We start from the raw sequence: 72,089 nt of genomic DNA on the forward strand, positions 1-72,089 counted from the left end.
GACTGTCATGGCTGCGTGCATGACTGCAACTACAGTAACCGAGGCACAGCACAGCTCATGGATGTCTACATGGCTCTAGGCATAATGCTCAGCGCGTCACTCTGACATCTGACCCCCTTACCCTCCAACATGACCCCTTCCATCAGGTACACAATGCTCTGCTCCTGGACTTCCCACCTAATGTATGATTGCAGCCACCTGTGTTTAACTAGGTAATAGATGAGACAGGTGTTTCACCACAGGTGGCTGCAATCATAAATTAAGAGGAAAGTCCAGGAGCAGAGCATTTTGTACCTAATGGAATGGGTCATGTTGGAGGGTCTGCACCCTTTACATAAAATCAACTTTATGTTCATCTACGAAAGTATTGCTCATCTTAGTCTCCTTTATGGCTTAAGTCAGTATTTCTCATGGGTCAGACACTATAGCAAACAATCTGCAATACAGACTCCTCTTGAGTATGTTTGAAAGTGAGCTGCTCTTACAATTGTTTTCACAAGCGTATGTATATACAATAGCGACAGTACTGTGATTTCAAGCTTAGCTGACCAATGATCCAGTTTGCTCAGTGCTCTGTCTTGGTGAACTAAAAAGTGCAGTCTTTTAAACTGTACATGTCAAGGGGAGATAAGGGATATACACTATGGGGCATATCTAATTGGCCGCGAGGTGTTGACTGCAAAAAAAATCATGTGGACATCGCAACAAATTTTGGATTACTACCGGTATGCGCGCTCCTGATACCGACTGTAGCCAATAAAAAAAATGCACCTTTGAAAACCCAGCGGTACGTGAAAAAATAAAAATAAATAACTCACCTGCTCCAGACATCTGCTACCATCAAAGCCCAGCTGCCGCATCCTCCGAAAGCTGGACCAGCTCATGTGCTCCTCTGCAGAAGAATGAAGCCGGGCAGGGAAGGTAAGCGTAGTTTAGTGTAGTGTGTGCAGGGAGGGTGGTGCAGGGTAGCAGGGGTAGTTTAGTGTGTTCGGAGAGGGAGGTGCAGAAAAGTGGGGGTAGTGTAGTGTGTATGGGGAAGGGGTGCAGACTAGTGGGGGTATTGTGTGTGGGAGGGGGTGCAGACTAGTGGGGATAGTGTAGTGTGTGCGGGGAGGAGGTGCAGAAAAGGGGGTAGTGTAGTTTGCACGGGGAAGGGTGCAGACTAGTGGGGGTAGTGCAGTGTGTGTGGGAGGGGGTGCAGGGTAGTGGGGATAGTGTAGTGTGTGCGGGGGGAGGTGCAGAAAAGTGGGGGTAGTGTAGTGTGCACGGGGAAGGGTGCAGACTAGTGGGGGTAGTGTAGTGTGTGTGGGAGGGGATGCAGGGTAGCGGGGATAGTGTAGTGTGTGCGGGGAGGGCAGGGTAGTGGGGATAGTGTAGTGAGTGCGGGGAGGGGGGTGCAGTGTAGTGGGGGTAGTGTGTGTGGGGAAGGGGTGCAGAGTAGTGGAGGTAGTGTAGTGTGTGCGGGAGGGGGTGCAGGGTAGCCGGGATAGTGTAGTGTATGCGGGGAAGGGGTGCAGAGTAGTGGGGGTAGTGTAGTGTATGCAGGGATGGAGGTGCAGTGTAGTGTATGCGGGGAAGGGGTGCAGAGTAGTGGGGGTAGTGTAGTGTGTGCAGGGACAGGGTGCAGGGTAGTGTAGTGTATGCGGGGAAGGGGTGCAGAGTAGTGGGGGTAGTGTAGTGTGTGTGGGGAGGGCAGGGTAGTGGGGATAGTGTACTGGGTGCGGGGAGGGGGGTGCAGTGTAGTGGGGGTAGTGTGTGGGGAAGGGGTGCAGAGTAGTGGGGGTAGTGTAGTGTGTGCGGGAGGGGGTGCAGGGTAGCCGGGATAGTGTAGTTATGCGGGGAAGGGGTGCAGAGTAGCGGGGGTAGTGTAGTGTATGCAGGGTAGTGTATGCGGGGAAGGGGTGCAGAGTAGTGGGGGTAGTGTAGGGGGTGCAGGGTAGTGTAGTGTATGCGGGGAAGGGGTGCAGAGTAGTGGGGGAAGTGTAGTGTGTGCGGGAGGGAGTACAGGGTAACGGGGATAGTGTAGAGGGTGCAGGGTAGAGGGGGTAGTGTAATGTGCGGGGAGGGTGGTGAAGGGGTAGTACATACCTGTTCTGTGCTTGGCCAGTCCATGGAAGCTGTCTGCGATGCTGGAGAGAAGAACAGGAGGAGGAGGTAGCACTGCAAAAGGTGAGTAATTAATGACTAATTAAGCTAATTGGAAATGTACAATTGCTTAATCAGTCATTAGGGGGGTTTCCACTGGGATCCCAGAGTAATACCCGACTATTTTTCCTAAAATTATGGATTTTAAGAAAAATTGGTTATGCTCTAGAAGTGTGCAAATAAAACCTCCTGGCCCTCAAAAAATTAAAAACCCTGCACCTAACTGAATAGCAAAAATCCTGCACCTGTAGGAAAAACCCTGCAGGTGCAGAATTTTTGCTATTCTCGCACTTATTTGAATATACCCCTATAGCTAGCAATCTGCACGGGCTCCTGTTTGTGTATGATTCTGAGCTGCACTTACTGTGTACACATTTGAAGGGTATATATCCTGTGCATTAGGGACAGAGAGCCAGATTCAGACCCGCTCGCTGCCGGAAGCAGCTCGCAGGTCTGATGGGCATGTTTTTTTTTCCTCCAGCCCTGTGTTCACCCACAGCTTTGCGAGTGGCCTGGAGATGGTCTCGATTATCGCGACCGTCGAGCTTGCAACGAGACCCTGTGGTAGGGTCTCAGCTCCCGCAAGCCCGAGTGGACTTCCTGCTCTAATACAGCAGGAAGTCCACTACTGACATCACTAGTGATGTCAGTAGGGCTGCCCACAAACGCCAGGCGTTCCTTTGGGAACGCCTGCATTTGCTCAACCACCCCCCCCTACCCGCCTACAAAACGGGGCGAGCTGTCACCATCGACAGCCGCCCCGTCTTGTAGCGAACCCCGGAGCGACCGAACTTCAGTCGCTCGCTGGGGCTTGCGCATGTGCATGCCGGAGACAGGTAAATGGTCAACAGTGCTTTGGGTCGACAGTGTTAAAAGGTCGACATGGTCAAAAGGTTGAAATGCAAAAGGGTTTTTATCTATTGACTGTCTATCTAGTTACTATCTATCTACCATCCAGATACTGAACAAGATGGCGGAAACCTCATGACTCACGAACAATCATCCTTCAGCACTCAGGAGAGGAAAAAACCCCTGTGGAGGAAACCTCTGGGGACCCATGGCTGTAGGACTGCCCGTCCCTCTAGGCATTAAGAGGCTATGCAGAGTTTGCCCAAATCACCCACCCACCACTAACCGTGCATAAACCGTCATCCCTTCCGTCACCTCAATCTGCTGTTTTGAACTATTACCCAGCCGGTGATAAACGCATCTGCACATCGATGGGTGACAGACAGGGGAAGTGGCCATGGAGGGGGAGAGACAAGAGAGGGGAAGAGGGGGATGGGAAGAAAAAACCCTAGCACCCCCTTAGTATTTAGAGTTCCATGTAAGAAATACAGTAGTTATGACCCTTTTAGTACTCATTTCTGGTGCTACAAGGGGTGATGACTGCAATGCTATATTTAGCAAACAGCTCTAACGCTGTTTCTAAAGTTCCCACTGGGTTTGAGCTCTATGCGCATACACAGACGGTCATCACGTATGTACATTAGTCAGAGACCCATCGCCGGCAGCATTAGGCTGACAGCAACACAGCAGAGGATGCAGCGGAGGAGGAGGACACCGCTGGACCTCCCTGCGGTGGTAACTACTAGCAGCATATTTGTATGTATCACAGTGACACAAAACAAAATACGCCACCGGCATTTAGTATCACTCTTACATGGAGCCCAAACTATGATCTAGATGTAACATTTACTAATGACAGTATTGGATAAAAACAAATAACTAAAGCACAATATGCTGTCATTTTCTCACACCTCTGCACATTAATACCAATGGAACAGGCCACAATACTGGCATACTGGCAGGGCCGGATTAACAATGGGGCGGGTGGAGCTACAGCTCCAGGCCTCCCATTGGAAATAGGCCCATAGGATACACAGACTGCAGTGCAGACAGGAAAAAAATGTTTTTTTTTCCTGTCACCACCAACAGTCCATCTCACTGCCCAGCTCACTCACCTCCCAGCCACCCGAAGTATAGCCCTTTCTAACCCCCAATTCCCCCCCTCGGTGGGTCTACTCACTGGCAGTCCCAAAGCCCCGCCCACCACTGGTCGCCGAAGCTCTGCCCACGAGTCGTCTGAAGCTCCGCCTCCTGTGCTGTCCTGTTCGTAAGCGTATCCTAGCTCAGGAAGGAAAGCAGCCCAGGTCCCAGCATTATCAGAATCTTTCAACAGGTCAGTGTAATTATAATATCTGGCCCCTGTGTATGTATGTATGTGTATATTGATAGACATATCTATATAGATATGCATATAGGTGTTAAATCAGGTGGGAACACAGGTACATATATGTATGTATATACAGTGTATATATAATATATATTGTGACACAGTCAGATTAGGAGGTCCCTCTCCTGGGTAGGGGACTCCTTCCTTACACACACACAGCAGCAGGGAAGCAGCACACCAGTCTGGAAGCGAGTACAAGCTGGTCGGCGCCAGTCTTTATTGTGCAAAACAGAAACAACAAAAGAAACCATAAACATAAAACTTAGCCCTGGCCGGGCTCTAACTTTACAGGTGGTTCCCTCACTACCAGAACCTGGCAGGGCCTAATGCCCTCACCAGCAAACAAGGCACAGCACAACACTCAGGTTTTCCAGTGTCTCTGAGCAAACTCCCTGTCTGCTCTCCCAGGTGAGACACTCAGCCCTAAACACACTAGGCTTATATTGGCCACTCTCAGGTGGAAAACTAACAACCCTGTTACCAGGCTGCGAGAACCAAAACCTGGAGTGGCCGTGGGTGGAGCCCTCCCTCTCCTCTCACCCACAACCCCCAGGTCCCAAACCGGCTTTTCAAAAAGCCGAAACTCAAGCCTGCTACACTGCAGACTTTCTCCTGGGGGTTTAAAACACAAAAGACAGGAATCTGGGACAAATGTACCTGCCACAGACCACTTTACCAGTGATCCTATCACATATCCCCCCCTTTGTTTCGACCTGTGGAGCGGAACAACTGAAGCCCCCAAACAATGAACGCGTGACAACGCGTCAGCATTGGCCAGCTGGCTTCCTGGCCTGTGTTCCACTGAAAATAAAGTTTGTAACGCCAAGAACCATCTTGTAATTCTCGCATTACTGTCCTTATTTTCAGACATCCACTTCAGAGGGGCATGGTCAGTGATCAATTTGAACTTTCTTCCGACCAAGTAGTACCTGAGAGCCTCTAACGCCCACTTTATGGCCAACGCGTCCTTTTCTTATCTGTTAAGATAGAAAATAGGGTGTTCCTCACCCTCCTTGTTCTGGGACAGGACCGCTCCTACACCTACTTCTGATGCATCGGTTTGTACTATGAATTCCCTTTCAAAATTAGGAGTCATCAGGACTGGTTGGGAACACAACACTACTTTCAACTCCTGAAAAGCTTTCCCTGCCTCAGGACTCCATTCTACCATGACTTTTTGTTTGCCTTTGGTCAGGTCAGTCAGTGGGACTGCCATGGTGGCAAAGTTGGGTATAAACCTCCTGTAGTACCCCGTAATTCCCAAGAAGGCTCTCACCTGCTTCTTATTCAGAGGCCGTGGCCAGTTTTGTATGGCATCAACTTTATTGAGCTGAGGCTTTATCAGGCCTCTGCCAATGGTGTATCCCAGATATTTTACTTCCTCCATGCCTAGACAACACTTTTTTGGGTTGGCTGTCAAACCTGCCTTATAGATGGAGTCCAACACTGCTTGTACCCTGGGTAAGTGAGACTGCCAACCAGGACTATGAACGACCACGTCATCCAGATAAGCAGCCGCATACCGTCTATGGGGCCTTAGAATCCTGTCCATCATTCTTTGGAAGGTAGCAGGTGCCCCATGTAGCCCGAAGGGCAACATCTTGTACTGAAACAAGCCCTCTGGCGCTGAAAAAGCTGTCTTTTGTTTGGCGCTCTCGGTTAACGGTACTTGCCAATACCCTTTGGTTAGGTCAAGAGTGGTTAAATACCTTGCCGTCCCTAGTCTCTCAATCAGTTCATCCACTCTTGGCATCGGGTAGGAATCGAATTTTGAAACACTGTTCAACTTTCGGAAGTCATTGCAGAAACGCACACTCCCGTCGGGCTTTGGAATCAACACAATGGGACTTGACCATTCACTATGTGATTCTTCAATAACCCCTAACTCTAGCATATTTTTAATTTCTTACGACACCGATTCTCTTTGTGCTTCTGGTAACCTATAGGGCTTTAGATTAACTTTAACCCCGGGATCAGTGATGATGTCATGTTTAATGACCGAGGTTTTCCCAGGTACGTCAGAGAACAGCACCCTATTTCTAATCAGAAACTCCTTGACCTCTTGTTGTTGAATTGCCGACAGGGTTTTTGCCACTGTCACTTCGGGAACTAAGGGCCCTGGACTTACTGGAGGGTCTCGGACGGCCGACAGTACCATTCTATCTTTCCAGGGCTTTAACAGATTTATATGGTATATCTGTTCCGGCTTTCTTTTCCCGGCTGGTAAACTTTGTAATTGACCTGCCCCACTCTTTCTAAGATTTCAAAGGGCCCTTGCCATTTAGCCAAAAGTTTATTTTCCACAGTGGGAACCAATACTAACACTCTGTCCCCAGGAGCAAAGCTGCGTAACCGAGCATTGCGGTTGTATACCCTCTGCTGTGCCTGTTGAGCCTGTTCCAGGTGCTCTCTCACTATCGGCACTACCGCAGCAATTCTCTCCTGCATTTGAGAAACATACTCAATCACGGTTTTGTAAGGACTAGACTGCCCCTCCCATGTCTCTTTGGCAATGTCTAGTAACCCTCTTGGGTGTCTCCCATACAACAAGTCGAAGGGTGAAAACCCGGTGGAGGACTGGGGAACTGCTCTTATGGCCAACAATAAATACGGCAATAAGTAGTCCCAATCCCTACCATACTTGTCGACCACTTTCCTAAGCATGTGTTTTAACGTCTTGTTAAACCTTTCGACCAGCCCATCGGTTTGGGGGTGATAAACCGAAGTTCTTAACTGTTCGATTTTGAACAGGCAGCATAACTCTTTCATGACTTTGGACATAAACGGTGTACCCTGGTCAGTTAGTATCTCCTTAGGTATACCCAGCCTGCTAAAGACATGAACTAGCTCTCTGGCAATGGTCTTGGTTGACGTATTGTGCAACGGGATCGCTTCCGGGTACCTGGTAGAGTAATCCATTATGACCAGAATATACTAGTGTCCCCTGGCAGACTTCATTAAGGGTCCAACCAAATCCATCGCTATTCTTTCAAATGGTACCTCTATAATAGGCAATGGAACTAGTGGACTCTTAAAATGTGGCCTGGGAGCATGATACTGACACTCAGGGCAGGATGCGCAAAAGTCAGATACCTCTTTATGAAGCCCGGGCCAGAAAAACCTCTGCATTATTCGCTCAGTGGTTTTCTCTACCCCTAGATGGCCTGCCGTTATATGACCATGGGCCAGATCCAACACTGTTCTTCTGTAGGCTTAGGGAACTATTAGTTGTTCCACAACATCTTCCCCCTTCTTAGTCACCTGATATAACAAATCCGGCCACATTGCCATGTGGGGATAGGACAAAGGACTATCAGGGTCTACGGGTTTACCATCAACTACTTTTACATTCTCCCTGGCTTTTACCAAAGTAGGGTCATTCAACTGCTCCACGGCAAAGACCTCTCTTCTGACCTCTAAATCAGGCAGACAATCACCTGGCCCAACAACACTTCCCACCTCAATGGGAGGCACATCAGTTGGCGGGCCACCGTCACGCTCCGCATTCTCTAGTTCGCCAATCATAGTAGAAAAAGGGAATAACTCTGACTCAGAAGAAACTCCCTCCTCCACTACATTGACAACCTTCTCAAATGGATCGGGGTTGTTCATCTCTGGAACAAAACGGCTTTCCCACAACTTCCAGAAGTGAGCAAAGTCTCTCCCCAATATTGCATCGTACATCAGACCATGCACCAAACCTACAGAAACTATAGCAGAACCACATGGTGTCTCGATGTTCACCTCGGCAGTAACATAATATCGAGTATCCCCATGTATACAGGTCACACCAACAGTTTTCCCCTCACGCCGCAAGGGGTTCACCAGCTCAGCTTTTATAAGTGTCACCAAGCTACCAGAGTCTAACAGTGCCTCTACTCGGTTGCCATCTACAGTGAGTACACACATGTGCTTATCAGTCTCAGCCTGCCGGTCAGCCGTACAGGCTATCTGTGCAAAGAACGACCCCCTGTGGTAGACATGAGCAGTATCACATTGCATAGGTTCAGTTGTAAGTGAACAATTAGCGGCAATATGGCCAAAGCCACCACATCGGAAACACTGAGTCATCTTAATGTCTAGTCGTTTACGGGGCAAGAACCTTCCCGGCCTGGCAGGCCTGTCTCCAGGTTCTACACCCTCAGTCTTAGGTACATTCCACCGCCCAGCACCCTTCTCCCCTGGAACAGTCTTACCAGTGTCTGTGGGAGTTCGCCGGTGCGCCATCGGGGCTCGGTGGGGCATACTCATCAGCTCCTCAGCCGCCACGTACCTCTCCACCAGCTCGACCAACTGGTCCGCGGACTTAGGGTCTGCATGGCTCACCCACTTGCGCAGAGTCACAGGTAATGATCGCAGGTACCAGTCCATCACGACCCTTTCCACGATCTGTGGTCCCGTCAGCGTCTCGGGCTGTAGCCATTTTGAGGACAGATGGACGAGGTCATGCATCTGTGAACGTGGAGGCTTGTCCTTATGGAACTCCCAGTGGTGGACCCGTTGGGCACGAACAAAGGTGGTGACTCCCAAGCGAGTTAGGATCTCCTGTTTTAGTTTTTTATAGTCCTTGGCATCAGCCAGGCATAAGTCGAAATAGGCCTTTTGTGGCTCCCCAGACAAAAAAGGTGCCACCAGACTTGCCCACTGCTCCTGGGCCAACTCTCCCTTTCGGCCGTTCTTTCAAATGCGGCGAGATAGGCCTCCACATCATCGCCCGAAGTCATCTTTTGGAGGAAGTGACTGGCTCATACGGAGTGAGTGGTGGTGGGAGGACCAGTAGTAACATCTCTGGGCCGGGCGACCAGGTGCTGTACCACCTCTCTTATGGCCTGGCTGTTTTCCGCTAAGGCCTGGCGGGGTTCCTCGATGGCGACCTGTTGTTGCCTCTGGGCTGTCTCCAAGGCCAACAGTTGCACCCTGGTGGATTCCTGCTGAGCCCTGGTAGATTCCTGCTGAGCCCAGGTAGATTCCTGCTGAAGTTTGTTCGTCTCCTGCTGAGCTCTGGTAAATTCCTGCTGAGCTGTTGTAGCTTGGAGCAAGGCCTTAATAATGTCCTCCATTTTGTCCTGGGGTGTAGGTTGGAAGCTGAACCTTGCCTCTCTGAGCTTTGGCTGACGCCTCCTCTATGGGACTCCAAGGACACAGTGTTATTTCCACACTCATAAATTGGGTGTCTGTCCCTTTAATTTTTAAATGTAAAGTTTTCCTCTCGCTGCAACTTCAGTGTGTGTGGATGCCCGCATTCTCCACCATATTGTGATACAGTCAGATTAGGAGGTCCCTCTCCTGGGTAGGGGACTCCTTCCTTACACACACACAGCAGCAGGGAAGCAGCACACCAGTCTGGAAGCGAGTACAAGCTGGTCGGCGCCAGTCTTTATTGTGCAAAACAGAAACAACAAAAGAAACCATAAACATAAAACTTAGCCCTGGCCGGGCTCTAACTTTACAGGTGGTTCCCTCACTACCAGAACCTGGCAGGGCCTAATGCCCTCACCAGCAAACAAGGCACAGCACAACACTCACAGTTAGGTTTTCCAGTGTCTCTGAGCAAACTCCCTGTCTGCTCTCCCAGGTGAGACACTCAGCCCTAAACACACTAGGCTTATATTGGCCACTCTCAGGTGGAAAACTAACAACCCTGTTACCAGGCTGCGAGAACCAAAACCTGGAGTGGCCGTGGGTGGAGCCCTCCCTCTCCTCTCACCCACAACCCCCAGGTCCCAAACCGGCTTTTCAAAAAGCCGAAACTCAAGCCTGCTACACTGCAGACTTTCTCCTGGGGGTTTAAAACACAAAAGACAGGAATCTGGGACAAATGTACCTGCCACAGACCACTTTACCAGTGATCCTATTACAATATATACAGTATATATATATGTGTGTGTGTGTTTGTATGTTTATAATATATATATATATATATACTATATGTGTGTGTGTATATATAAATATGTGTGTGTGCATATATATATATATATATATATATATATGCAGACATGCATATTTATATATATATATACACACACACATATGTATAAACAATGTCCGTGTGGTCCGGCTCTCCTGTAGAAAAAATGCTTAGCTGGGTGCCTGCAAAAAGTCAGTTGGGGGTGCAGCTCTCTATGCTCTTAAAAACAACACAGCTTCGGCATTATATTTGCACACATACAACACACACACACACGCATTTGCATACATACAGCACATACACACACACGCATTTTGCATACATACAGCACACACACACACGCATTTGCATACATACACCACACACACACGCATTATATTTGCATACATACAGCACACACACACACACATTATATTTGCATACATACAGCACACACACACGCATTATATTTGCATACATACAGCACACACACATTATATTTGCATACATACAGCACACACACATTATATTTGCATACATACATCACACACATATTTGCATACATACAGCACACACACACGCGCGCATTATATTTGCATACATACAGCACATGCGCATTATATTTGCATACATACAGCACACACACACATTATATTTGCATACATACAGCACACACACACACATTATATTTGCATACATACAGCACACACACACGCATTATATTTGCATACATACAGCACACACACACGCATTATATTTGCATACATATAGCACACACACACACGCATTATATTTGCATACATACAGCACACACAGATGCATTATATTTGCATACATACAGCACACACACACGCATTATAGTTGCATACATACAGCACACACTCACACATTATATTTGCATACATACAGCACACACACACACACACACATTATATTTGCACACATACAGCACACACACACGCATTATATTTGCATACATACAGCACACACACACACATTATATTTGCATACATACAGCACACACACACACACAGACACACACACACGTGCATTATATTTGCATACATACAGGACACACACATTATATTTGCATACATACAGCACACACACACACACACATTATATTTGCATACATACAGCACACATAAACGCATTATATTTGCATACATACAGCACACACACACACACACACACACATTATATTTGCATACATACAGCACACACACGTGCATTATATTTGCATACATACAGGACACACACACATTATATTTGCATACATACAGCACACACACACACACATTATATTTGCATACACACAGGACACACACACACGCATTATATTTGCATACATACAGCACACACACACGCATTATATTTGCATACATACAGCACACACACACGCATTATATTTGCATACATACAGCACACACATGCATTATATTTGCATACATACAGCACACACACACGCATTATATTTGCATACATACAGCACACACACACGCATTATATTTGCATACATACAGCACACACACGCATTATATTTGCATACATACAGCACACACACGCATTATATTTGCATACATTCAGCACACACACACACACGCATTATATTTGCATACATACAGCACACACGCATTATATTTGCATACATACAGCACACACACGCACACATTATATTTGCTTACATACAGCACACACACGCATTATATTTGCATACATACAGCACACACACACACGCGCGCATTATATTTGCATACATACAGCACACACACACGCATTATATTTGCATATATACAGCACTCACACACGCATTATATTTGCATACATACAGCACACACACGCACGCATTATATTTGCATACATACAGCACACGCGCATTATATTTGCATACATACAGCACACACACACGCATTATATTTGCATACATACAGCACACACACACACATTATATTTGCATACATACAGCACACACACACACACATTATATTTGCATACATACAGCACACACACACACACACACATTATATTTGCATACATACAGCACACACACACACTTTACCTAACCCAGGGGCGTATTAAGAGTTGAAGGGGCGACAGGTCCCCTCCTCTCTCCCCAGCAGCTGGCAGCGTACTGAGCGCAGCAGTAGACTCTGGGCACTAGTCTGTGCCCAGAGTCTACTGTGCATTTCACTGGGGAAATGGCACAGTTGCCATTTTCCTGGTGATTTCACTACTGCGCATACGCAAAACACTGGGAAAATGGCTGGTGGCCATTTTCCCATTTTCTAGGTGATTTATGCAGCCCTACTGCAGCGGACACGGGACTCTGGAGAGGTGCACCCCTGTCCTAACCTTCCCTGTAGTGCCTAACCTTCTCCACCCCGCAGTCTAACTGTAACCTCTCCCTAGCTCCTAAACCTCCCTGCAGTGCATCCTCCTCCCCTCACAGCCTAACCCTAACCTTCCCTTCAACATGCCACACTAAACCCGCTTCGGTTCCCTTAAGTGTGTACCCTCCCAATTTACTATCTATCTATCTATCTATCTATCTATCTGTCTGTCTGTCTGTCTGTCTGTCTGTCTGTCTATATAATGACATTTTTATAACACTTATAGAAAAAATATGCCAATAGTTTTGGATTTCTTTTTTTGTTTTATAAATCTACACTATTCTAGCACACAAGGTAAGGCAGACCATACAGCTTACATCCTTTCACAAGGTTGAAGGTAGGCGCCAGCTATGCCCTCCATGGAACTAAACACATCCACAGCACAGGCCACACCCCTATGTAAACCACACCTACACCGCACTGGTCACGACCCCACATCACCAGTCACACTACTGCGGCACTTGTCACACACCTTGCAGCGGCACACAATAGGCCCTTCATGAATTTCAGCTCCAGGCCCATGTGGACATTAATCTGGCACTGCATACCGGGCTTAGGAGGCAGAGTGTAAAGAGTTTAATTAGGAACAGTATAGTCCCACCCAACACCCACCTGGAGCACTGTGTAAAGGAATTAATTAGGAACAGTATAGTCCCATCCAGACAGTGCCCACTTAACACCCAGATGCAGCTACTTTGGGCTGTAATGACACTGTCCCACTAGGTGTGAGATTCTGTTTTTAACCAATACTGCCCTGTCCCCGAGGTCTTAAGTCATATTACAGTAGTCACACTGTCTGCCGACGCATGGAACTAAGCTGCCCTTATCTTTGTCCAGTCACTAACCTTATGCGAGTATCTCCTGCTGGTGTGTGGTGCAGTGTCAGTGAACTGGTAGTGTATGAGAGAGGCAGCAACAGCAAAGCCCTGATACAGGCAGTTACCCTTATGACATCACAGCATGACCTCACAGACTCCAATAGACAGGCCAAGACTAGTTATTTCTGGTTTGAGACCCCTGGTGTCTTTTGTATGACTGACCTAAGGGAAATGTGATGTCACTTCTTATTTACAACTATTACATTCACATCAGATTATTATTATTTATATGGCAGCGTTTCCCTTTTAATTTTTGGCTGTGTGCTGCTTTGCATGAACCCAATTTCACTGATTACGGTTTAAAAAATAAATAAAAAAGTGAATAATAAAAAAATTCATTCCAGTATAAAACATATTAGCAATACAGGTATGTAAAATATTGGTGTATCATTTACATTCCTTTGGGGAGCATTACATTTCTAAATCAAATCACATTCAGCACCATGCTTATATAAACCCAAGAATGATATAAACAAACTGAAATCTATAGCACCTCTACATGAAGAAGTAAAACTTTACGTTGTTTTTTAATGTTACAGTGTATCAGTGATCACCTCAATTAAGGATTAAGCACTGTTTATGGCACAGACCTCCCTCAGACGTATTGTGATACTTTCAATTAAACATCATATTGGCCATAAAACTCAGCACTACATTCTCTCCCTTCCCCATTAGGATCTGCAGAGCAGCTATGGAAAGTGTTGTCCAATTGTCAAGTTGAACTTTGTTTAGAAAAAAATATATATACTAAAATATTATAATAATAGTTGTCAAAGACCATAAGGGCAGCAAGTGAACAGACCTAGGTGACTGCAATAATAAATGAGGTAGGAAGTCTAGGAGCAGAGCACTTTGTACCTGGTGGAAGGAGTCATGTTGGAGGGTCTGTTTTGTATCTATAATGGGTGCACACGGACCCCTGGGTCCAGGGGGCCCACACCCCACATCCTACTCTCATTAACAACACTTACCCTGAGCGGAGCCTGAGGCCACCTGATAGGAATCTTCCAGGAAAATAGTGTCAACACCATTCTCCGTGAGATATGTACATGCGGAGTAGATTCTAGCACAGTGCTCATGCGCCAGGGCAAGGGAGGGGGGGGGGGACACTGACACTGCAGACCAGACCCACAACTCATATAAGATGTAAAAGCAGAAACATGTAACTGCATTTTGAAGTACACTTATACACCACCCTTCCTACCCTCCAACATGACCCGTTCCATTAGGTACAAAACTCTCTGTTCCTGGACTTCCCACCTAATGTATGATTGCAGTCACCTTTGTTGAACAAGGTAATTGATGAGACAGGTGTATCACCACAGGTGGCTGCAATCATACATTAAAAGGGAAGTCCAGGAGCAGAGCATTTTGTACCTAATGGAACAGGTCATGTTGGAGGGTCTGCTGACCACCCGAGGGATCAGGGGAAGCCGGCGCTGGGATGAGTAACGGCCGATCCTAGGCCGCAAAATGACACATTTATTGTGCAGTATTGAATTCAGTTCCACAAAATTATTTTTATTTTTTTATTAGTATTATGATTATTAGTCAAACAACAGTAGTCAGTGTCTAAAGTAATAACGGCAATACATTCAAGATAGTATACAAAAAACTATTGACATATAAAAACATATCTTTGTCCAAAATTTGTACGTAGATGTTTGAGGAGTTAATCAGAATTGAAGATATTTTGAGATAAAGGAGATGCTGTCCTACACACATTAGACTTCCTGTCCAGTAATCTTATTGAAGGACACAGCAGTCAGCCTGTACTCAGCCTGAAATGACTGATAACAAACAATAACTTGTGATAAATACAATGTGAAATACCTCACATTCTGTCACGGTAATGGAGCTTTTACACATGTATCTGTAAATGTTATTAGTAGCTTCTTATGTAATGCAATTTGTGTTTTAGTACTGGTGGTCTTTTAACATTGAAAAGAAAAAAATAACATGATCTTGGTTACAATAATTATAAAAAGAAATACAAAACATAATGGAAACCCTATTAAATCAGTAACTGGAAAACACCAGTGTAAGATTTCCCTTTCAATAACCAATATACGTATTTAGGTCTGGTATTCCACTGTCCAAATAGTAGTAAAATTGAGAAAAATAAAATGCTGTACTTGTAGTAGAGGCTTTGAAGACTTTTTATGTTGGCTGCAGTGCCTTAGATTTCAGTGGGTACTTCAAGGGGCTATGCTATAGAAATGTGACATAGGACCTGTTGAGAGAAGATAATGTGGAACTCTTGTACTGTGAACTATGATGTTCTCTTACTGATAACTGTGTATATATAAAAAAAACTGTTACTAGCTGTTTACGGGGCGTATTCCTAAACAAAAGGTTTGACAAGGATTATTTTTTTTATCAATGGTTATTGAAAGTTATAAAAAAATCTATTTATCAGAAAACAATCTCTTTGAAGCAGCTGCGCGATATTCATCTGCCCTGAAGCAGTAACGGTAAATTTACCGCTAGCCATAAAAATATACATGAGCTACTGTAGCTAGTTGTCCTGTGCATGCACAGTGGAACTGAAACATGGTTCCAAGCCGGGTCAGACTCGGGATTTACCCCTTTACACTGCGGTGCCGACCCAGGAATATCCCGGGTCGGCGCCGTTCACACTTCACATGGATGCAGTGCCGGTGCTTGGAGATGATGTCATCACTCCAGCTCTCCCCTGAATGCCAGACCAGAGCGGACCGGCAACCAGGGGAGGGGGTCCTTCCCGAGGGTATTTCCTCTTGGGAGGCTGTGATGTTACAGCTGTCACAGGGGAGACGGACAGGGATAGATTACAGCCTCCCTGTATGATGCGGGGATGGGGTAAAAACCGCAAAGGCCCGGAACATATGGGGAGGCTGTAACCTCTCCCTCCCCAGTGACAGCTGGAAAACAGACAGCTTCCGAATACCACCCAATCACCATGCTGAAAACGGGTCTGGGGTCGGAAGATCCAGCTTCCCCGTTTCCACTGCGCTTGACCAGAGTTTTACCCGCTAAAAACGCTGCTCGATACAAGGGAAGAATTCCGGGATTTTTTCCTAGGAGCCTTTTCCACTGAGCCACTACCCGGGTTGACACAGCAATAATCAGGGTATTTTGTCCAGTGGCAAAGGTGTATTATACCACTTTCAGACATATGACCCGGGAATTTCCCTGCTCAGACCCGGGTTTTCACCTCAGCAAAAACCTCGGTTTTTGCTCGAGATCCCCTCTCACACTGCACCTGAGATTCGGGAAATTCCCGTGTCGACCCCACTCAGACATAAGCCTGTACTCATATACATGTTCCAGCAATTTACACTGTGAGTTGGGGTACACCTATTACCTTTTCCTATTTACTGCACATCGGGTGAATATACTATACAAGATAAAGAACACCTATCTAAAGATACCTTTATGGGAAATATTTACTGCGTTTTACATGAGTATGAGATTGTAAAAGAAGGATCCGTTATCCTGTGGAACAGACAAAGGTCCCAGAACTACAGAATTGAATGACCCTTACGATTGGGGTTAGGATTGGGACCCTATTATTGCAGTGACTTTGATTTGGAATATCTCTATCCACTGATTGTATGTATGATATCCCTCTGCTCCTGTGATATTTTCATAGAATATTGTTTTGTATTGATCCAGTTAAGTTGTGTGCAGTATTGGGGTGTGCAGACTTCTCTTTTTTTTTTTTATTCTATCTCTTAGAGGCAGATTACCCTCTTATAGCATTTCCCAATTACAGCCACTTGTGTGCCGCCGTAGGATCCTATTATTTATATTTCCAGCCAATCAGAGGCCTCTAGGTGCAGCCAGGGAGTAAAATCCCGGGTTGCACCATTCAGACTTGAGCAAGGTTGTCTACCCTGGACTTAAGTCCTAGGAAATACCCTGGTCAATCACAGGGGCGGCGACCCGGGAACGTGTTACCGGGTTGGTGCATTTCAGACATACGCGAGACCCGGGTATTTTGGCCAAACCAGGCTAAAAACCCGGGAATCTCGCTATGTCTGAAATGGGTATTAGTAATTTGTCTCAGGGTGACGTCTCTACAGTGATAAGATGTGCAAAATATATTTCTCCGGGCTTAACCTCCTGATAAATTGTAAGAAGCGGGATAAGAGAAGTTTTTCCTAAACACTTTGCATATCTCCTCACTATAATAAACTCCCAATTCTCTTTGGAATTAATAACAGATGTATTAACCGGCGATGTGGGGGAGGAGTGGTATCAGCGCACATTATGTGCGGTATTAAAGTGGGGTTCGGTGGTAAATGACAGGGGCGCTATTGCATGCTCGGAAAGGTGGATCTTCGGCTGTACTCAGAGTTGGCTGCATCTATGCTGCCACACCGCTCCTATGCATCTGCTTGTTAAAGTAGCCATCATCACTATTTGCGTACAATTGCACCAGCCGGATTCTTGGTGCAAGAGACACTAGTAAAACCAGACTGATCTCTGCGTATGCTCAGCTCTAAATAGCCCGTAATTCCGGCTACACGTCCACAGCATGCCCTCAGGACACTTAAGCTGCCCACACACATAGCGATTTTTTACCCGATTTGCCCGATTTCGACAAATCGTGAAGACAAATCGTGTAAAATATGCCCAAATCGTGAGTTTCTACTCACGATCACAATGCCAATGCGCGTCCCCGCTCGTCGTACATCGCACCTGCAGATCTGCCATGCTGTAGGGCAGATTTGCCAATCTGGGACACAATGCACTGGATGCACGGTAGATCTTAAGTCAGATTGGACATTTTTGACTCCAAATCGTGACCACGACTGCCAGGGAACTGCCTGGGAAGAGTTCAGGGGAAATCGTACACATCGTGGGATTGTGATCACATCGCTATGTCTGTGGGCACCTTTAGTCTAAAGGTGCCTATCCACTAGACAATTAAAATGAGCGATTGAACGATAATGATATCGTTATCGTTTGATCATTCGATAATGGTTCGATAATCGTTTGAAAATCGTTTGCAGATTGTTTAAAAAACGTCTAAAACGACCAGTGATGCAAGCTCCCGCTGGTCGTTTAGACATCTATCATCGGACAAACATGCTGGTCAACCTGACAATAACGTCAGATTCAGAATGTTTGCAGATGATTGACTGTGCCTACACTGAACGACTGCTCATTCAGTGTAGGCACATCACAGACTGACAAACGACTGCACGATTACAATGTCATAATCGTGCAGTCTTTTGCCTGACTTCTGGTGGATAGGCACCTTAAGTGCAAGCCCGCCTAGTCATTGCCCAGTTACACCAACTCACCCGCTAATGGAGATGAGTTGGGAACGTCGCGTATGTGTAAAAATGCTAAATCAGTCCACGTACAATCCTGAATCAGGCCCAAAGTCTCTTCTAGATTACATTTCTGTAAAAGGTTAGCCATCTTCTGAGCTGCTACAAATATTCATATCCCAACTGAGCAATGTTTTCCTATATACACAAATATAGGTCATCCCATACTCACCTGAGCCTTTGTGACATAGGTTAAAGTATTCAATATTAATCTTTCCCAAACGGCCACCACTAAGATTTATTTTCAGAGCGGAACTTTTGTCATCACAAAATACCTCCAGAACTTAACCTAAAAACATACTTTAAAATAATGTAATACTATTTTGGTATTTTCTTTGTGAAAATATCAGACTAAACCTTTATAAGGGATATAAATTAAAAGTTTTGTTTTCATTTCCGATTTTCAAAAGTGTTCTCTAAAAAAAGAGAAGTTTTTCTCTGGCTTCTACGCAATAAAAGAAACACTGAGTATTCTTTACTTAACCTTGGGAGCACCACCGACCTAGTACTACACTTTCCCTAGGATGTACAGAGCCTTCACATTGGTTTAACACTAATATGCATTACCATGAAATTTGGATCTTGGTCGGTTTCAGCCCCCCCCTTTTTTACGTCATTTACACACATATGCATACTAGAAAAATAGTTTGGACAATACTTAATATCTATACTCTTGCTATGAAGCTGATCTAAACTCTCCATATCATTTACACAAATTATAAACACCTACAGAGATCTATGCAAATATGAATTATGAACAATATTTCTTTGATGTAATAAGTTCACTTATGTGATTAACACATAGTTGACTGGGAGTGATCACTGCTATTGTCCTTTGAAGCCCCTATCTAGAGCTTGTAGTAAAAACCTTATATGGACTAGGCAATTTTATCTTATGCTAGGGACATAAAGTCAGGCTGAATATTCTACCCCTTTAAATGGTGCAGGATACAGGTACCAGCATAGTGCAAGGATAGGGCATATGGACAGGTCACATCAAAGTTATATTAACCCATGCTTTGCTGGCACTTAGTAATACAAGAAATCACACATAACTAACTCTTTATATTTCAACTGTTGATTTGCATACACCCAGTCACAACTCATCATTAGGAATAGTCATTTCTATATATTTATATTTCTTGGTTATGCCTTAATCACAGTGTGGCAACAAAATTTATTGCTAACAATAAAAAGCAATAGACATGTACATACATATAAAAATGATCAGATAAAATACATAATTAGCCAGCACATAAATATAAAGTGCAAATTGGCAAATAAATAGATGCATATATGATTTCAGATTTCCCCAAAGTCATACCATGGAAGATGGATGGTGTGAGCAACCATACGGTTAGAATAAATCTAATGTTCATAAATCTATCTTTTGCATTTTACATATATATGTATCCATTTGTTTTATCCATATATAAATGTATGTATTTTACTGATTTGATTTTATTTATCTCTTTTTTTCATGTCACTATGGATAATACATCTAATATGAGGGATCTTCCATTTACCCTAAAGTAAGGATGGACCATATGGGAATACATAGTACCATATAGTTTCAGGGGATATTTGGCATTTCCCTCAACAAAACAATAATCCATGTTCATCGCCACATTGGAAAAGTAAAATAGAAGTTATGAATACCCAGTTAAACGTAGTTTAAGTGAAACATCAAGCCCCCTTTTTTTGATGAAATTTGGACGTCCGTTTCTTTATTTACTTCTGGGATTTGGAACGCAGACAGCTACAACTACCGGTTTCCGGTGCAACGAAAGCCGTGACCATTTCCAGCTTCCAGCCACCTTAGTGGAATACAAGGTATGACGACTTCCGGCTTCCGGCGTCTGAGATAGAGCGCAAACCGCGGGAAGCCAAACTGGAGGTCAAGCTTCACAACTTCCGGATAAGCCCTTTAAATAGTGAGCAACACAATCTCATGGCACCATGCACTTGAAAAAGGATCAAGGAAAGATCCAAAACGTGTTGTGCTGATGCTACTGTGCCATTTTCAAAGAACCCCCCGTGGAGGACCTTGCTGACAACTTCAAAGGCAAAGCTAGGTGGTGTAGAGCGGAACCAGCCTTATACCATCAGGGACTTGGCTATTGTCCGTATGGTTGCTCACACCATCCACCTTCCATGGTATGACTTTGGGGAAATCTGAAATCATATATGCATTTATTTATTTGCCAATTTGCACATTATATTTATGTGCAGGCTAGTTATGTATTTTATCTGATGTTTTTTATATGTATGTACATGTCTATAGGATTTTATTGTTAGCAATAAATTTTATTTTATATATCTAAGAAGGTATATGCCTCCATTTTTAAAGGGCAAATAATATTATACATCTATCAATTAGAAGCGCAATCTATTCCATCATCATTTGTTGTCATATGTCTGCAGGTTCAGGTGTGTAACTGATACCTAATGGTGTATAAGTAAGCTGCATGATATTGTTTTACTGCGCAATATTTTGGTCCCTTTTCTTTTTATTATAATCACAATGTGGGTAATGAGTTTTTCCACATATACATTTTTTCCACATACACATGGGTCACCAGCAGTCATTCCATATACATCTACATCATCCATGACATACGTCTGGCTTACGACGGTACACATGTCGCTGTGATATTTTACTGGAGGCTGAATAGTATTCTGAACACTGTAAGGAGGACAGATCATGGGCTTCTCTGAAAGCAACAAGCACTTATAAGCAGGGACACTGAAAAAAGAGTATGCACACTTGCATGCCCCAATGGTAATGGGACCTGGAGTTCTTAGTTCACTTGGTGAGACTAATCAGAGATGAAGCCCTGCTCCGTTTTCAAACATTATGGATATTTCCTTCTTGGAGTGTCTAACTGTTGGGGAACTCTATGCTTGCGACAAAAAAATAATAATTTTGAGAGTGGTAATGGAAAACAGAAAACAAAACATGAAAGTCATTTGTATGTGTTTTATAAAGATTTTACTGAAAAAGAAAGGTTTGATAGAGGTCTTTTTATATTCCCACAGTCAAGACCTAGAAATCATCCTGAAGCCAATGAGTAGAAAAGCATGATGCAAGTCCAAGATAGCCGGTTCCATTGACCCTCAGTTATAGCGAGAGCACATTCATTCCTCATTTTCTGGGTACAGGTGTGCTGTGAATTATATGCTAAGCTGGATGGTCTGACTGTTCCCTTATGTAAATGGGTGTGGTATATTATGTGAACATTCACAATACTGACATTCATAAGGTTGACATGAGAATTTCGACATGGTTGTAATGTCCATTATGTTGACATTAACCATGTCCACATTCAGCATGTCGACACTGATGTAACCCTGAAAAAAATAATGTGATTGACACATGGGCGACTAGTTTGCTAAAAGTGCTAGTGCATAAGATAACTTACAAGCTAGTAAAACATATTAAATATAATTGATAATACAGTGATTAAAAGAGTAAAGTGCAACAGTGAGATGTGTAAAAATATATATATATATAATTTATTCTATGGACAATAGATAAAAACAAATAAATGCAGAGAAGTTAATAATCACATAGTAAAACAGTACATGGTTCAATATAATGTGGACATAATGAGAATAAATAGGATAAAACTAAAATATAAATAAGAGGAGGGTGTTAGCTTATCTTGATGAAAGGAATCAAAGTTCATGGAGTAAGAGACTGCTACTCCCACGCGTTTCATCCAGGGACTTCTTCAAGGGGATACTGATATAACCGTAATGCTAACACCAATAGTAATTCATATAAAAGACATTATGAATTGTAACAAAAATATACTACATTCACATCCCAAATAAAAGTATCTCGTCCTAAATATAAAAGCCGGAGGTGCATCTAGTTAGATTGTTTCTCTCATTATGTCATCTTTCCCTTTTAAAGTTTTAGGCCCTATCCCATTTTCACCCTTTCACTATGGAATGTCACTGAAATCTAAAATAACTATGGTGCAATATAAAATTTGTAAATATATAATAAAAGTAGCACTATGTATGCAGATACCCATAAAAACCACAGATAAGCAAATTTTAAAGACATTCAACTCCTTCTACATTTGGCCTTTAGCAGTAGCATAAGTTCCGTCATTGCAAGAGGTCCAGCTGTTATATAGCCTAGTGATGACAGGAGGTCCACAACCACCGTACTTGGAGCAATGGTGGTAGTACCTGCTAACACTATTATGTCAGCAAAAGTGGAGTGAAGTTGAATGGGAGCTGTAGCAGAACAGACTACAGCACCAGAGCACACCTCCAAGTTTTGCTAGGTGGCCTGGTGGTGTTGTATTCCACACCTGGCCTTAAGAGTTCTCTCCATCTCACATCAATCACATAATCAGAATGAACTGACCAGATTTATTCACAGACTGTAAATTCTGCAGAATGTAAACTTACCAATAAAGCTCGGATTGACATATAAAAGAATAGTGAAGGAAAAGCTGAACTTGATGATTGTAACCCCGGAACTTCGGACCTCTGCAAAACAGCCTGCTGTAATATAAAACAAAATCGATTTGTGCAAAATTTACCACAATTTTGTTCATTCCTAATATATACAGAAAAAGAGACATCACCAGTTCTATTGTCAGTCACATTGCTCAGATCCCTTTACAATTTTTTCTCGATTTTTCTGTGTTTAATGCTTCTTCCACCTGATCATTTTTCCAGTGTAATGGTCTTGCCAGCACCCTGGGCTCCTGTCCATTGCTCACCCATAGTTACAGCTATGATAAAAGCAGTACAATGAACACAATATGAGGTTTTACATGTTGCTAATACTGTGAGGTAAGGAATAGGTCGGAGCTGTCATCGCTTGCTCTGTATCAAGGCTAATGTAAATAATTACACTTAGAAGCTGCCCTATCACAGGCTTTCCTGTACTTGCAAGTGTCTGGAAACCGTGCAAGATCCATCTCTTTCTTGGCTGATTCCCTCATGGCACATCTACCCTACAGAAGGCTGAGCACTAGGCTGTAACATTCAGGGGAGTGGTGTTTATGTTACACCTTACCACACCTTAGGGTGTGTATTTACAAAGAGCAGCCAAGTCCTGTAATTACCTCTGTATTTCTGGGTAAATCAATGATACCACACCCGTAAGCCTTCTAACTGCTAGACAATGAAAGACACTAAAAAAGCGGTGAATAGAGACTACTTTCTCCAACTCCTTTGTTATTTTGTCTTGTCCATGAACAAGTGAAGTAATGTTGTCATTTAAGATATATCTCTCTCTCTTTCGCTCTATATATATCTCTCAACAGATAAAATCATGAAATTGGCTCAAATATATGACAAGAAATAAAGTCCCTTCTGCTGTCCAAAAAAACCCACACTCTAATGCTGGGCACACACTGGATGATATATCATCCGTATGGGTTGGGTACGGTATGTCGGTACTCGGGATGGCTACGGTCAGAATCCCGACTTTGGCATCCCGACAGGGTTAGGATACCGGCACAAGTCGGTAAGCATGCTAACCCTACCTTACCCCTAAACCGAACCCTCCCTCCCACAGTCTAAACCTAACCCTCCCCCTCGCAGCCTAAAGCTTACCTCCCCCTCAAAGCCTAAACCAAATCCTCCCCCCCTAGTGCCTAACCCTAAGTGTCGCCTTAGTGCCTAACCCTAAGTGTTGCCTTAGTGCCTAACCCTAACCCTCCTCCCAACCCTAATACTTACTGTCGAGATGCCGGCGGTCGGGATGCTGGCACCGGGATTCTGACAGCCGGGATTCAAACTATGTCCCGTTCGTACATCCCAACTGTGTATACATGATATATCTGTGAACCTCATTGATCACAGATACGTTGTGTCAGCCGTGCAGCACGGTAGATGCAATATATCTGAAAGATATATCATGCACATCGGCCTGTGAGTATGGGTGACCGACCAACGCATATGCTGGCCGCAGGAACCAGTAACAATGGCATCACAACTAGTTGATGCAGCCAGCCATATTGGTCAGCCAATTGGATAGTGTGAAGGCACAGCCATATATCTACCAAATTGGGCAGTCGGACGCTCCATCAGCCAAGTGTGTACCCCACATAAGATTGCGCCTTCACATGTACCACCTCCGTCACCTTTAACATTCAATATTAAAGACCTTCAATCCCAAAGAAATTCAAGATATAATGGGGTTAGAGATGGTGATAACCGCATAGTGGCAAATGTGAGACAGAAAGAGTTCTGAGAGGGAGTCTCAGGGCCTGATTCAGAGGTGGACGCATTGCTGATGTTTGCACAGTCAAGCCATTATTTGCTACTGCACATAGTCCTGGAAACCCCTACAGTGCATGCATACCACTGAATATATGCAGAGGCCACTGTTGTGTATGGGATTGCTCCTATCTGAGCTGGTGGCGGAAAGCTATGAGAGTTCCTTGGTGGTTACTAAGAGGTGGCCTGAAGTGAAAGCAAGAAAAGCCGTCTCATGGGTGTATTAGGGAATGTCACGGGTGGGTCAGTGAACGCGGCTGTGTTCTCAAACACAGATCCATAACCACAGAGGCCATTTTTAGAGGATTTTCTGAAAGAGACACTGTGCAGTCCCAATTTGGGGGAATGCAGGAGTGATAGAAGTGGCCTGGGAGAGAGGTGGTATACCAGGGAAGAAACAGATGGCACACCAAATCAAACCAATCCAGGCTATGCTGGGCACAATTGCTTGCTGCTGGTATGTATTGGTGTGTATGTATGTATGCATGCGTGTGTGTGCATATCTTCCAACAACTGGAAGGTGGTAAGAGGGATGCATGCGCATGAAAAAAGGGCATGACTTCGCAACAGGCCCCCTGTTTCAGTCACTCTGGGGGCGTTCACAGCACTCTCCGAGCTGCTGGGTTGCTCCCAGGCTCTACCCCTGTTAAGCAACTAGGTAGTTTGCCTTTTGATAAATCTGTAGTTGATTTCAGTTATGGTAGTTAATGGTCTGTGACTTAAGCTGTGTACACACAGTATATCTGTCCAGAGGCCGCTGGGAGGGGGGCAGGACACACTCCCCGAGCCAGCGGGACCCGCGGCCAGAAGCAGATGATGGTCGTTCAGTGTGTATGAATGATCATCATCTGCAGATATATCTTAAGCTCTGCAAATGGCCAGAAGTTCTCAATGTTTGCATGCACTTTTTATTTAGACTAATTTACATTGATTTTGCAACTAGCCCTGCATCAAGATGTCCAATTTGACCACATATGTAACTGCTTAGGCTGATTGTCCCGATTTCTTCGGACTCCATTATGGCTTCAGTAATAAGATGATCGACACTGAGAATATATTTTTCCGTCTCGCTTGATAATGTGATCTGCTTGAGGGGCTCATGGCTATTTTCAGCAGACAAGCACGGTAATAACAGCCCAATTGCCCTGTGACAGATACGATATTGCAACGTTTATTCCATGTGTAAGCCATGTAGAGTGCCTGCTCCAACATTACTGCAATGTCATCATTTTATAGTTACGTCAAACGCGAAGGACCCTGGCTATATTTTCGGGCGTCTTCAAAGCAAACATTAAACATAAGTTGACTGATCAGTCTAGGTGAGTTTACACTATAAAAGAAGCTTTAACGAATAAAGATACATAAAAAAACACAGCACAACATAACCCTTCGGCTTCTGTGGAATATTTACAAGTTGTGTCCTGGTTCCATCGCATTGACCTTGAATATGAAGCTTGGAGTCTAAAACATAGTATCAGCTTACATTCCTATCTCTGCTCCAGGCTGCAATCAATCACTGGGACAAGCTACATGCAAGACAGTCATATAGATTGCCCCATCATACTACCAATAGTAGAATCTTTATAGTAATTGTAAGAATCTTTACTGTCAATGGAATGAACAGTCCTCAGGGCCACTTTAATAATCTACAAAGCCGTATAGAAAACAATATGTAGTTTTTATGAAAAAAATATCTAATTGGTAGTGTGTATACATTCACTCAAACAAAAGTTACAGCAATTTCTTTCAACTGCTTAAGTAATTAGGTGCAAATGTATATATTGATATCAGTGATCGCGCTGAGCGAAAAAATATCTGAGTCCCATGGACCTCTCACTTAAAAGATTGGGGTCCTACTCCACTGGTTCTTGGTCCCGTGACAATTTATGCTTTTGAGGTCCCCCATCAGCCCACCCCACATGCCCTATGCATACTGTACACTAGGGGAAGTCACACTCATATTTTTAGTACCGTACTGATAATGCTTATATATACATTGCCATGATCTCGCATAGTAAACAGGTGCAGTGCTGTGGGGTAAGAGCAGGCAGCACTTGGGAAAGTGCTTGGGTTGGGGAGCAGGTGGAAGCATGGGCAGTGCTGGGGGCAGGCAGCAGTTGGGGTAGAGTAAAGGCACATACATACTAGACGATGTACTGAGCGATATTGGTGAAAGATATTGGTGAAAGATATTGGGTGTACACAATGAACGATATCGTTAATGGTATCGTTCAGTGAGGTCATCCTGCCACATACATGAACAGGCACTTTCTGACGATATCGTCAAATTGGCCGGCATGTTTACACGACAGCAAACATCGTTAACGACCTGCAGGAGCGCGCATCGTTGATCGTTTGGTGCATACACTCTGGACAATATGAACGATACAACGTTGAACGATATCTTTATTGTTCATATCATTCACTTTTATTGTCTAGTGTGTATGCCCCATTAGGTGTTGCGGCAGTCAACAGTTGGGTTAGAGCTGAGGGTTGAGGCATGGAGACGTTGGGGCAGGGAGGGGGTAGTGGGGGGTAAGGACAGGCAGTGCTGGGGGCAGGGAGGGGGTAAGGTCAGGCAGGAGTTGAGGCAGTGCTGAGGGCTGGCAGCAGTTTGGGCAGTGCTGTGGGTAGGCAGTTGGGGTAGAGGGGGTAAGGGAATGTGACAGTTGAGGAAGGGAGGGGCTGAGTAGAGAGAGCATCAGGGGCAGTACTGGGGGCCAGGAGGGGGTTAAGGGCAGGCAGTATTGGGGCCAGGGGAAATGCAGGATTTCTAGAGGGGGGGTTTACAAATGCTTTATTTTAGAGCGAGCATGGCCAGTCCATGAAGAGGACATAATTAGCACTTAACCAGCTTTAATATGAGTCATGCAAAGTGTAGGGTCTGTCATAATTCCAACATATACAGGATCAGTGATCACAGTAAGCCATTAGATGCAGCAGTAGGGCTATCCTGCCTGAGCTGAATGATTTGATTTCACATGTGGGCACCATTCCAGAGCATGGGAGCAAAACGGGAGTCTGGAGATCTGCTGAAGAATCTAGCAATGCTCTGGACATGTATGTATATGAAGGTGCATGCACTGGATAACAGTAATAATAATTAACCCTATAGATGGTCTATAGCAGTGAAACCCTTTCATTTCTGATACTGAGGAGAACATGCAGCACTGTGTAAAATTGTATTAGATACTATTTCTATTGTGGTCATGTTGTGGGCTGGGGAGGGGGGTTTCCAGGCAATCGGAAACCCCTCCTGCATTTGCCTATGGGGGCAGTGCCAGCGGTAGCCAGGTGCTAAAGGTAGATAGCAGTTGGGGCAGTACTAGGGGCAAGGAAGGGGGTTAGTGACAGGGAGCCTCGGCCGGGTCACCAGAACCATCTCATCCAGCATCACAATTATGTCCTCAATAAAAGCAGCGACTCTTAAATCATAGCTCCCAACATATGGGGCTGGAAGGAGGGATAGCCTGTGCGCCCAGAAGACATGTGTTCCGAAATAAGTGCACGGCCTCATATCACACCCCAGTTTCCATCACTTTGGGGGTGCCATGTGCTCCCATAAATGCTGGGCTACACCCAGGCTTTCCCCCTGCACTGTTTAGGTGCTGTGTGGGACAGTTGGTGGGTATGCTTAAATGCATCCATGAACGCCCCACATAGAATGAGACCTCCTCACAAAGCCCTTAAATGCACCTCAGAACACGCCAAATCCTTGGCATCAGACCTCTCCACATGGAATATGTGCAGAAAAATAATGGTAAGGTATAGCCATATTGCTCAGTTAGTTAGAAATTACAGCGGCAAGGTCACAGTTAAAATAATAATTTTAAAAAGTACATATAAATTGTATATAAATATATATATTTTAATGGTGCTAAAATATATATAGCAATAGAGTAGAAATGTCTGTATATCATATTTTGGTGCTATACACTCAAAAGCTTTTAAGAGATGCTTTGGTTTGCATTGGGGGTGGGTGTGGAGGGGATGATTAGCTCATAAGAAAAAGTTTCCCACAAACATATATATAATACTATAGGCAGCACACTCCATTTGCTTCTTTATTAGCAGACTACCCCCCTCCAACCGTACTGTACACTAGTTTCATCTGTTGAGTCCCAGCCTTACATGATCCTAGGGGGCTACTGAAAGCTAGGGAGCCATAAACTAGAGGTGGACGCCTCTTCTCCTCCTCCTGGTGCTGCCAAGTCCAACTGCTCTACACAGGTAGCAACTGAAAGGGGCCAACTTTCTTGTCCTCCGCCTCCTCGTCTTATTGTCTCTTCCGAACCTCCTGAGGTAATAGCTGGCTATTGGTGAAGGAGAGGGCAGGAACTTATTGACCACAGCTCATAGCAGCAAGCTAGAATTGGCTGCAGGCACACAGCATGTCACAGGCAGAGAGCGATTGACTGCAGAGCGTGTCCTCCAGGACCCGGTCATTTGGTAAAAGTGAGTGCTCCACCTTCATTTTGGGGTAAAATATAGCCAGAGGTGGATTTAGACCTCATTGGGCCCTGGGCAAGATAACAGTTTTTGCTCCCCCCCTCCCTCAAACAATCTATAGCACTTTATTTTCTGATTCATACCCCTGTACAGCAGCCTGAAGAATAGGTCCACTATGACCTTGAAACGTATGTATAATACACTTGATTATTGCTAGCTTTTCTAAGTTTGGCCCCGCTGAGTACCCCCTCTATAGCTCTCACTGCCAGTCCATTCCATATCACGCTGACTCTCTGCCCTCTCATAGCAATCACTCACTCAGCACACTGACCTCCATCCCAGGTCACTCATTGTCCCTCCATAGCACACAGGGCCTGATTCAGAGCCGGACGCTATTTGCGGTCGTTCGTTCAGAAAAAAGGGGTGGCTATTCAAATGAACCGTTTGCTCTTTGCGGTCTGTTCACGCCTCTAGGTCTGAACGAGCGAACAAAACTTGCGGTCGTTTTTTGGATAACTACGCCCCCTGGCCGCTCGCATCCTACGTCATGTCCGCTATTTATTAGATTAATCGAGTACATCGACCAGCGTTTGAACTGCTTGCTATTCTTGTGGTTGGTTTTTCCTACCACAATCTTGCGAGCAGTTCTGACTATAAAATAACCCAGTGACGTGGTCAATGACGCTGCTGTATTAATTATGCACACCCATAAAACGCCCGTTTTGACCTTTAAGCACGCCTGCGTTTGAATCTCCACTCCCCATTTTCAAGCTCCTTCCCCTATTACCACCCACATACGCCTCCTCCTGTCACTCAAAATAGCAGGCATTCGCTATTTAGCGAACAAACAATTTTCGGCTGCACTGACTGGTTCACGCATGCGTATTACGATCCGTACGCATGCGCAGTTGGGCAAACATCGCTCGGAACGAACGAGCGGCTCTGAATCAGGCCCACAGAACATTCAAATCAGCTTCCAATTTACATTTTACAAGCTGTGTTTGAAAAATGACAGTTAGGAGCTGATTGGTTAATACTTTTTCTCTCACAATTTTATCTCTCATCAAGCTTTAGTACAGAGGTTCCCAAACTTTTTTGAACCACTGCGCCCTAGTGTATCAGCATTATTTTCACGGGACCCCTAAGTCATTGAGAAATTAAGAAAAAAATGCAGTGAAGTAAATTGTTCTTACCTGTCATCCATAGGTTCAGTTATGTGTGGTGGTGGACAGGTTTGCGTTTCTGTTTGTCCACATATTTACATTACATTGACCAAAAATATTTTGATTTGGTGCTGGACCAGCAACCTGAGGCACCCCTGCAAGTGTCCCAAGGCACTCCAGGGTGCCACGGCGCACAGTTTGGGAACCACTGCTCTAATACATAGACCCCATAGCCTCTGCCAAATGAGTGTGTGGTTGTGTGGATTGGTCATGGCCAACTGTTTACCCCCTCACATATGTGACAGCCTTAAGCAAAAATAACTATGATAATTTTACATTATGAAAATTATAGTCAAGGTTACAGTGCACATGTGTGAGGAGAGCACATCATAGGTAGCACATCATTTTGGCCTTGGTCAAAATATATCTGTTCATCAACTTGAACTTTACACATACTTTATCTCTCTCAGAAGTGTCCACATACACCTATCCTCAAATCACGCAATATAGTCCTGTGTAGCGTTCCAGAGACTTGTGATTTAGCTATGGCAAAACACAAATTATAAGTACCTATAAGCATACACATTTGAGACAAAATTATACATAGCTTAAAAGGCAAAATGTCGTTCCAGTACGAGTGACCCGCACCATGCATAGTTGTGTTTAATTTAATCTGCAAATTTATATGCCTTTGCTGCAAAAATATTTATCCTAAATACCCCATTTACCAACGAGTTTAATCACCAAAACGAGTGATAAATTTCACTGTGTATGATAAATGGTGCTCCAGCCAATCAGCTCCCATGTCATTTTTCTAACAGTGGACAGTTGGGAGCTGATTGGCTGGAGCACCATTTATCATACACAGTGACATTTGTCACTCGTTTTGGTGATGAAACTCGCTAGTAAATGAGGCCCATAGTACAGTATCAGCAAAATAAAAGGCAAAATTTAGTTTGCAGTCTGTGTAAAAGGACAGGTCTGATATTAGTGGTATTATATATAGATATATAGTGGCGTAACTAGGTGGGGTTGAGCGGGGCTCATTCCCTGGGCATCGTGGCAAGCCCTGCAGAAGGCAGCACCACAGCCCAGGGCATCGTACCCCCACCCCACCCCCGCCACCATTGTGTCCTGAGTCTAATGGATAGTACACACGGTCAGATTTTCTGGAACATATGAAAGATAACGATTGTAAAAATCGTTACATCGTTCATATGTTTGACATGTTTGGCATGCATCGGCGAACGATGCACATGCCCGCATGTCAGATAACGATATCTGAAATCGACTGTGTTTGCAGTAGGGGTGTGCACCGGCCACTTTTCGTGTTTTGTGTTTTGGTTTTGGATCTGGATCTTTCTTCGTGTTTTGGATCTGGATTGGTTTTGCCAAAACCACCCTTCCGTGTTTTGGGTTCTGGGTTTTGTGTTTTGGATCTGTATTTTTTTGAAAAAAAGCATAAAAACAGCTAAAATCACAGAATTTGTAGGTTTTTCTGCTCCTATGCTATTATTAACCTCAATAACCTTAATTTCCACTCATTTCCAGTCTATTCTGAATACCTCACACCTCACAATAGTGTTTTTATGTCCAAAAGGTTGCACCGAGGTAGCTGGATGACTATGCTAAGCGACACGAGTGGGCGGCACAAACACGTGACCCATCTAGGCGTGAAACTGCAGTGGCAGACAGGATGGCATTGAAAAACTAGGCCCCAAACTGTACATAATGCAAAGAAAAAAAAAGGTGCAAGATGGAATTGTCCTTGGGCCCTCCCACCCACCCTTATGTTGTATAAACAGGACATGCACACTTTAACAAACCAATCATTTCAGCGCCAGGGTCTGCCACACAACTGTGGCTGAAATGATTGGTTCGTTTGGGCCCCCACAAAACAAGCTGGCAATTAATCTGTCCCTGCACAAACTGGCTCTACGGAGGCAAGAAGTCGTCCTCATCCTCCTCATCCACAGATTCCTCACCCTCTTCAGTGTTATGTACATCCTCATCCTCACAGAGTATTAATTCGTCCCTGCTGGAACCACAGGTCCCTCTGTACGTTCTGGAGGCTGGTCTCCCTGGAAGAGTTGATCATTCATTTTATGAACATCATCTTCTCCACATTTTGTGGAAGCAACCTCCTACGCCTTTCGCTAACAAGGTTCCCGGCTGCACTAAACACTCTTTCGGAGTACACACTGGAGGGGGGGCAACTCAGGTAAAATAGAGCCAGTTTGTACAGGGACCTCCAAATTGCTTCTTTTTCCTGCCAGTACAGGTACGGACTGTCTGACATGCCTACTTGGATGCTGTCACCGATGTAATCCTTTAACAGACAGACGCACGCTTGTCGCTGCTGCTTTGAGGATTCAAGTGCGGCTACAGCCCACACATTTCACAAAGACCGAAAAAAAAAGAACAATATTTTAATTGTTTGTGTAGCACACTTTGAGGGTGTCACCACCCTTTAACAGACAGACGCACGCTTGTCGCTGCTGCTTTAAGGATGCAGGTGCGGCTACAGCCCACACAATTCACAAAGACAGAAAAAAGAAGAATATTTTTATTGTTTGTGTAGCACACTTTGAGGGTGTCACCACCCTTTAACAGACAGACGCACGCTTGTCGCTGCTGCTTTGAGGATGCAAGTGCGGCTACATCGCACACAAGTCACAAACACATAAAAAAAATAGTTTTTTATTTTTTGGAGCACTTTGAGAGTTACACCACCCTTTAACAGACAGATGCACGCTTGTCGCTGCTGCTTTAAGGATGCAGGTGCGGCTACAGCCCACACATTTCACAAAGACCGAAAAAAAAGAACAATATTTTAATTGTTTGTGTAGAACACTTTGAGGGTGTCACCACCCTTTAACAGACAGACGCACGCTTGTCGCTGCTGCTTTAAGGATGCAGGTGCGGCTACAGCCCACACAATTCACATAGACAGATAAAAGAAGAAGAATATTTTAATTGTTTGTGTAGCACACTTTGAGGGTGTCACCACCCTTTAACAGACAGACGCACGCTTGTCGCTGCTGCTTTATGGATGCAGGTGCGGCTACAGCCCACACATTTCACAAAGACCGAAAAAAAAAGAACAATATTTTAATTGTTTGTGTAGCACACTTTGAGGGTGTCACCACCCTTTAACAGACAGACGCACGCTTGTCGCTGCTGCTTTAAGGATGCAGGTGCGGCTACAGCCCACACAATTCACATAGACAGATAAAAGAAGAAGAATATTTTTATTGTTTGTGTAGCACACTTTGAGGGTGTCACCACCCTTTAACAGACAGATGCACGCTTGTCGCTGCTGCTTTAAGGATGCAGGTGCGGCTACAGCCCACACATTTCACAAAGACCGAAAAAAAAAGAACAATATTTTAATTGTTTGTGTAGCACACTTTGAGTGTGTCACCACCCTTTAACAGACAGACGCACGCTTGTCGCAGCTGCTTTAAGGATGCAGGTGCGGCTACAGCCCACACAATTCACAAAGACAGAAAAAAGAACAATATTTTAATTGTTTGTGTAGCACACTTTGAGGGTGTCACCACCCTTTAACAGACAGACGCACGCTTGTCGCTGCTGCTTTAAGGATGCAGGTGCGGCTACAGCCCACACAATTCACAAAGACAGAAAAAAGAAGAATATATTTATTGTTTGTGTAGCACACTTTGAGGGTGTCACCACCCTTTAACAGACAGACGCACGCTTGTCGCTGCTGCTTTGAGGATGCAAGTGCGGCTACATCGCACACAAGTCACAAACACATTAAAAAAATAGTTTTTTATTTTTTGGAGCACTTCGTGAGTTACACCACCCTTTAACAGACAGACGCACGCTTGTCGCTGCTGCTTTAAGGATGCAGGTGCGGCTACAGCCCACACAATTCACAAAGACAGAAAAAAGAAGAAGAATATTTTTATTGTTTGTGGAGCACACTTTGAGGGTGTCACCACCCTTTAACAGACAGACGCACGCTTGTCACTGCTGCTTTGAGGATGCAAGTGTGGCTACATCGCACACAAGTCACAAACACATTAAAAAAATAGTTTTTTATTTTTTGGAGCACTTTGAGAGTTACACCACCCTTTAACAGACAGACGCACGATTGTCGCTGCTGCTTTAAGGATGCAGGTGCGGCTACAGCCCACACATTTCACAAAGACAGAAAAAAAAGAACAATATTTAAATTGTTTGTGTAGCACACTTTGAGGGTGTCACCACCCTTTAACAGACAGACGCACGCTTGTCGCTGCTGCTTTGAGGATGCAGGTGGAATCTAGACGGGATTTGGAACCGAGGACACACTACCTCCATCAATTGTCTAAATCCCACTGCACTAATGTCGGATACCGGACGCACGTCTAACACCAACATAGCAGTCAAGGCCTCAGTTATACGTTTTGCTTCAGGATGACTGCTGTCGTACTTCATCCTCATCACTAGGGACTGTTGGAGGGTCAATTGTTTAGTAAAAGTAGTGATGTTCCTACTTCCTCTCTGGGATGATGAACAACTCCCAGCAGCAGCAACAGCACTAGTAGGAAGTGGTTCTTGATCTTTCCCTATTTTATTTTTATCAGAGAAAGTTTGGTCCTCCATTTATGTTATATTGATATATATACGTGCGGCTAAAGCGCACACAAACACAGAAAATAATTTTTTTTCGGTTTGGACTGGAGTGTACTTTGGGGGTTACAGCACCCTTTAACGGTCAAGCCAGCCGGCCCTTTACTTATGACACAGGCGCACGCTTGGCACTACTTTGTTGATGCACGTGCGGCTACTGCGCACACAATTCACAAACACAGAAAATAATTTTTTTTTTGGTTTGGACTGGAGTGTACTTTCGGGGGTTACAGCACCCTTTAACGGTAAAGCCAGCCGGCCCTTTACTTATGACACAGGCGCACGCTTGGCACTACTTTGTTGATGCACGTGCGGCTACTGCGCACACAATTCACAAACACAGAAAATAATTTTTTTTTGGTTTGGACTGGAGTGTACTTTGGGGGTTACAGCACCCTTTAACGGTCAAGCCAGCCGGCCCTTTACTTATGACACAGGCGCACGCTTGGCACTACTTTGTTGATGCACGTGCGGCTACTGCGCACACAATTCACAAACACAGAAAATAATTTTTTTTTTAGGTTTGGACTGGAGTGTACTTTGGGGGTTACAGCACCCTTTAACGGTCAAGCCAGCCGGCCCTTTACTTATGACACAGGCGCACGCTTGGCACTACTTTGTTGATGCACGTGCGGCTACTGCGCACACAATTCACAAACACAGAAAATAATTTTTTTTTGGTTTGGACTGGAGTGTACTTTCGGGGGTTACAGCACCCTTAACGGTCAAGCCAGCCGGCCCTTTACTTATGACACAGGCGCACGCTTGGCACTACTTTGTTGATGCACGTGCGGCTACTGCGCACACAATTCACAAACACAGAAAATAATTTTTTTTTTGGTTTGGACTGGAGTGTACTTTCGGGGGTTACAGCACCCTTAACGGTCAAGCCAGCCGGCCCTTTACTTATGACACAGGCGCACGCTTGGCACTACTTTGTTGATGCACGTGCGGCTACTGCGCACACAATTCACAAACACAGAAAATAATTTTTTTTTTTGGTTTGGACTGGAGTGTACTTTCGGGGGTTACAGCACCCTTAACGGTCAAGCCAGCCGGCCCTTTACTTATGACACAGGCGCACGCTTGGCACTACTTTGTTGATGCACGTGCAGCTACTGCGCACACAATTCACAAACACAGAAAATAATTTTTTTTTTGGTTTGGACTGGAGTGTACTTTCGGGGGTTACAGCACCCTTAACGGTCAAGCCAGCCGGCCCTTTACTTATGACACAGGCGCACGCTTGGCACTACTTTGTTGATGCACGTGCGGCTACTGCGCACACAATTCACAAACACAGAAAATAATTTTTTTTTTGGTTTGGACTGGAGTGTACTTTCGGGGGTTACAGCACCCTTAACGGTCAAGCCAGCCGGCCCTTTACTTATGACACAGGCGCACGCTTGGCACTACTTTGTTGATGCACGTGCAGCTACTGCGCACACAATTCACAAACACAGAAAATAATTTTTTTTTGGTTTGGACTGGAGTGTACTTTCGGGGGTTACAGCACCCTTAACGGTCAAGCCAGCCGGCCCTTTACTTATGACACAGGCGCACGCTTGGCACTACTTTGTTGATGCACGTGCGGCTACTGCGCACACAATTCACAAACACAGAAAATAATTTTTTTTTGGTTTGGACTGGAGTGTACTTTCGGGGGTTACAGCACCCTTTAACGGTCAAGCCAGCCGGCCCTTTACTTATGACACAGGCGCACGCTTGGCACTACTTTGTTGATGCACGTGCGGCTACTGCGCACACAATTCACAAACACAGAAAATAATTTTTTTTTTGGTTTGGACTGGAGTGTACTTTCGGGGGTTACAGCACCCTTAACGGTCAAGCCAGCCGGCCCTTTACTTATGACACAGGCGCACGCTTGGCACTACTTTGTTGATGCATGTGCGGCTACTGCGCACACAATTCACAAACACAGAAAATAATTTTTTTTTTGGTTTGGACTGGAGTGTACTTTCGGGGGTTACAGCACCCTTAACGGTCAAGCCAGCCGGCCCTTTACTTATGACACAGGCGCACGCTTGGCACTACTTTGTTGATGCACGTGCGGCTACTGCGCACACAATTCACAAACACAGAAAATAATTTTTTTTTTGGTTTGGACTGGAGTGTACTTTCGGGGGTTACAGCACCCTTAACGGTCAAGCCAGCCGGCCCTTTACTTATGACACAGGCGCACGCTTGGCACTACTTTGTTGATGCACGTGCAGCTACTGCGCACACAATTCACAAACACAGAAAATAATTTTTTTTTTGGTTTGGACTGGAGTGTACTTTCGGGGGTTACAGCACCCTTAACGGTCAAGCCAGCCGGCCCTTTACTTATGACACAGGCGCACGCTTGGCACTACTTTGTTGATGCACGTGCGGCTACTGCGCACACAATTCACAAACACAGAAAATAATTTTTTTTTTGGTTTGGACTGGAGTGTACTTTCGGGGGTTACAGCACCCTTAACGGTCAAGCCAGCCGGCCCTTTACTTATGACACAGGCGCACGCTTGGCACTACTTTGTTGATGCACGTGCAGCTACTGCGCACACAATTCACAAACACAGAAAATAATTTTTTTTTGGTTTGGACTGGAGTGTACTTTCGGGGGTTACAGCACCCTTAACGGTCAAGCCAGCCGGCCCTTTACTTATGACACAGGCGCACGCTTGGCACTACTTTGTTGATGCACGTGCGGCTACTGCGCACACAATTCACAAACACAGAAAATAATTTTTTTTTGGTTTGGACTGGAGTGTACTTTCGGGGGTTACAGCACCCTTTAACGGTCAAGCCAGCCGGCCCTTTACTTATGACACAGGCGCACGCTTGGCACTACTTTGTTGATGCACGTGCGGCTACTGCGCACACAATTCACAAACACAGAAAATATATTCTTTTTTTAGCACTTGGGGGGAGCACCCCTGATGGACAGAGCACCCCCTGGACAACACTACAGCACCTCTTTAGGACTGGGACACTGCACAGGACTTTGGAGTGGACACAGCCCCTATGGAGAACTGACTGCACAACACAGTCCAGCCAGCCCCTATGGACTTTGAAGTAGTGGACACAGCCCCTATTAACAACAGCAGCACAGCACAACACAGCCAGCCCCTATGGACTTTGAAGTAGTGGACAACAGCAGCACTACACTACACTACACTACACAGCCCTAACTCCCACCCTCCCTCTTCACTGTCCACAGCCGAGTGAGAAAATGGCGCCGACGTGGGTACCTTATATAGGATCCAAAACCCGCGGGACTCGGAAGGTGGGATGATGACGTTTTGCCTCGATTTCAGATCCGAGTCAGGCGGGAAAAGTCGAGCCTGATTCGGATCGGACTCGGATCGGGGGGGCTCGGGGGGGTTCGGATTTCAGAAATCCGAACCCGCTCACCCCTAGTTTGCAGTCGGATTTGGAATATATCATTCATTTAAATACTGTCAGAAATCGTTCATCGTTCATGAAATCTGACCGTGTGTATGCACCATAACCTCTTTAATGAGCAGGCAAGAGTGCCTGCTAGCCTGGTGCTGGCTGGGTTTCCTGTAGGGGAAGCTGAATCGGAAGCGCTCAGCCCCACCAAGGCAGTCTTCTTATGCTGGCCATACACCTGCACGATTTCGGGCCGATTGCCTGATTTTCGACGAGTCATATGATGGATCTTGTGAAAATCGTGTATTTTTTTAGCAAGATACGATCCAATTCGCGCTCCCACAGCTCCTTAAATCAGATCTTATGATCAGATGCGCAGCCCATATGTTCCATCCTATCGTGTACAGGTCGTGCCGTTTATTTTGTTAATGCGATCCATCGTGTGGCAATTCAAGTCATTTCAGTGACTGTTTCCCTAATGAGCGCGTGAGGCACAGGATCGATCATACGACAGATCCTGTGCTAAGAAAAACAACAAAGAATGCTGCTGGGACTGCCAGGGAGCTTCGGGGAGTCGGATGCTGAATCGGAACGTATGCTGGTCGTGCAGGTGTATGGACAGCTTTACAAAGCTCTATCCTGACCTGGACTTGAGCTGCCATCTGCACTTGGTGAGGAGTGATTCTTCCTTCCCCGGCGCTCTCTGTCTCTGCTCACCGCAGGTGGGTTATCGGGGGGAGGGGGAGTGGATGGCTAGCTGCCGCGAGAGGGAGGGGGGATACTAATTTTTCATGTGTGTTTGTGTCTGTATAGGCTTTCAGTGTGTGTATGTGTCAGTGTGTATGTGTATCAGTGTGTATTTATAATATATGTGCTAGTGTATATGTGTCAGTGTGTACTGTATGTGTATATGTGTCAGTGTGTATGTGTCAGTGTGTATGTGTATCAGTGTGTATTTATAATATATGTGCTAGTGTATATGTGTCAGTGTGTACTGTATGTGTATATGTGTCAGTGTGTGTGTGGATACTGTATGTGTCAGTGTGTGTGTGTATATGTGTCAGTGTGTGTGTGGATACTGTATGTGTCAGTGTGTATGTGTCAGTGTGTGTGTGTATATGTGTCAGTGTTTATGTGTCTGTGTGTGTGTATGTGTCAGTGTATATGTGTCAGTGTGTGTGTATGTGTCAGTGTGTGTGTATATATGTCAGTGGGTATGTGTATATGTGTCAGTGTGTGTGTGTATATGTCAGTGTGTGTGTATATGTGTCAGTGTGTGTGTATATGTGTCAGTGTGTTTGTGTATGTGTCAGTGTGTGTGTGTGTGTATATATGTCAGTGTGTGTGTGTATCTGTGTCAGTGTGTGTCTGTGCACAGAGACAACGTGGGGGGAGATGACAGTGTGCTGAGAGACGATGTGGGGGGAGATGATGGTGTGTTGAGTTGACGCAGGGGGGGTGGTGATGGTGTGGCTGAGAGTTGACACGGGTGGAGGTGATGGAGTGCTGAGAGATGAGGCAGTAGAGAGATGATGGTGCATAGAGAGTTGACGCAGGTGGGAGATGATGGTGTGCTGAGAGTTAACACAGGGGGGCGTTGATGGTGTGCTGAGAGATGATGTGGTGGGTAGATGATGGTGTGCTGAGAGTTGACGCAGGGGGGAGGTGATGGTGTGCTGAGAGATGATGCAGGGGGGAGATGATGGTGTCCTGAGAGTTGATGCAGGGGGGAGATAATGATGTGCTGAGAGATGACATAGAGGGGAGATGATGGTGTCCTGAGAGTTGACGCAGGGGGGAGATGATGGTATGCTGAAAGATGACATAGAGGGGAGATTATGGTGTGCTGACAGCTGCCGCTGTTAGGTGATTGTGTGTCTGAGAGATGACACAGGGAGGGAGATGATGCTGTGGCTGAGAGACGCAGGGGAAAGGAAGTTACACAGGAGGCACAAGTCTGGTTGAACCACTGTCATATGATGATAACCTTGTGAATATTCCTACCTGTAGGGGGAGCTGAATCGGAAGCGCTCAGCCCCACCAAGGCAGTCTTCTTATGCTGGCCATACACCTGCACGATTTCGGGCCGATTGCCTGATTTTCGACGAGTCATATGATGGATCTTGTGAAAATCGTGTATTTTTTTAGCAAGATACGATCCAATTCGCGCTCCCGCAGCTCCTTAAATCGGATCTTATGATCAGATGCGCAGCCCATATGTTCCATCCTATCGTGTGCAGGTCGTGCCATTTATTTTGTTAATGCGATCCATCGTGTGGCAATTCAAGTCATTTTAATGACTGTTTCCCTAATGAGCGCGTGAGGCACAGGATCGATCATACGACAGATCCTGTGCTAAGAAAAACAACAAAGAATGCTGCTGGGACTGCCAGGGAGCTTCGGGGAGTCGGATGCTGAATCGGAACGTATGCTGGTCGTGCAGGTGTATGGACAGCTTTACAAAGCTCTATCCTGACCTGGACTAGAGCTGCCATCTGCACTTGGTGAGGAGTGATTCTTCCTTCCCCGGCGCTCTCTGTCTCTGCTCACCGCAGGTGGGTTATCGGGGGGGAGGGGGAGTGGATGGCTAGCTGCCGCGAGAGGGAGGGGGGATACTAATTTTTCATGTGTGTTTGTGTCTGTATAGGCTTTCAGTGTGTGTATGTGTCAGTGTGTATGTGTATCAGTGTGTATTTATAATATATGTGCTAGTGTATATGTGTCAGTGTGTATGTGTCAGTGTGTATGTGTATCAGTGTGTATTTATAATATATGTGCTAGTGTATATGTGTCAGTGTGTACTGTATGTGTATATGTGTCAGTGTGTGTGTGGATACTGTATGTGTCAGTGTGTGTGTGTATATGTGTCAGTGTGTGTGTGGATACTGTATGTGTCAGTGTGTATGTGTCAGTGTGTGTGTGTATATGTGTCAGTGTTTATGTGTATATGTGTCTGTGTGTGTGTATGTGTCAGTGTGTATGTGTATATGTGTCAGTGTGTGTGTATGTGTCAGTGTGTGTGTATATATGTCAGTGTGTGTGTGTATATGTCAGTGTGTGTGTATATGTGTCAGTGTGTGTGTATATGTGTCAGTGTGTTTGTGTATGTGTCAGTGTGTGTGTGTGTATATATATGTCAGTGTGTGTGTGTATCTGTGTCAGTGTGTGTCTGTGCAGAGAGACAACGTGGGGGGAGATGACAGTGTGCTGAGAGACGATGTGGGGGGAGATGATGGTGTGTTGAGTTGACGCAGGGGGGGTGGTGATGGTGTGGCTGAGAGTTGACACGGGTGGAGGTGATGGAGTGCTGAGAGATGAGGCAGTAGAGAGATGATGGTGCGTAGAGAGTTGACGCAGGTGGGAGATGATGGTGTGCTGAGAGTTAACACAGGGGGGCGTTGATGGTGTGCTGAGAGATGATGTGGTGGGTAGATGATGGTGTGCTGAGAGTTGACGCAGGGGGGAGGTGATGGTGTGCTGAGAGACGACGCAGGGGGGAGATGATGGTGTCCTGAGAGTTGATGCAGGGGGGAGATAATGGTGTGCTGAGAGATGACATAGAGGGGAGATGATGGTGTCCTGAGAGTTAACGCAGGGGGGAGATGATGGTGTGCTGACAGCTGCCACTGTTAGGTGATTGTGTGGCTGAGAGACGACACAGGGAGGGAGATGATGGTGTGGCTAAGAAATGATGCAGTGAGATGATGCTGTGGCTGAGAGACGCAGGGGAAAGGAAGTTACACAGGAGGCACAAGTCTGGTTGAACCACTGTCATATGATGATAACCTTGTGAATAATCCTACACAAACAGGCGATGTAACCTACATGAATATTGAATACCGACTGAAGACACCGTCGTCCCAGGGAGGATATATTTTTCAGAGGTTCCACATTGTGAGAAACCCCGTATAGGTAAGGTGCATATGGAATGGAAAGGAATGTTCCCAGAGGGACAAGAAATGGGTGGCGTGTCATGTTGACATGCCCCATTTTCTGTAGCCACGCCCCTTCCGGTATGTGACCACGCTCATTATTTTTGCTCACACAATATGTTTTGCTGTATGGTGGGGTAAAGGGGGGGCGCCATTCTTAAACTTGCCCTGGGCTCCGAAGACCCTAGTTACGCCACTGTATATAATATAAAGCAAACCAAAATATTTTTCATAATAAAGATGTGGGCAGTTGAATTCGTCCCAGTTCATTTCGTGGTCGCTGATGTACATAATTACTAATGAATGCTGTGAACCTCCCACTATTTTAGCTTGTAACAGCTGTAAAGCATCTCCTTGGATTGAGTCTTGAATAGTGCTAGTGACTAATGACTCCAGCAGAGGCAGCCAGCAGTGGAGGTGCAACACTACTGTGACTGCTCCACCTAGCACATGACAGGGCCCAGCTGGAGAGTGTTGGGAGAGTGGCAGCAGAGACTGCCGTTTATGTTTTATTGGACATTGTTATGACCCTACTAATTGTGTGCTTGTTTCTTTTACAGGGAGTGAGGAAAGGATTATGAATGATGGGTAGTTGAGCTCTGTGACATACAACTGCTTCAGGAGCCATCACTAAGCACAACTAATTGCTGCATCACTTTAACCCTTTAGTGGTGAGTGTAAGTTAACCTATTTAGCACATGTTGCCCTTTAGACACTGGCAGAAGTCTGGGCGTTATCTTCATTTTTAAAAATCATATTTTATTACAAAGCTATGCACACGATGATATTTGCAGTGTATTTTTTTAATTGAAGTTGAAAACACAAGTAAAAATGCATACAGTATAAACCACGTTATGGCAGATATTGAGTTGGCCGCAATTGCACCCAAAATACAGATGTAAAATGTGCTCTTTAAACAATGTGTACAAGTCGGCACTGGCATATGCAGCAGGTTAATGTTTAGGCATTTGTTACATATATTTACACCTATGTTTACAGTATAACCATTTGTTTTGCCTATGAAACACACATTCGCTACAAATGCCAAAATACACAGAAACATAATAACTACACAAGTATTTAGGTAAAATGCCTATTCGTGTCACCGATGCATTCACAATCAGCCAATTGCAAAAGGTTTTTTAGGGCTGGTGACTATCATCAGGGGCGCTGAGTGACCACGCCCCCTTAGGATAAAATTTTTTATTTTTTTTGCAGCGCCATGCTGTGAGCCCCTCAGCCTGTGCGAAAGACCGGGGGGGATGCACTCAGTGTGAGCAGTATCCCACCGCAGCCCACACAGCAGCGTGTGCTGGGCTGCTGTGTGGTAAAAGGGAGGGTGGGGACAGCCCGGGTAATTAGTACCCGCTCCCCCTCCCCCCCCTCTCGGTGCCCCTGACTATCATCTTCATGTATTTGCACCTGCCCTCAAGCTCCTATAAATAATATGAATTGGACAGGCGTATGTGTGTCGGTCTGCAAATACCTGAACACGCCCTTACTGTACTCCGCCTACATTAGTCCGCCACTTTTTTCCCTGGTCCCTCCTCTCCAGTCACAGGCTGACGTAAGTGTCAGATTCATGCTATGCATGCTCCCTGTATTCTGTTTGCCTCATAGTGGTGTCTCACTCTGCACTAGTCCCACAGTGTTTATGTATGGGTCACTTACAAATGTGTTAAAAATGCATTTGATAAAAAAAAAAAAAAAAGGAAACTGTTATCTTGTTAAAGCTAAACATTTGTGAAATTTGGAATTGCATCGGCGTGCGGGATGCTGACGGTTGAAATACCGCTGGGTTCCTGGTACCAGAATCTCGATCGCCGGCATCCCAAAGGTAAGTATTGGGGGTTAAGGGGAGGGTTATGCTGCCCATTCATTTAACGATGCGGGGGACGATGGCACGATTACGACGCCGTCATCTCCCGCGGGGTGAACTGCATACACTGAACGTTCAGACGTTCAGTGTATGCAGATCAATCATCCCCGAGCATGGCAACCTGACGGTGGTTGTCAGGTTGACCGTCATGTTCGGGCGATGATTGATGTTAAAAACGACCAGCGGACACACACATCACTGGTCGTTTTTAACCTTTTACTGCCCAATTTGCGGGCGATTACCAAGCGATGGAGCGATAACGACCGTCGTTATCGCTCCATCGCTAGGTATAATCGCCTAGTGAATGGGCAGCATTAGGTTTAGGCACCGGACAGGGGAAGGTTAGGGTAAGGCACTAAGGAGGAAGGGTTAGGGTTAGGCACCGGCAGGGGGAAGGTTAGGTTAGTCACTAAGGGGGGAGGTTACGGTTTGTCACCGGGAAGGATAGGGGTAAGGGTTAGTCTTACCTTGCTTACCGAATGGTGTCAGGATTCTGACTGTCGGGATGCCGCTGTCAGTATTCTGACCAGCAGCATCCCAACCGCCGGGATCCCATAACCAAACCCCCCTCTCTCCCCCTTACCTTTTTTTTGCCACATTCCCCTGCAATTTTATGAAGTATTTAGTATTATTGATGTGCATGTCAGCAACTGCTTTGCATTACAATATGCGGGACTGTGGGGTGATAGGAATGCACGTCATCAGAAATAAAAACACCCCATTAAAAAGTCTACTTCAAACTCACCTTAATTATGTTGTAATTAAACCATGACAGATGCATGGAAACTACCATCTAGACCAGACTGACTGATGCAAGGGTGAGCAATAAGCATCACTTCAGCTGTTGTTGAACTACACGTCCCAGCATACCTTGCAACAGTTTTAGCATGACCAAATAGAAAAACTGTGGCAGGGGATGCTGGGATTTATAGTTCTACAACAGCTGGGGGGTTTCTTATTGCCACTAGATTAAATTGTGAGGAAAAACTGGCCTGCAATGTCCAGCAGCACACCAGCACTTGCTTTCTTTTTTCTTTGCAGAGCAATAGGATTTGCAGGTTAAGGGAGCAATTCAATTAGGAGAGAGTTTGTGAAAGCGAGTTTGCTTCATGAATTCAATGCCAAAGGTACACAACTTTTCTACAAAAAGCAATATGGAGAAGTGCATGACAAAGTAGGGAATCCATACTGGGCCCCTCAAAAATTACAACTGATATAACAGAACCGTATAGAAGATGTCAGTGGCCATAAGGAAACTGGAGGCTCCTAAAAGGTGTGCAATGGTTTTTCACCAAATTAATGTCTATCCAGCATTTTGGTGCACAGAATATCTGTATAGTCATTTTTTATACAAGTTTGTAAAAAGTTGGAATAAACACTTTTACCGCTCCTCTGCAAGTTCAAAAACCCCTTTCCCAATCAATACACCTCCACATACCTGTCCCACATCATTTAACCGATTATTGAGCTTTTTAGAGATACTCACCTGAAAAATGACATGTCTTTCTTGGCACAATAATGCTATTGAAACCCCTCCAAGTGCCTGATTATTCATTGGGAGGAGTGTACCAGAGGTTATGCACTGTGTCGTGACATTTTTACGGCTCGCAGGACCCAACTCGCACCTAATTGAATTGACCCCTTAGAGTAGGACATACCTTTATGGGTTTATGCAGAGTTAAAGGTACGCCTGTTTGCAGAGTGCATCATGTGTAAATAATAATAACTGCGCATTCTCTGGAAAAGATTGTACTCAAGTACGGGTGTAGTGAGGCATTGTTACATAGGTAAAGTTCATTGAGGGCGTTTCAACAAAACTGTGTGCTATGCAGACTCGTAGTGAACCAGATGCGCACGTTTGGTTGCATCCAGGGCTTAAAGTGGTTCTGGAGAGGTGGTGGAACTCATCTCTCCCGCCGCCTTCTCCCCACCCCTCCGCCACGCTTGTCTGACAGGCCAAAACAAGTGTGAAAACTGTTCTTCACACATACGCACGCACGGACACCCACATACACACACAGTGGCTCTCTGTCTGTGGGACTTCTGTGTAGGGACTTGGTGGAGGTGGAACTAGTTCCGTCTACTGTACCATTGGAGGTGACGGAACTCAGTTCCACCCCTTTCCTGCCCACTTTAACCTCTGGTTGCACCTAGAGATGCGTATGACTGTGCATACAGATGAATATATGCATTTTTCCTGTGCATGCTTCTTTGGAGCAAAATATGCACAATTTATTTCTAATGGCACTTTAGCCACATAATGTTAAAGGTGCATACACACACAACGATTTTTTGAACGAGTATCCTTAACGATATTGTTTATCGTTCAATCATTCACTTTCTGAGTGAAAACGATTTTCGATTATCATTCATGCACGTTCACGTTTGTAGTTTGTAGTTTGTAGTTCAGTCAGACTGACCATCTCAACGATTTTCATTAAGTTAATATGCAAAAATCGTTTGTAGTTCAAAAAAATCGTTCATTACATTTAGTAAATGAACGATTTTAGTAAATGATTTTCGTTCATTTTTCCCTTGAAAAAACTAACGAAAATCGTTTACTAAAATCGTTCATTTACTAAATCGTATTGGTAGCTGATGGATATACACAGCATATCTTAATTTTTTTTGGTAAAAGGTAAAGTTGTAAGAAAATATACCACACTTCAGGGTTTTTTGTTACATTTTTGGTCTTGAAAAGAGAAACAAATTTGAATAGAAATTAGCAGACATTGGGTTAACAAAGAAATAAGATTTTCACTGCAGGAGAAGTTGCGGAGAAAGTTGAAGCGTGTTCATTACTTGTTTCTTTCAAACAATCCCTGGCAGCTCATAATCAGGGGCTCGGATGAAGGGAACACTTAACCTCTGTGATATGTTTCCTGCTCCCGCAGCATATCACCAAAATGGACTGGATTTATTGGCAAGGGCGATAAACAAAGGGAATCTCCCTGGAGATGGAAATATAAAATTCCAGATGTTTCCAGATTGTGTTCAGGACTTGCTGTGTGCATCTCTCTCTGCAGTGCCAAACTGCAGGAAGACACGCAGAGTCACACACACACAAACACAGACAATCTGCTTCAAGGCCAAAACTTTCAAACAAACACTGAGATTCCGCTTTCTTTCCTCCACTATTCCAGAGGCACTGGTTTGCCAAAGACAATCTTGCCCCCAAGCAGTGGGTTTCCTGACTTCTCCTGGGGCTCTTATGAATCACCTTTGAACTGTAAGAAGCAAGACATACCCTGCCTTCCTGCCTCATGTCCTGGTGATGAATGAGCAAGGACTTGGAGGCACATGTGCAGAGAAGAGATAAACCTGACCAGCCTGTGGCCCATTGGTCAGTGTATTAGCTTTATCCCAGGGTCAGGGGCTTTGGCCTTTGTACCAGCTGGAAGATTTAATCTCTAGGACCTGTTTCCACCATCTTCCCTTCTCCTTATTGTATACAACTGGGATGTCCGTCGGATGCCCTAATTTCTCCATTGTCCCTTAACTTCATTCCAGCAAAATTCCTTTCCCCTTCCCAAAATTGCCTAAGTCTGAACATCTCAAATATGAATTCATTAGTATACTACGCTCAGCAACATAAATGTAGTGGGCTACTTTTTAAAATGCACATTTTCAGTTTTTTAATTGATGATTGCAACTAATTAATATATAAACCCTACAGGAGACTCCTGACATCTTTATCTGACACCTTCCATATGCAGTGTCAAACAAAGCTAAATATTAGGTGCATGTTTACGAAGTTTCCCATATTAAAGGTACATTTCATACCTAGAAGATATTGCATCATATATTTTAATAGTCACAAGTATATTATTTATGTCACTTTATAATTGGCTGTCAGTAAACTGTTATGTTATCACACAGAACCTTATGTAATTGCAGATTATACACAGCTTTAATCAAAATGTATCTTTAAAAGACATTTATATTGGGATAGTATTTCCTCCATCCTGCACAACAGGGGAGACAGGTTTAAGGTTGTATACTGGACCGGAGCTTGTGTACTGATCATGAGGTTTGTACTGTACATTGAATTAGCAGCACAGACGGTGTAATGGTTAGCGTTACTGCCTCACAGCACTGAGGTCATGGGTTCGATTCCCAGTATGGCCCTAACTGTGTGGAGTTTGTATATTCTCCCTGTGCTTGCGTGGGTTTCCTCCCACACTCCAAAAATATACTGGTAGGTTAATTGGCTCCCCACAAAATTGACCATAGTGTGTATGTGTGTGAGCATGTGGTAGGGAATATAGATTGTTAGCTCCACTGGGGCAGGGACATGTGAATGGCCAAATATTCTCTGTAAAGTGCTGTGAAATATGTGTGTGCTATATAAATAAATGGTAATAAAATAAATTAATGAATGCTGGTTTATAATAATTGAAATATCCCATTAGAAAGGACTGTTATGAAGGGCCTTGTGCACTACTTTATGTATGTCTGACCACTCCCTCCGACTTCTTTTTAAAACATACATAGTGCACATGTAGATGAAACATGACAGGTGACAGATTCTTATTTGAATCATTGTCTATTTCAATTTTCATATTGATAATGATACAGATTTAAGTTTTCTATCCAGGAATTATCGTATCCTATCTTCAATACTATAACTTGTGATACCTGTCAAAGGCTGTACAAACTGACAGACACCTTAACCCTTTAACTGCTGCAACATTTCTACCAATCATAAGATCTCTCTGGCAGCAAAAGGGTAAATTTCCTCTTTTACTAAGCTTGGTGGAATGAAAGCAAAAATAACTTGAGTGAAAAAACTTGGCATAATGGGCAAAATATTGCCAGATAATTAATATGTAGTCGTTACCGTAACTTCAGACACGAACAATGCAGCTTTTGTAGAACATAAAGCATCTGCCTCTAGCTCATGATAAAGGAATAATCTCTGCTGCCTGCTGACCCAAAATATTCTCGAACTGGGGACAATGGGTCAAGAAAACTTTAGAGCCCCCCCCCCAAGCCGGAATTCCTAAACACTTTACTACAGGAACATAATGAGACATAGTTTCTGTGAGCAGTATGGATTATAGAAATCCTTCTATATATTTATTTACAACAAAGCACAAGTACTGTACATTAAAAAAGCTATTGTGAAAAACAGGATGGGTAAAAATTTTAAGGGAATTACAGATGTATATTTTAAGCTATACATGGTCACATCCTATCATGGGCACGAGCATCGGGTGACAGGATTAATTGCAGTTTGCGGCACATGGAGGTAACCAATGTCTACGAGATCTGGCTGTTGGTTGCTGGGGTCAGAGCGTTGGGATCACTTGCGGCTGTATTGGGGCCAGTTAGTGCAGTCAGACGTTAACTGTATGTACAGGTCCATTGAGCCACCTGCAGTCGTCCTTTAAACGCATTTATGGCCAAGCCTGACAATCAGCAGCATGTACTATTAAGCATTAGGGTTGATTTCATGTCCTACAGACCAAATGCCCAATATTGGCTATGATATTGCAGCATTAGAGCCATCTGCATTAATAGGAATGTCCCTCTGACAGAATAGCACAGTTATTCCAGCACCCATTTGATAGATCAGGTAAAGATATAAAAATTAGTATGGGAATTAATTGGTACCTGGGATAAAAGAATCTGATCTGTAACAAAAATGTATCAATATATGCAGATGTATTACGCATTCATAGGCAAACGCAGGGGGGGTTTCCGTCTGCCTGGAAACCCACCTCTCAAGCCCACACCATGACCACAATAGAAATAGTGATATAATAGAATCTTACTAGCGCTGCATGTTCTTCTCAGTATCATAAATGAAATAAATAGCACCACCTGTGGATCTTTTAACATGTATCAGCCAGTAATAAATACACCTGTGCACCAATTAGGGGATTTGGAAAACATGCACTGTTAGGGATGCACTGCTATAGAGCCCAATATTTACATATATGTCCAGGGCAGTGCTTGGTTCTTCTGCTGCTCCCCCAGACTCCCGGACTTGCTCATAAATAGCAAAGGGTATAAAAATACCAAAATGGCGCTACCACGGGATGAGAATCTAAGCCCTGTAGCGAGCAGCTGTACGAAAAAGAGGATAGTCAGTCCTCGTCAACAAGTGGAGAAAAAAGAGTATATACTGCGCTTGGCTGAACACGGTGAAGTATTCAGATATAAATTTAATACATATAAATATATACGCCACATACAATAAAATATACACAACAGTATATCATGCAATAAGAAATGAAATAAATGAATAAATAAAAATAAAAAAGAAAATTGCTAAAACATCACTTTCCCACTTTAGAAGTAAAGTCCCAGATGTATAAGCAATTGCAGGGAGCCTTGGATTAGTGACCTTGTAGAGAGCTCTCTTAATAATAAACTTAGGTCAACATGAACCACTTCAAGTGTGAAAAATAGTGGTCCTTAGACTATGCTAGCAAGATGTAACAATCCAAGATACCTCAAATCCAAAGTTCCTCAAATAGACACATTGGGTATAATGATGTCTCTTGTTGCCATATTACCGTGTGTCAGATTCAGTCAGCTGGTGGCGTGTAAAGCCGCCTCTCCTGCCATCGCAGCCTGTGTCTCCGGCCCAGTGGGCACTTGGTACCTCAGCTGGCAAGGTGTGGGGACAACTCCTTGGTCGTCACAGTATAAATCCCAAGTCCAGTCGGCTGATGGCATAGATGGTAGGAGGTATGGTGATCTTGCAGCGCCAATCTTCCAAAAACTTGCTCTAATACTCTGGAATGGTGCTCACATCTAAAATAAAAACATTCAGCAGTGGCAGGATGGCCTTCTGCCACATCTAATGGCTTAGTGTGATCTCTGATCCTGTATATGCTGAAATTATGACACAAAATACACTTTGTATGACACATATAATGGCTTACTGTGATCGCTGGTCCTGTATATGGTGGAATTATGACACACAATACACTTTGTATGACGCATATTAAAGATGGTTAAGTGCTAATTATGCCCTCTTCATGGACTGGCCACACTCTAAAATCAAGCATTTGGAAACCCCCCTCTAGAAATCCTACGTTTGCCACTGGCATTGACCTCTGCATTGTCTCTGTGGCCAATAATTCTGACAATGACATGCTTAATGTAGTTTATTTTAGTACTCTACAAAGGCAAATGTGTTGTATTCCCTATATAAATTGGGACAACACTTCACTTACATAAAGATACATAGCCCTGTTGGCAATGGTGTATGCTGAAGCAGACTTTCTATTTCTTAATGTGCGTGTGTACAGTATATGAGGAACAGAACCTTTCACTTTCAGCAAGTTCCTCATTATAGCTCCCAGTCAGAGGAGGCCAAGCTTCCAAAGCTGAAGTCAGTATAAACTCCAATTTAGGACTTGAAATCTATCCCTCATTTAATGTGTTTTTTTTTTTTTTAATAAATCTATATTTAGAGGAGTTTCACTTTAAAAAGCACATGGGGGTGATGATATTTCAAATATATCTATTAATTATGTACATGCTTATATAATGAAAAATGTTGGCAAGCAAAATGGCTACCCTTTGCAGTTCTGTTTAAATTATTTTAGTTGACTAGTCTTATGGAATGTTTGGAAGACTCCCCAATTATTGGACCATCAAGGAGAGCAGACATTACACCTAGAAGAGAAGAGATAACTTGCACAGGCAGCAGCAATGTAGCTTGATGATGCATATAGGTTTGGATTCAGTTACAAGTGATTACGCTTATAATAGGCATTTACAGTAGGCTGGTTTTGCTCGCCACTCCATAGGCTGCAAGCAGAATCCGCCAATAAATCAGTGTTATGTGTAACAGATTTTGTAGTAGAAACACAAATTAAGCTAATTTCTAGTATGGATGTGCACCGACCCCCGTGTTTTGATTTTGAAACTGTATCTCCTCGTGTTTTTGATCTGAATTTTGTTTTGCCAAAACCGCCCCTTTGCGTGTTTTGGTTTTGGATCTGTATCTTTTTTTTTTTTTAAATCATAAAAACAGCTAAAATCACATAATTTGGGTCTGTTTTTGTTCCTACAGTATTATTAACCTCAATAACATTTATTTCCAGTCAATTTTGACCACCTCACAGCTCACAATATTGATTTAATCTAGTTTAGGGCCAAAAGGATGCATCCAGCTAGCTGGCTGACTAAGCTACATGACAGAAGTATGCGGCACTAACATGTGGCGGTTCAGCTTCCAACATGGCACCGAGTGGCATTGCAGTGGTAGACAGGATGGCAGTTTAATAAACTATACGACCCTTAGGAAGTTTAAAACCAAGAATGTTTTCCTTAACTAGGTCAGAGTCCCGATGGAGTTGGAATATGTTTATGGACTGAAGACAGGGAAAGGATGGAAGAATTGATTCTATTTTAATTGATTTATTTTGATGTTTTGATTTTTAAAAAAAATTATGAGGGAAGATCAATCTAGGATCAAGTTCTTCAGTTCCTAAAAGACATCTTTAATCTGGAGGAGGTTTTTTCATTTTTATACATCTAATAGAAATGAGGTGGCCTTGCTGGTGGAGGTGCTGCTAGAACACCTGCTGAGTCATAAATACGTGGACGATAAACTGCGGTCTGGCCGGCAGTGTCACCAAACAATAATAGTGCAGATAAGCTGCTAACGCACACACACACACAAAAAAAATATATTTATTTTTTATTTTTTGTGGATTGATAATATTCATTTTATTTAACTTTTTTTTTTTTAGCATTGGGGCAGAGCACCCCTGAATGAGGCAGCAGCCCCTTGATGAACAAAACAGACAGCACCCCTTCTTTATGGACAAAAAAGGACCTTTGCCGAGTGCGGACAGACCACCTTCAGAGTCACAAATACGTGGATGATAAACTACGGCAGTGTCACCGAACAATAATAGCGCAGCTAAATTGCTAACGCACACACAAAAATTAAAAGCACTTTTATTTATTTTTTTCCACTGGGGAAGAGCATCCCTAATTGACAGAGCACCCCTCCTGGACAACACAGCACCCCTTTATAGACTGCAGCCCTAGCCTGATGGACAGGACAACAACACAGCAGCAGCCACAGTTAATTGACAGGACAAGTCACACAGCAGCTGTAGCACCCACTGAAGGAAGCCCCCATTATATACTGCAGCCTAAGCCCCTTTATGGACAACACAGCAGCAGCCTTCAGCCCAAGACCCCGATTGGACACACACTGAGTGACTGACAGTGACTACACGTCTGCTAGCTTTTCTCTCCACAGCCGCAGTGAAAATGGCGCAGATCGCGGGGACCTTTATATAATCCAAAACCTGCGAGAATCCAACAGTGGGAGGATGACATTTTGCCTCATTTTGAGATCCGAGCCAAGCAGGAAAACTGGAGCCGATCTTGGATCCGACTCGGAATTGCAATGTTCGGGTGGGTCCGGTTCTCTGAGAGCCGGGCCCGCTCATCTCTAATTTCTGCTAATACAAGAAAAACTGTCAACTATGTAATACTCACATGATTGCATTACCACCTTATGGCATATACTACACGAATACCTATACTATGCCAGCAGTAGGCAAACTGTGGCACTCCAGCTGCTGTGGAATTACACCTCCCAGCATAAATATAACAATATGAGTGGTCCAAAGAGCACTGTCCCTCATAGGTCACGTCTTCTCCTATTCATTCATGGATAATGCAATGATCTCAAAACGAGGAGAGAGAATAATACACGGTTATACTCCAAATGATAAATGTTACTTCCAATGGTCCGCAATTAATATTAAAGGCCACTCACCTAAACTAGGTGAGATGCGTTCATATAAAGGTATCTTTTTGAAGCGTTTTATTCTGGTCACAGACAAGCACACCAATTTTCATCGCTTATTTCCCACTGGGAGTGCACTCACCTGAAATCAGGTATAGGCGTTCACAAAAAGGTATCTTTTTATTCCCATATGTAGAGATCCATCCTTGACCAAGATGACTTTATAATAACAACCAAAAGATGATGCAACTCCAAAGGAATAAAGTTTCACTTTTTAATCCAAGAATGTAACAAGGTTGTATCTATCCTTAGATAATATACAGCCAAAAAATGTATAAAAATCATTAAAAATACAGTCACGGTGAAAACTAAACAATTACCAGTTAAACAGGAGCCACTCCTATCCGGAATAGTGTGAAATCCTGATGAGATGCACTAGATGTATAGAGTGCAAGGGTAAGTTCCAGTGCCACCATAGAAAACCCCTAAATTCACCACCAATGCGTTTCTGACTTTCAAGTCCTTCCTCAGGGTGTACACTATTCCGGATAGGAGTGGCTCCTGTTTAACTGGTAATTGTTTCCTTTTCACCGTGGAACCCATCTGTGACTGTATTTTTAATGATTTTTATATATTTTTTGGCTGTATATTATCTAAGGATAGATACAACCTTGTTATATTCTTGGATTAAAAAGTGAAACTTTATTCCTTTGGAGTTGCATCATCTTTTGGTTGTTATTATAAAGTCATCTTGGTCAAGGATGGATCTCTACAAATGGGAATAAAAAGATACCTTTTTGTGAACGCCTATACCTGATTTCAGGTGAGTGCACTCCCAGTGGGAAATAAGCGATGAAAATTGGTGTGCTTGTCTGTGACCAGAATAAAACGCTTCAAAAAGATACCTTTATATTATGAACGCATCTCACCTAGTTTAGGTGAGTGGCCTTTAATATTAATTGCGGACCATTGGAAGTAACACTTATCATTTGGAGTATAACCGTGTATTATTCTCTCTCCTCGTTTTGAGATCATTGCATTATCCATGAATGAATAGGAGAAGACGTGACCTATGAGGGACAGCGCTCTATGGACTACTCATATTGTTATATTTTTACTATATTTTGAAGGGGTGGTGCTCCTGAGTGTGGACTGAGCTGCAGTCCTTCAGGGCGCTGGTTGTTTTTAGATTGTTTTATACACCTCCCAGCATGTCCTGCCACAGTATTGATGTTAGGACATGCTAAAACTGTGGCAGGGCATGCTGGGAGGTATAGTACAACAGCAGCTGGAAGGTCACAGGTTGCCTACCCCTGTACTATGCTATGTTATAATAATTCTAAGGGGCATATTCAATTGGGGGCGAGAATAGCAAAAATACAGAACCTGCATGGTTTTTTTTATTTTTGAGCACCATGAGGTTTTTCTTTGAGCATCTCCAGAGCAAGTCTGATTTTTCCTAAAATCGTTAAATTTAGGAAAAATCAGCTGGATTTGCTCTGTGACCCTGGGGGCACCCCCTGAGGACTAATTAGGCAATTGCAAGTTTCCAATTAGCTTAATTAGTCCTTAATTACTTACCTTCCACAGCGCTGTCTTCTTTCTCCAGCGTTGGAACCCAGTCACCTGCAGCAGAGTATGTCAGTGTGTGTGTGTGTGTGTGCATGAGTGTGTGTTTGGGTGTGAGTGACCCGCAGTGTGTGACCCCCCCCTCCCTGTAACGGTTGTTGGGAGAACTACATCTCCCACCGCCCCCCGGGACTTGCAGCAGCCCCCTCCCCAGTGACAAGATGGAGGGGAGGCCACTGGGAGCCGCAGAGACCCCCAGGCAGGTAAGTGTAATTTTGTTTTTCACGCGGCTTGGGGTTTTCTCAGCTGAAAACCCTGAAACCACTTTTTTTTTTAATTGGATACTGTGGGTATCGGGAGCGCGCAGTGGCGGGCTTGGCCGGGAGGCAGGGTGCCATCTGCCCTCCGGGCCGGTACACTAGGGGCCATCGCTGTGCTCTGTAAGAAGATATAAGTGACAGCCCGGGGAGGTTCCTATGCCTGCCTCCCGGCTGTCACTGTCAGCAGTGCAACTAAAGAAGGTGCTGGCAGACAAACAGGCACTGGGGAAACTACTCGGGTAGTCCAGTGCTGCACTGCACCACCCGTCCTGGCCGCGGCATTTAAAAAGTGTGCCGAATCCTAAAGCTGCCTGGAGGCTGTTCTCTCTGCTCGTGTAAGATGTGGTCAGAGGCGGAACTACCGAATACAATGGAGGAGGGAGCCTCCATTGCTCCAGGCCCCGGAGGTATGTGCTGCTGACTGCCGAAAGAAGGGAGGGCACGGACGGGAGGGTGGATGGTTAGGGGACCACCTGCTGGGCCTGCATTAAATTGAGAGATCAGTGCTTTCAAGGTGGTGTTGTATGGGCGGAGTGGCACCGATCTCAATGTAATGCAGACTCAGCAGGTGATCTCCCCCCGTGTGTTCTGTGTTAGTTGCGGGGGATTCTATATGTGGGTGAAGCGCCGTGTGAGGGGTGGGGGGTCCTGAGTGAGTAGGGAGAGGGTTTGTGTGAGGGGCTTTTGAGAAAGGGGGAAGATCTTTGTGTGGTGAGGATCTGTATGGGTGCAGCACTGTATGTGCGTGAGGAGGTGATCTTAGTGACTAGGGAGAGCTGTGTGTGGGGGGGGGTTCTGATAGGTGGAGGCTGTGTGTGTGTGATCGGGGGAGCTCAGTGAGTGGGCAGAGAACTGTATGGGGGGATATGAGTAAGTGGAGAGAGCTACGTGGTGGGGGGTCTGTGTGTGAGGAAGGGAGAGCTATAAGAGGGTGGGATCTGTGTGAGGAGGGGAGAGCTATATGAGGGGAGAGATCTGAGTGAGGGGCACAAGCTGGGGGGGAGCTGTATGAGGTATATATATAATGTTTGTATATAAATACATATGCATTAGTATGGGGCCCCAAAGCAGCATTTTTATTAATTATCAGTTCCTAGTCTCGATAATTATAATTTCCTGTAACCAATATTGCACGTGTGTGTATATATAAATAGAGAGTGCTGCATTGCCGCGCCCCTTCCCTCCCCCTCAGTGTTTATCCAGTAACGCCAGCGGGAGGGTGGGGGCGGGATTTTCTGGTGATGGTGTGTTCAGGCATTACCCTTTCGGGGCCAAGCTGCTAAGTGGTTCACAATATGCTGAAATTAAAGCCGGGACCACTGGCTTGTGTTTGCCCCCCAGGCTGAAAGTTGCCAGCCAGCCCCTGGGAGCGCGCATACTAAAAATTGTGCGTGAGGGGCGCAAGGTTTTTTACCTTAAATAAAACAAACCTGTTACAAATATAATAGGCCTGGATTTGTTGGAAAGCCACATAGGTTCATGCCTATACTGTCCGAATTCCAATGGTTTGATTTCTACTATAGTATGCCTGCCAATATAACAATAACATACTCGTATTAAAGAAGTCTAGAATAATGGTAGAATGTTGTTATTTATTATTTTTGGAGGCAAAAAAGTTAAATGTAGGATCTCCCTTTCCAAGTGCAAAACAAAGCTTCAAACACACAAACGTGACAATGTCTTCTAACACTCATGATTATTACACCCATAAATAAGGCTAACCGAGTGGTATTTTAGGAGAACAATGTAAAAATTTTATTTCATTAACAGGATAGTACTAAAGTGCCAAGAGATTGATGAATGCAATCCTATATAGCAGAGAATAAGAATGCACCTTGAGGGCAGACCATATAGCTCACTCGTTCAAATCAAAGGATTTGTGCTCTAAACATCCAAGGTACACCATGCATGAGGTCCACGGGCTGCAAGGTTACATCACTATTAGTTTACACTCTATTGTAGAGATACACATTATAATCTAAAAACTTCTTCAGCTATGCAGCATACTTATTAACTAGTTTCAGTGTAGCATGGCAACATGTGTATTTTATACTGTATACCAGGCATGTCAAACATGTGGCCCAAATAAACATTTTATGCAGCCTGACAGTGTGGACCCAAATATATATATTATGTGACCCAGACCGAAGCCCTTCATTCACCCCAGCTGCTCTGCTCAGTCGGGCTGGCTGCTGAGCTCCGATGAGGGCAGTATTACTAGTTAAAAAAAACATGGCCGAAGGGGGAGCTACTACGCATTCCCTCCTGCAGCAGCTCCTCCCATAAGCCTTTGTGGAGCCATTTGTCACCACTGATGGTTCCACCTCCAGCCCGTCCGCGGCCCGCTTCCAGCCCGTCTGCAGCCTCCTTACACACACAGCAGCAGCCTGCAACCCTGCACAATACAAACAGACAGAATACAAGAACAGGAGGCAGCGCCGTCCCGCCAATTCTCACAGGGCGCTGGAATTATGGCATTCAGTAAGTAAATTTATACTTTAATAAATCTGTCTGTCTGACTAATGTAAAGGGGGAGGGGGGGGTGAAGCTTAGAGATGGGCTGTGTGTGGGGAGGTGACTGGGGGGGGGCTTGAGCATATATATAATTTTGTGGGTATGGGGTCTGGAGCATTTTATTGGGGGGGAGGGGGCTGGAGCATGTTATTACTGGGGGAGTAGGGCTGGTGTTTGTGGAGCATATTATTACAAGGGGGGTCTGAAGCATATTACTTGTATTATATTATGTTATGTGGGGATGGGGTCTGGAGCATTTTTTTTTTTTTTTCTTGCGGCTCACACACTCAAAGGGGACACACAAACTAGATGATTAAGTGAACGATATGAACTATAACTATATTGTTCTTCGATATATCGTTCATATCATCTAGTGTGTACGGTCCAAACCACCAACGATACGCGCTCCCGAGGTTTTTAACGATGTCCGCAGTTAGCTGTACATGCAGCTCAATCTGGGGATATCGTGAGCGATGCAGCAGCATGGCCCCGCTCCCACCCCCGCCGTTGTTGGTCGGCATCGGCAAGTGTGTATACACTTGCCAATGCCGGGCCCACTGCTAACGATGCCACTGCATACACACATTGACTAGTGTGTATGCGGCTTTAGACCTTGAATATTCGGCCCGGTTGAGATTTGATTTGTGACCATAATTCAAATGGCAATCCTATGGGGCAAATTTAATAAGAGACAACGTCCTGCTGAATAACCAGCAATGTTTATCTGCACACATATTTGCCTATTACGGTAGGCTTAACATCGCTAGCTTTCTTGCACACCACTATAGGGCCTGAGGAAAAACTGTCAGTGTTGCTGGCCATGATGTGACAGCCGGAATGTCACATCATGGCTGAGCAACTAACTGAATTGCCTCTAAATTGTCATAAGAAAATTAAACTCCCACTTATGTAATGAAATAAAGAATACTGGAGGAGAGACAGGAATTATTGCATAATTATACAATTAGGATTAGGAAATGTGCAGATATCACCATTCTTTACCCTAGTTATTTTGTAAACTAAGCTTGCTATATAAACAATCCCAATAATTTGATTAAGGTGTTGATGTATAACTGAAACTGGTGAATTATATTATTTTGTATGCCAATGATCTGCAACTGTGAAACAGTGTGTTATTGGCGGTTTAAGTCTGTTGACCCAACTTATTTGATCACGCTACACAAACCAGATAGTTTGTTCGTTCTAGTTTCTGCAGTATCATATTCATTTTAAACAACTAATTTAGTACCTACAAATTTGATTTTGTGTTACATTCTTTATCAACTAGATAGTCATAGGGTGTAAATAAAAACACAACATGCTGTAATCATGGCAGACATTGATAACACAGTTAAAGTCTATGTTAGCACCTATTGACATTTCTAAATCTCATGTATAAATGGAGGTTGGAAGCTCCATGCATAAATGTGCCAGGGATGTCATTGAGAGACTAGTAGTACTGAATGAAACTGAATGATTCATGCACACCACCTTACCTAACCCATGAGTTCTCCTTGTGGAAGCAGGGAAGTTCTTTGTAGGGATGATCTGGTAGAGACAATGGGGTATATTTACTAAAGTAATAGTTTTTAGAAGAGGAGATGTTGACCATAGCAACCAATCAGATTCTAGCTATTATCTTCTAGAAGGTGCTAGATAAATAATAAGTAGAATCTGATTGGTTGGTTGCTATGGGCAACATCTCCACTTCCCAAAAACTCCCACTTTAGTAAATATACCCCAATAAGTCTGATGCAGAGTGCATCAGACTTATGATCAGTGCTCGAAGTGTGCCGTATACAACGGTATGGTATACCGGCACTTCGAGCACTAAACCATTTTTTTTTACTTCAAAGGACAGCAGGCTACATGCCTCCGCCCGCCCGATACACTGACACTGCTCATAGGCTGTCAGAGTGTCAGTGTAGTACAGCCTCTGCCTATATCAGCATCCTTGCCTATATCAGAATCTTCACCCACCTTCTGTTCTTTCTCACCTATGCACCCGCTTCCCTGTCTGCCTCCACTCCATGCCCACCTCTTCACCTGTGACTGTTATTTTGTCTGGACAAGTGCCCTCTGCAGCTGCTGCTGGTGCTAGTACAATGCAGTCTGGGCATTGTATAAGGGGCACTACTAATGTGTGCATTCTATAAGGGGTACTAGTACTGTGGGCATTGCATAGGGGCACTATAGGGTACAAAACTACTGTGGGCATTTCATAAGGGGCAGTACTATTGTGCGCATTGTATAGGGGGCGCTACTACTATGAGCATTGTATAAGGGGCACTATTGTGTAGTATAATGCGTATAACGGGTACTACGATAGGGTACACTACACTGATGAGTGGCCATCCCCCATTTTTCGACACGGACATAAGTACAACCTTAGTTTTTCCATACCCCCACTTCAAAATTCCCACTTCGACCACTGCTTATGATGTTGTGTTGCTGAACTGCATGCACGGAATTAATGTAGTGTTCATTCTAGCACCCTGCACCTGTCACAACCCGTTCAGTTCATCTTTCCTGTCTGGGGTGTCGCTCTCTGCTCTGGTGCTTCTAGCACACTCATTTGATGCAACAAACCGCTGAGATACAGACCAAAGTGTGCTAGAAGCACCAGAACAAAGGGCGACACCCCAGGCAAGAAAGAGGATTGCACGGGTTGTAACACGTGCAGGGTGCTAAAATGAACACTATAATGTGTATATTTGCCCATATGTAGTGTTGTACACATGTTGGGTTTTGCACACCCCCTATGTGTACATTTGCTTACTGAACTTTGCCTTTGTGAGAACTCCTCATTACAACCCATTATGGCCCTTCTGTCATATGTGTATGTTTGATTGAAATGTGTATGGCGCGTTCGCAGTACAAAATCACGCATGATACGCTACACAAACAAGTCTATGCCAAACTCTGGGTTAGCCCCAATGTTTTATGTTGTTCCACTCATTGTCTGAATGTAACCAGGGTTCGACTGGCCCACAGGGGTACAGGGGAAATCCCCGGTGGGTCCCACTGACTGAGGGCCTCCTTCCATCCTCTTGGGGTCAGGTTCTAGATTGTGCACTTAAATTATGTCAGAAATTGGGTGCTTGGTTCATTTCTATGGAATCTACATAAAAATTAGCCTTCCTGTCAATCAAAGTGGGAGTTCCTGACACACTCTTGTCCCCTTCTTTATAAAGGGGCCCTGTGTTTTTCCAACTGGTTATATAGTCTCTACTGGTTGGCCAAGACCCTCTGTGCTGGCTGGCCACACCCCCTCTCAAGACTGGCCACACCTCTTAAGCATGGACCCCTACCACTGCATACCCTGGCGGACCCTTCATGACCCAGTCCGACACTGAATGTAACTATCAGAAAAAAGCAACAGTGAAGTTTGCGGTCTGTATTTCTCAATAGTACACACTTCGAATATTTAATTAAAGAAAGCTTTGTCTAAAAAAAAATTAAATACACATGTATTTCTCATGAAAACAACATTGGCATCTTTTAGTCTATTAAACAAGGACATTACATTGGTTATTTGATCCAGCATAACAGTTGATACTTGCATGATGTTACATGAGCTTTATATATGTACACATATTGCACACTGTTAAAAATTTAGCTGTTTTGAATCCGTCTACATCAGGGTTAGGCAACCAGTGTTCTTCAATTTTTTGGTGAACTAAAATTCCTAGTATAGATGTCGCCAATTATTCAGCTGCAGTTTTACAAGTTGCATAAACCTGTCCTGAAGGTTTGTTCACTATCACTTATATGTCCTTATCTTGAATAATTTATTAACATACTTTATGTTGGGCTTCTAACAATCTCTTATGTTGTTAGTTCTTTTAATTTATGACTATAAAAAAATGCACTTGCTTTTTTTATACGCCAATCAATTTCAAACTAGTGTATTTATGTACTCGGATCTCTAATGAAAAGGAACAGAACTTTCAAATCAAACAGTCCTTTTCTTTTGGAAGTTAATATTTCACAGAGTAGACATCACTTCAAAATGCCAGTCAGTTTGACAAGCAATTACTTGCTACGATTAATTGAAGGACCTTTTGAAGAGATGACAATAGAGGGAATGAAATATCCAGAGAAAGACTTGTTGAATTCTGTAGGCAAGAACATATTCTAGAACCTCACTTGTAGGAATTCACAGGAGAGGAGAAAGCCACTCTTTACAGTCTGCACTTCAGTGTGTTTCAATGTCTGTATTAATATAATATATAACTAATGCTCAAGGAATATGAATACCCTGATAAATAGCTGTGAAACACATTATCACTGTCCCATAATCATGTATTTTTGTGTGGTAACATCTCTGTGACATCTAATAATGAGTAGAGGGTTTCTCTTCTCTCTCTCTCTCTCGTTAGCACAGTGTGGGCTCAATCCTCTTAGGTGTGAATTGCGAGTAGTGAGTTTGTTTCTTGGAACACTCACACATCGCAGTGAAGCGAGCTCCCGAGAATTCTCCAATCCAATTAACAATACCTATTCGCACTACTCGCAGCGGAGGGGGTGTGAATTGACTGGCAAATTAGATTTCCAAGAAATGTATGAAAATGTGGGGAGACCATCCTGAACCCCCCAAAATGGATAATTTTGTTAGCAGGACCGTATAGAAGGTTGTTTGTGGGCATCAGGAAGGTACTGTAGGTTTTGAAATGGTGTTGAATGGCTGATTTTGTGTGTGTGGGGGGGGTTTAAATGCAAGAAAATGATAAAAAAAACTAACTTTTCGTTTAATGTCAAACGAATTAAATGGAAAATGCAAAAAAAAAGTAGGAAAAAAGGTGATTTTGGGGTACTTTGAGGGCACCTTGAAAAATTAAAAAGTTTAAAAACAATTATTTTCAACAAAAAATTATTGTAATTAAATTTGGGGTTATTCGAGGACATTTTTTTTACCCCCAAAAATGACATGTAATTATTGGACTAATTAAGCTAATTGGAAACTTCTAATTGGCGGGTGTCCAAGGGGTTCAGCACAGTGTCCCGACATTTTAACCTTAAAATAAAGATTTTCCTTTCCATCTCTCACCCTCAGGGAGGTGCGAGGGGAAAGTTGAGAATTCTGTCTGACTGATTCAGTGCGAGTTGCTAATTGGATTGCAAAATGAATTCGCTATGCCAATTTGAGGTGAAAATAGCAACTTGCACTTCGCATCTCGCCATTCGCACCTAATAGGATTGACCCCTTAGACATAATTAGTACATAGCCTTATCCACCATTCTAGAAAAATAAGCACTTTTCTCAGTGACATCTATACCAAGTTAGATCCCATGGTGTGGTAAATATGTTCTTGTTATCTTTGGCAGTATTGGATTTTGTCTTTAATATTGTGGTCAGTTTGCTACATTATATTTATTACACTTATGTTTTTGATCTAACTGCAAATATTGTAAAACTTTCTATACAGGTAACAAAAGATAGATAATGACATAAATGATCAGAGATGAATTATTATACAAAGCCAACAAAAACATGCAGCAACTATTGATAAAAACTGTAATCATGTTCAATTTAGGAAACAAAAAGAATTGGGAATCAGTAATGTGATCTATCCATAGAGATCTATACTAAACATAAGAGAATGACAAGAATCTCACAAGGTTGTACCCAAAAGAGGAACATGCTTGAGGGATAATGAGTCACAAAAGCTGGAGAATGATATGACATTGGCTGCATACCTAGGCAAACTGTAAGTGGATTCCTTAATGACCCTTTATAATGACTAATAATAAGAAATCTTAATTGAACAGCAAAATATAGCTTTTACCATCTGTGATATTTGTTCATTTAATGATGGAAATGTGTCTGTATTTTTTAATTCTATACTGTGCAAGCACATACAGGATGCATACACAAGTGTCTGCTTATAGCTATTTATGAATCACTAACTTTAGTCACTTTAATACCACTTTTCCAACAAAATCCTGAGTCCAGCCAGGGACACTGAACATGGGTTTCAAGCCGTATCACAGCGGCTAGAACCCCATTTCCACCTCAGGCTGGGCCCGGGATATTGCCGGGACTTACCTCTGCCGGAGCTTGGAGATTACATCATCCCCAAGCACCTGGAAATGCATCTTTCCCTATGCTGTGAACACGACCAGGGTCAGATGACCTGGGATACCCTTTTCCACTGAGCCTTACCACGCGTAAAACCCTGCTCGTGACCCGGGAAGAAATGCCGGGTCAGACGACCCAGGATTTTTTCCTAGAAGCCTTTTCCACTGAGCCGCGACCTGGGTTGACACAGAAATAACCCAGGTTTTTGTGTGGGTGGGAAAGGAGTAAATGTCTGTAAGGCACAGTGGGGACAGTCAAGGCTGGGCAAGCATAGGCTAAGTATAGTATAAGGGTATGTTCGCATAATGATGGAACAATAAGCTGAAGATGCTAGATACACCTTTTAGGAAGCGCTGATGGGCTGGTGCAACAATACACAATGATGAGTATAAGCAACAGCATTATCCTGCCACTTCTCAATGACTGTGTGTTGACCTCTCCAAGTTCTATCATTAGCATTGTGAAAATACTATATACAAGGGGTGTGCAATAAGTTTCCAGATGCACAGAAAGTATTATGTTTACAAACAAAGTGAACATTACATTTTTTCAAAGTATTTGCCAGAGGAGTCTATGCAAAGTTGCATGTGCTCAAACCACTCGATGAAGCAGCTGGACCCGTCTCCACTGCAGAACTCATAGAAGTCACAGGGGGCCAGGTCTGGACTGTACGGCGGATCCTGGGCCAGAAAATTCCTGGGCCAGAAAATTCCTGGGCCAGGCGGTTCCTGGGCCAGAAAATTCACCACTTTCCTGGACTTGTGGGTAGGTGCATTGTCATGATGGATAAGGGCATCATGAGCGTGAGTTCTTGGACGGCACCTGGAAATGGCTTCCAGGACTTGCAGCAGGCATTGGTTGGTGCACAAATCCCCAGTGACGGTGCGCTGCTGCACGAGTTGTACGGTACCTACATGACCAGTCTCAGCCACAAAAACAACCACAAAAACAACCACCATATGCTTGGCCCCGCTGCGCTCATGTTGGAACTTCTGTAGTGACGCATCTTCAACTGTGGTCCACTGGGCCGACTGTTGTTTGGTCTTGGGATCGAAACTGTAGATACAGGATTCATCGCCACTGATGATCACCCAGACAGAGTTTGAGCGACTGCCATGAAACCTGGCCAGCATGTTGCAGCTCCAAGTCACATAAGCCTCCTCCTGCTTTCGAGTCAGCTGATGCGTCACCCAGCATGCAGAAACCTTGCTTAAGCCAAGCTTTTTGTGGAGTATTGAGCGAATGGATCCCCTCCTCTAACTGAGCCATAGTCACCCTGGCGTCCACCATGTTGCGGCCATATAACTGGTGACATTTTCCTTTGGCTTACTGTAGTAAAGTAGTTTAACTTTGCTTTTTTAACCACTTGCCTGGCATGGTCGCATTTTTCCGACCACACCAGGCAGTGCTTTATCTTATCTGGTTGCAATATTTCGACCAGTCAGATCAGTGTGATCAGCTGCAGGAAGAGAATGGTACCTTCCGGTCCCTCTGCTTCCCTGTACCCTTCCTCAGTGTCTGCGGTGCTGCCGATCACTGCTGACCGGTCAGTACAGCAGGACCCCCCGCTCAGAGAGTAGCAGCTGCTGGGTAAAAGTAAATTAACCTCCCCCTCACCCCCTAAAGTGTACCTGGTGTCTGAAGCCAATGTCAAAATGAAAGTCAAAATGTTTCCGATTTTCAGATGTTGGTGATTCGATGTTTGAAATAAAAAAAAAACGATTTTTAATTTTTTGTATTATTATTTTTTACAAATATTAAAAAAAATTTGTATTTTTTGTTTAATGAAGTCATTTTGGATAAGTTGAAATAGATCTTTTTCACCTAATTTACTCATAAAAAACCTGACAATTTCTGAGCTGTTTTTAGAAAATAAATTTGTCAGTTAGGTGGTTAAAGGGGAAAACAACAGATGTTTGAATATCATTGTATTTCTTTTTGGAATTCTGTTTTTATTAAATTGCAATGTGTATTGAAAATATGGCATTCACATTTGTTAATAACTGTGGTGACATTACTATATTGTGCACAATCAGAGTAATGCAACTTTAGTATGTACTGCTAACAGAGTCAAACCACATCTCTACTGTTTCACTATTATGGGGTGCATCTTGATATGGGGCCAACTGAACATATATACGTAAATACATTTTCTTTTCACATTTATCTGTCTTATGTATGTTCAGGGCACAAATGTGTGCACTTTTAATTGAGCCCTTAAATGTATAATGAGGCAGGCTTGCTGCAATTGCAAGTCATTGGAATAAAATAGAAGAAAAAAGTTTTTCAGCTCCTCCAGGATACTCAGTCTATGTGTACCTATTTTGGAAAACCATTTGGCAAAGATCGAAAAAATGTAATGTTTTAAAAATGAGATAATTGAGCCCTCAGTGTTATAAACGCTTTACAAATTTGCCAAGTTTATGTCATCTCTTATCTGGAGATCTCGCAGTAATCCTATAAGTGACATATCTTAAGTATAAGAACCTAAATCCCTCCAGGTTTGGGTTAAAAATAAATTGGAAAAGGGTTCTGATGAGAAAACTTGGAATATACTTAGAAAAATACATTAAGAAATAGATTTCTCTGTGCAGAATAATGAAGTCTTATGCTGAGGTATTACATCCTGACCATGTGTTGCTTACTGTAAGGAAGACATTATCTGGAATGTTACCATCTCTTATATTGCAGATATTATTACATCATTTGAATTGTTCAATAATGTTCTAAGGCCCCTATGTATCAAAGCTTGATGAGAGATAAAATTGTAAGAGAAAAAGTATTAACCAATCAGCTCCTAACTGTCATTTTTCAAACACAGCTTGTAAAATGTAAGTTAGAAGCTAATTGGTTAGTGCTTTATCTCTCACAATTTTATCTCTCTCCAGTCTTTGATACATAGGGGCCTAAGCACCTAAGACTACCCTCTCCCCCAGAAAACATTACCAAAATGTTATAATTTTACAATATTATAATCTAATCACTAAGGCAGACCGCTTGTATAATTGTTCCCCAAACAATTGCATTTCTTTACAATAACATCAATATAAAATATAGGCATGCACAATGCATTCTGATTATTCTTAATCCAATAATGTTTCATTAAAATAATGAGTCTATGCTTCATATACATCACATTTATGATCTAACAGTGCACAAAAGTTCTGCAGCACACATGTATGTGAATATACTTTTCAATCTCCAATTCACACACATCTGAAGGCCTGGTAAAGGAGGTGGGGTTGGATTAATTCGGTCTCAGCTTTTCACATGCACAGTTCTACCACAGGTTCCCTCACTTACATTTACATCTTTTGAAGTACATTCTATCAGGATTTTCACCCCTTTCTTTCTGCGTGTTGCTGTTATCTATTTCCCATTTTGGCCGCACCAACAATTTCTTGAACATTTTCTGCCTGGCCCCCTCACTTGTTATCCTTTAAAATCCCCACCATCATCATGGGTGATTTCAATATGCCTATTGATAGTCCACAATCTCTTTGTGCCTCCAAACTACTTTCTCTAACATAAACGCGCATCAACCTGGGATTTTTGTTAGTGTAAACAGATCCACCCGGGTCCAGGAACCCATGGATCCAACTCGGGTGGCTTGCAGGGTTGGCCACAGGTCATTCCCGTGTCACCCTGCAGTGTAAACGGCATGATCCGTGTCATGATGACACGAATCATGCAGTATGCTGCCCGATTGGCCGGCTTCAGTGGCGCTTGGAGATGAGATCATCTCCAAGCGTTCACTGCAGTGCAATGCTTGAAAAGCCGGGTCATTGCAGACCTGGCTCTAGTGTGGCCGGCTTCAGTGGCGCTTGGAGATGACATAATCTCCAAGTGTCCACTGCAACGCCAGAAGATTGGGTCACTGCAGACCCGGCTCCGGTGTGAACGGACCCGCAGTGTAAAAGGGGTCTGGGCCGGGTTGGAAACGTTCTAAATCCTGGTTCAGACCTAGGACTTTGGTGTAAAAGGGGTATAACATTCCTTTCCTTCTCTCAGATCACAACCTTATCACTTGCAAGCTCTCCTCCATTACTTCAAGCTCTGTGTCACTAAAGTCTACCAAACCTCTTCAAACCCGCAGATATATTAACGCTATTAATCTTCAACAACTTCCCACCTCTCTGCAACAACTACTCTCACCGATTTCTACATTCACTTCACCTGAGATTGCCTTAACCAAATGCTAGAAATAGTCCTCAATGAAGTGGCTCCAGCTACCTATCACACTCCACATAGACTTAAATGTCAACCTTGGCATTGTAAATTAAGAAGACACCTACAAAAACTCTCATGTAAAGAAAAACATCTGTGGCGTAAATCTTGTACAGCAAGTGACTTCCTCACATATAAGACTATCTACCTCTCTTAAAAAACATTTCTAAACTCTTATCTCTGCTCAAGCTTCTAACCCCAAGCAACTTTTTAATACACAGCAAGCCCACCAGCTACTATCAGTGCACAAGATCTTGCTTCCTATTTCAAGGACAAGATTAAAAATGAAATAGTATGCTCTTCCTCAGCCAGCGACTTGCTCATTTCCTTCCCAGAACTCCCTGGCACCTTCTCTTCATTTGATCCCACAAATGAAGATGAAGTATCTACACTCTTTTCATCTTCCTACTCTACTACCACTCCTCTTGATCCTATATCCTCATAAATCAGTAGAGCTCTATTTCCTGAGCTCATTCCAACCTAAACTAAAATATGTTAGCTCTTTCTCTCAAATGGTATCTTTCCATCACTGTTCAAGCATACAGTGATCACTCCTATTCTGAAAAAAAAATTCTAACCCCAACTCTATCTCAAATTACCATCTCATCTCTCAGCTCCAATGCCCCTCCAAGCTACTTGGAAGATTTACCTACTCTCGCCTCACACGCTTTCTTCACTCACACAACTTATTGGATCTGCTTCAGTCAGGCTTTCGTTCCCAACACTCCATTGAGACAGCACTGACTAAGGTAGTGAATGATCTGATCACTGCTAAGTCTAAAGGCCATTACTCACTTTTTATTCTTCTAGATCTCCATGCTTTATTTGACACTGTTGACCACTCTCTTCTCATACAAAGTCTACGATACCTAGAATTTCAGGACACAGCCCTTTCCTGGTTCTCAACCTACTTATCCAATCGCTCATTCAGTGTTTGTTTCTCTAAATCCATCTCCTCTTCACTACCTCTATCAGTTGGAGTACAGCAAGGCTCAGTCTTAAGTCCTTTTCTCAATTTATACAAATTGCAGGTTGTCCCAATCCCTAGACTTGAACCCCTTAAATGTTAGGGACTTACCGGATGATGAGTTTACCTGGACATGGTGGGTAAGCCGATAACTTTGGCCTCTCTTATTTGATGCAAAATGTATTATATTTTTGTATAGTAATATTTCTATAGTGCACCTACATTCTTTTTTTGTGTATGTACTAAAAGTCTCAGGGCCTGATTCAGCATGGATCGCAGATGCGATTACGTACACAGTCGGTCGATTGTGACACAGTACACATGCGTCAAAGCCGCAGTGCACGTGCGTGACCACTGTACTGCGATCGAACTGCGATCACAGTGGCTATGTAGACCCATCACAGTGATTGACAGGAGGGACCATTTGTCTTTTGGTCACGGGGGTATTCGGCCGAACGCAGGCGTGCCAGTGTGTTTGAACGCCGTTACAGGGGCGTGCATAATTAAGCCCCTGCGACAGCATACACAGCCTGAGCTCTAGATACCGACAGGAAATTTAGCAATTTATGAGTTAGGTCAGCTCAACCACAACTGTGCATATGGCTCCGATGTTACTCAATGTTATCGATGTATTCACAGACTTGCAAAGGTATTGCGGACGTAAGTAATGGGAAGTGGCAGCTTTATACAGTGGTGGGTGTCTTGGTATTCATTTGCATAACTTTGCAGCGGCCGAGTGAGTGCATGTACAATCTTGCGATCCATGCTGAATCAGGCCCTCAGTATGGTAGCACCTCTCATTACTTGTAGTTAGGGTGTGCAGTCTAGGGCCCCTCCCCTATATATCCAGTAGTAGTTACTAACCTGATATCTCTATCACTATTGATAACTAACAATCAAACCCACCCCACTAGCTCGCTGCCTAGGTGTCATCCTTAATTCTGAACTGTCCTTTGTTCCCCAAATTCAATCTGTCTCCAAATCATGATGCATGCATCTAAGAAAATATATCCAGAATACAACCATATCTTACACAAGACACTGCAAATACTCTAGTTCATGCACTCATTATCTCCCACATTGATTATTGCAATAGTCTTCTTACTGGTCTTTCTCAAAACAGACTCTCACCACTACAATCCATCTTGAATGCAACTGCGAGACTGATCTTCCTCGCTAAAAATTCATTGTCTGCTAATCTGCCCTGTCAGTCCTTCCATTGGTTACCTATTTTCTGCCATATTAAATATAAAATATTTGCTTACACATAAGGATATTACCCAAACTACCCCAACCTACATCTCTTCACTTATTTCAAAATATCTCCCAACCCAACCTCTCCGCTCTACACAAGATCTGCTGCTCTCTTCCACAGGCATTACAATGGGTAGCACAGATGGTGTAATGGTTACACCAACAAAAAAAAAATTAACCCTAGTGTATGTGTGTGCATGTACATGTGGTAGGGAATATAGATTGTAAGCTCCACTGGGGCAGGGACTGATGTAAATGGCCAAATATTTTCTGTAAAGCACTGCGGAATATGTGTGCGCTACATAAATAACTGGTAATAAAATCAATAAAATCAATTGCTCCCATTAACAGTTACAGGACTTTTTTGGGGCTGTATCCACTTTGTGGAATGCCCTCCTATGCACAATAAGACTTTCCTATAGTCTCCAAACCTTCAAGCGTTCCCTGATAACTCATATCTTCAGAGAAGCTTATCCAATTCCAGAACCACCCACATAACCTCCACAAGCTATCTTACCCAATTATATCCCCTCTATACAGTCCACACATAACTTTACATATTTTTTTCTTCACTTTCGCATCCTCCTGACCCTTGGCCAAAATTAGTGAGTGAGATCATACAGCCCACCAAGAACCTCTGCAATCTAGCTGGACCACTATGCTTTAGGTAGCACCTATCCTTGAGTATCAATGCCCATTTAATGTCCCTTGTTAAGCTTGTTTTGTATTTTGTGCTGTAAAGGCAAATGTAAAGCACTTTGAGTTTTATTAGCAGAAAAGTGCTATATAAATAAATAACATTATGATGATTTCCCTATAGATTGTAAGCTTGTGACCAGGGCCCTCTTTCC

Source organism: Taudactylus pleione, unplaced genomic scaffold (genome assembly GCF_031769625.1).
Source record: "Taudactylus pleione unplaced genomic scaffold, aTauple2 ptg000256l, whole genome shotgun sequence".
Classification (NCBI taxonomy): Eukaryota; Metazoa; Chordata; class Amphibia; order Anura; family Myobatrachidae; genus Taudactylus; species Taudactylus pleione.